General features: G+C 44.7%; 2 protein-coding genes across 2 annotated transcripts; one reads left to right on the top strand and one right to left on the bottom strand.

Annotated features, from left to right (window-relative positions):
- Nucleotides 1-5,827: 5,827 nt before the first annotated feature.
- Nucleotides 5,828-43,898, bottom strand: LSG1 (large 60S subunit nuclear export GTPase 1). Its single transcript, XM_047099825.1, has 14 exons — nucleotides 43,783-43,898; nucleotides 41,858-41,984; nucleotides 35,274-35,394; nucleotides 35,011-35,097; nucleotides 34,378-34,464; nucleotides 26,235-26,295; nucleotides 25,005-25,181; nucleotides 19,943-20,359; nucleotides 17,370-17,471; nucleotides 17,089-17,232; nucleotides 15,222-15,345; nucleotides 12,618-12,697; nucleotides 10,915-11,088; nucleotides 5,828-8,089 (listed from the first exon to the last, which is right to left on the bottom strand). Exons 1-14 carry the CDS (start codon nucleotides 43,879-43,881, stop codon nucleotides 7,910-7,912), a joined length of 1,980 nt encoding a protein of 659 aa, XP_046955781.1. The 5' UTR covers nucleotides 43,882-43,898; the 3' UTR covers nucleotides 5,828-7,909.
- Nucleotides 43,899-56,899: 13,001 nt separating this feature from the next.
- On the top strand, nucleotides 56,900-60,381 carry FAM43A (family with sequence similarity 43 member A). Its single transcript, XM_047100029.1, has one exon. The coding sequence runs from the start codon at nucleotides 58,137-58,139 to the stop codon at nucleotides 59,409-59,411; it is 1,275 nt and encodes a 424-aa protein (XP_046955985.1). The 5' UTR covers nucleotides 56,900-58,136; the 3' UTR covers nucleotides 59,412-60,381.
- The last annotated feature ends 11,490 nt before the right edge of the window (nucleotides 60,382-71,871 follow it).

Genomic DNA, 71,871 nt, shown 5'->3' on the forward strand with positions numbered 1-71,871 from the left:
GTGGCTGCCCCACCCCAAAGCTAAAGCTAAAGTTTCTTTGGCCATGGTTCAGAGTTTGCCAAGAAGAAAAGCTAACAGGAGGGCCACGGCTCGTAGGCATTTCCTGTTGGCAGAGGCACTGAGCCCACAGGCATTGTCCTGAAGAAGGAAGGGCTGATCAGCCTGGCCTGTCCTTGTGGGAGCCTGCTGGCCAACCATGGCCCTAGGTCCCGGCCACCTGGGGGCACAGACCAGCAGCTCAACAGCTTTTGCTTCTGAGGACACGCTACCTCCTGCCAATGTTCTTATAAAATGTGTTATTTAGAGGAAGGGTTTGTGGCTACTACTCAACTGGTAACATTAAAAAAGGCTCTATGCCAGTTTGATTTACCTGCTGTAAGTATAGAGAAATCAATTCTTTGAGAATGCATTTTGAAATAATGGCATTTCCAAATCTGAGTCAATCCCATTGTGGAGATGTTGGATTATCATGAGAGAGGCAGGTGGTAGGACTGGCGGGGTCCTGGGTTTGTTCTATCTATCTTCTATCTACCTATCTATCTACCCACCTAGTTAATCATCTATCTATCCATCCATCCACCCACCCATCCATCATCTAAGTTTATTTAGAGAGAGAGAGAAAGCGAGAGCGAGCACACACACGAGGGGCAGAGAGAATCCCAAGCAGGCTCCCTGCTGTCAGCACAGAGGTCCTGGGTTCTATTTAAAACTCTATCATCAGCTACTGTTTGATCTTGTGAGAGTTTCTTTACCTTTTTCACCCTCGAATGCTTCATTAATAACATCCTATTGCTGAAAGCAACTTACTTCACGATGCTAGAAGTTGGGCGAGGGCTAATGGAATGCACAGATGTTGAAATGTTACATCAAGGAAAGCCCTATTTTTTTTTTTTTTTCCCACATGATCTTTACCCCCAACGTGGGGCTGGAACTTGGGACACATAGTTGCATGCTCTCCTGACTGAGCCAGCCAGGCGGACCAGGCTACTCACCTTTTAAAAAGCCAATTAAATAGAATTCAGTACTTGAATACTTGCATTGAAATAATTAGTTAAAAGAAATGTGTGTTCTCACCGCAGTTTACAATTCACAAGGAAATCGGCATCCTGCCAAGTTCCATGCGGGCCAGTAAGGGAGCTGGATTACCTGCTTCTCCAAAGCCAGCCAAGACAGAGTGAAGACAGGAGCTTGTGGTCCCTATTTGATTCTAATCTCCCAGTACAGTTCTGTCTGTTCTCCTGAATGGCTCCTGAGCCCTTCTGGAATTTAACTGTCTACTTCTATGACCTCTCCCCACTCCCCACTGTTTATTTTGAAAATTTTCAAAACTACAAAAAGGTGAAAACCACCTAGGACCTACCTACCTACCCACCTAACACCAGCTGCAGACATTTTGCCACATTTGTTTTGTCCCTTGCTCCGGTGGAACCATTGGAGGTGGCAGCTGTGACACCTCACCCCCAGTGCCTCAGCATGTATCTCCAGCAGTGTTCGCGACCTCGCCACACTTCTGTTACACTGATACAATGCTATCGCCTGTGTAATCCATGGTAAAATTTACTCAGCCGCTCCAAGAATGTCAAATATATAGAGTGTGTATGTGTGTTTCTGGTTCAGGATTCATTCATTTAGTTGTGTCTCTTTAGTCCCGGTCCCTTGTGTTCTGGAATGTTCCAAATCTGGAATTGTCTAATTGGTTTCTTATGATTAGATTGAGCCGAAATGTTTCTGCAAAAGCAGCACAGGGTTATCCTGTGGACTTCCTGTTGCACCACATCAGGAGGTGCAGAACATACTGGGATAGCACTGGTGACAGAGTTTGGTGACTTGTTTAAGGTAGTGTCTGTTGGATCGCTCCATTGTAAAAGGCACTTTCCCTTGGCATTGAATAAAGCGGCGGGTGATACTTTAAAAGGGGGCCACTATCCCACCCCCCAGGGACCTTTCCGTCAGTGGTCTCAGCACTTTGCTGGAATCCATGATTTTGTTGATGGTTCCAAAATGGTGATTCTGTCATCCCTTCTACGTTGTTTCATTGAGGTGTTTTTGTTTAAAAGTTGCCCTGCCTCTCCTTATTTAGAGTACTACTATGGATTCAAGAATCCTTAAAAAAAAAACAACAAAACTCATTGCCTTACAATTCACATGAAAGATGGTGTTTTAATACTTTTAGTAACCTGCTTTAGAAGTAGCCAAGATGTAGAAGTTATAAATATGAAATCTACCCTTCTTCCCCCACTCTCCTGAAAAACTCCCACCATTCTGACCTTTGATTGTTGGGTCAGGCAGGAGTTAAAAGTCATGACTGTTAGCAGTGAACTTCTGAAGTTGTCACTAGCCACATTTTAAGTGCTTGGCTGTAGTTAACTACAGGATAGCACAGATTATAGATTTATTTGCATTGTAGTAGTAAGTTCTATTTGACCACACTATTATGGTATCCATGGCAGCGCTATTTTTAAAAATCAAAACCCTTTGGAGAGTAATGTTGTCAGTGTAGGTTCATTGTTTTGTTTTTACATTTTTTTTGAAGTTTATTCATTTTGGGGAGCGGGGGGAAGGGCAGAGAGAGAGAGGGAGACACAGAATCCAAAGCAGGCTCCAGGCTCTGAGCTGTCAGCACTGAGCCCAGTGCGGGGCTTGAACTCACAAACTGTGAGATCGTGACCTGAGCCGAAGTCGGACGCTTGACCCACTGAGCCACCCAGACGCCCCGGTGTAGGTTCATGTTAACAAATGCACTGCTGTGTGGGGGATGCTGAGGGTGAAGGAGGCTGTGCATACGTGGGGACTGGGGAATATGGGAACTCTCTATGCTTTCTGCTCAATTTTGCTGCGAACTTAAAACTGTTCTACAAAATACAGTTTGTTAAAAATTTAAGAAACCACAAACCTGCAAAACGTCTACATGTCCATCAATAATAGAACAGATAAATGGTGACATATTCACACCACAGAACACCCTACAGCGGTGACAATGATTTATTTATCAAATGCAAGACTGTGGACGGACCTCACCACGTTGGATTAAAGAAGCCAGATACATGAGTACACGCTGTAGATTTTTTTAAACAATTTTTTTTAAGATTTTTATTTTTAGTAATCGCGGCACTCAACGTGGGGCTTGAACTCAAACCCCGAGATCAAGAGTTGTACCCCCCCACCGACCGAGCCAGCCAGGTACCCCGGTAGATTCTGCTTACGTATCATACAAAACGTGGTGAAAAGGTGAGAACAGCGGTAGCCCTTGGGGTGGTCAGTCTTTGCTGAAAGGAGGTACGAAGTGCTAACCGTGTTCTCAGTCAAGGTGCCGGTTGCATCAGTATGTTGGTGAAAGTCAGCTATCTATACTCTCACAGTTGTGTTCTTTCTGTATACGTATCACACTTCAACAGAACACTTATGTATTCAGTGTTCTGTGCACTGGGCACTCTTCACTTACATAATGCCCTTCACTTTTGGCTTGCTCAGAATTGTTGTTTTCCCTTCGTATTGGAGCCTTTGATAGCAAGTACTTTACTGTGTGGCCCTCTCTTCACCCTCAGTTGGTCTATGGTGTGTTGAACAAAATAGACAACAAACTATTAGGCGTGGACATTCTGAATGATTTTCCTCACTGCTCCACAAGGACTTTAGAGGGGTGGCATTAGGTCGATTTCTGGCTTGTGGCCACATTTCCCAGTTTGCCTGCCAAGAAAACCTATATTGCTATTGATGTCTTGACAGAAACCTCCACTTCCTCCTAACTTCCTGAAAGGGAAACGGAGGACAGATGTATAGCAGGTTCTACTTTAAAAGGGCAGTATATTTCTTGTAATAAAATGCTGGGGAAAATTTTTCAAAACAATAAAGTGATCATGCTAATGGCTGGAACTTGTAAGTCTACCGTACTCCTCGCTACAAGGGTGAGGATACTTAAAAACAGACACCTTCCGATGTGTCCTAGTTTGGGTTCTTCAGACTCTAAGCAGAGGACTTAGATTTAGTTAATCTGGGAGGCAACCCCCTGAAGCAGAAGTGAGGGAGTGGACAGTGAGGGAAGGGAGGAGGGCGGCGGGCGAGTTAGTGAGATGATGTCCATGGAGGATCTAGTGTGGAAAATGTACAGTGTATGCACCAAGTGACAGGGAAGCTGGGGCACTTAGCACCCAGCCCCCATTCTTGACCAGTTGGGGGTTGCTCCGGGGGTTGTTAAATCCCCAGCCCGTCTAGATCGCCCTGTGTGCGTGGCGAGCAGGCTCCTGTGGTGCAGGAGAAAGGAACGCAGGAAATACAGGGTTTGCAGAGGAAGGGCTCGCACAGGAACCGTCCCCTGGGGCTGCAGGTGAACTCAAAGTGGCTAAGGGATGGAGGGGTGTGGAGCATCTACACAGAGAGACGTCTCTTACCAGGAATACTTGCTAGAAGATGGAGTCGGATGCTCTTCACAACTGTTGCACATTCATGAAGGTTAAATACCAAAGGCATACATCCAGAAATAAGCCCTCACATTTATGTTCAATTCTCGACAAAGGTGCTGAAACAATTCAGTGGGTAAACACTAGTCTTTTCAACAAACTGCTCTGGGGCTACTGGATGCCACATGCAAAAGAATGAAGTTGGTCCATCTTCTACCTCACACCAGATATGAAAACTTAAAATAGACCAGAGACCTAAACGTAAGAGCTAAAACTCTGAAACCCTTGGAAGGAAACACGGGGGTAAATCTTAATAACCTTGGATCTGCCAATAGTTTCTTAAATTTAACACCAAAAGCACAAGCAACCAAAGAAAAAAATGGATCCATTTGGACTTCACCAAAATTAAAACTGTGCTTCAAAGACACTATCAGAAAATGAAAAGACAACCCACTGAATGGCAGAAAACATTTGCAAATTACACATCTGCTAAGGGACCTGTACCTAGAATGTACAAACAACTTTTATAACTCAGTAACAAGATAAATAACTCCATTAAAGAATGGACAGAGGGGACGCCTGGGTGGGTCAGTCGGTTAAGCGTCCAACTTCGGCTCAGGTCATGATCTCATGGTCCATGAGTTCGAGCCTGCGTTGGGCTCTGCACGGACAGCTCAGAGCCTGGACCCTGCTTTGGATTCTGTGTCTCCCTCTCTCTCTGCCTCTCCCCTGCTTGTGCTCTGTCTCTCTCGCTCTCAAAAATAAATAAACATTAAAAAAAATTAAAAAATAAAAGAAATCCTCATTTAAAAAAGAATGGACAAAGGATCTGAATAGACATTTTCCATCTACAAGTGGGCAATAAGCACATGAGAAGATGCTCAACGTCATCTGGCATCAAGGGAATGCACATCAAAACCATGACATATCACTTTATACCCACTAGGATGGCCAAAACATAAAAAGACAGTAAGACAGTAACGTGTGTTGACAGAACTACGGAGAAAACTAGAACCTTTATACACCGTTGATGGAAAATGTAAAATGGTACACCCATTCTGAAAATCAGTATGGTAGCTACTCAAAGGTTAAATATATTGCAATTCCACTCCTAGATATATACTTAAGAATTAAAAACCACTCGGGGCGCCTGGGTGGCTCAGTCAGTTGAGCGTCCGACTTCGGCTCAGGTCATGATCTCACAGTCTGTGAGTTCGAACCCCATATCGAGCTCTGTGCTGATGGCTCAGAGCCTGGAGCCTGCTTCCGATTCTGTGTCTCTCTCTCTCTCTGCCCCTTCCCTGCTCATGCTCTGTCTCTCTCTGTCTCAAAAATAAATAAAAACATGAAGAAAAAAAATTAAAAAAAAAATTAAAAACCACACAAAAACCTGTACACAAACGTTCACAGCAGCACTGTATTCATGATAGACAGCAAGTGGAAACCAAATGCCTTTTAACTGATGAATGAATGAACAAAATGTGGTATGCCCACTCAGTGGAATGTATTATTTGGCAACAAAAAGCAATGAAATACTGAGAGATGTTAGAGCATGGATGAACCTTGAAGACATCAGGCTAAGTGAAAGCCAGTCACGAAAGGTCACATGGCTTATGATTCCTTTATTATGAACATATAGAATAGGCAAAACCATATATAAAGTAGATGAGGGTTTGCTTACGGCTGGGGGGGGGGGGATTGGGAGGATTGGGGGCCACTGGCTAAAGGGTCCTGGGTTTTTTGTGGCAGTAATGTAGAACTGGTTGTGGTGATGGTTATATAACTCTGAATATGCTAAGAATCGCTGAATTGTATCCTTTAAAACTGGTGAACTTGCATGGTATGTGAATATCTCAATAAAACTGTTACAAAAGTAATCAGGAACGTGAAGCGTATGTAATTACTTTTTCTAAGAAGTCTCATGTTTTAGCTATTACACTATCATTAAAGCAAAACTTATTCAAAATCAGTACATGCTCTGTCCATTCAGCATGGAAGTTTCTCCCAGACAACCGTGCCTGTTCTTCAGTGAATGGAACAAAGTAGGCTTTAACATGCTGATGCATGTTCCTCTTCTTCCATGGGCTTTTCAGACTGTCCCTTTCCTCAGATCAAAGGGAAGAACTAGAAGTATATTGTTGCAGATGGATGAACACAACTGCGGAACCTCTCTAGCTCTGCCTCAGGCTTGATCTGGAATAACCTTTCACCCGATATTCAAATGAAGAACTAGAACACTAATTCCTTACCTGTTTATAAACTATTCGTTGGCTTACCCACCGCTTTTGAGCAAACCTCCAGAATCCCCTCACGGGCTCTAAGGCCATGTGATGGCTCTTGCTAACTTCCTGCATCAGGGCCCTACTCCTGCTGTCCCCGGTTTCCAGTGCCTTTCCTGCCACACAGAAGGTGCTATCTGTTAAATAAACAAGTATATATTTTTTTATTCCCCAGGTGGAACACATTTTCAAATATATCTTAAATATACTCTGGCCACATCGGGCAAGGCTTAACTGCAAAGCTGTGGACGAACCGCGGGTCTGTCATCTTCTGATACATTTCACAAGACTGTTCATGGGCATGTGCATTTTTCTGGAGAAGGCATCCATAATGTCCGTTAGATTTCCAAAAACATCTATCACATAACACAAGGAAAGGATCTGAGTTAAGGGAATAATGAGGCTCATAGAAAAAGGGAGACAAAAGTAAAGTGAGAGGCTAAAACAGGAATGGTACTATAAAAGGTAAACTGTCCTTGTCTCACTCTTGATGGTCCTAAGTACTAAGGAGATCAGGCATCTATACCTAAAACAAAAACTAGCTGATCATCTGCCCATTTCCTCATGCCTGTGGTGAGCTTTAGAGAAACACACACTACCTTCTATAGTAGTGGCTCATGTTGACAGGGATCTTCAATAGAAGACTGGGCTCTCTGAGGCTTTTAAAGCTACAGAAGGTTGGGCTCTCTGAGGCTTTTAAAAACTACATCTGCTAGCCCCCTCATTCCAAGACCTGATGTGCCTTCTGCAATACCAGGGGACTGCTGGGTATGCATGTGAGGTTGAGAATCAGTAACCTATATAATGTTCTCAAAAGAATCCATCTAAAATCCCAGTCATGCTTTGGCAAATTACAACTGTTTAAAGAATGCAAAATGTCCAAATGGCAGTGTATCTACATAAACCAATAAAACGTCTGTTAGTGACCATTTAATTTTAGTATTTTTTTTTTAAACCCAATTTACAAATTAGTATGCATGTGTATTTGTTTACACATTCAGTCATTCATTCCCTCATCTCAAATTCAGCCTTCTACAGGACAAAGTTTCTGGGGCTCCAAGATGACTGTGTTAGACTCGGTGCTCCACGGAGCCCCTGCGTCTTGATACTGGCTGTCTGGTGTGGCTGCGTGCCACAAGAAGCAGGGTCCATTTCACAGCATCACGGCCAAGAGCAGCTTCTGTTTCTTCTCCAGGTGCACAACGCAGACGCCATTTCCACTGCAGCCCAAGTTCACGTATCCAGGTGCTTATAGAGTCTACGAGTTTTCTCTTTTTTATTTCTGTTGCCATGTTTTTTCCAGGCCTTCCCAGCCCTGCCCTCAGAGCTCACAGCAGCTGTAGTTACCAGGCCACTCCCTGGCTTGTAGCCCATCACAGCCTGGACTCCTTTGGTCAAAGCTCTCACATTTTCCTAGGAAGTGAAGACAGCAGTATGGGAGATGTAAGCACAGTATTATTTATGGAGAACTCCAAGACAGAGGACTTCCACCCCCTTCACTGCTCCTCTCTCTCTCCCCATTCGTAAGTAAGTTTCTCCGCATTCTGTCTTGAGTGCATTCTCTTTGTCCTTCACTTTGCTTCAAATACCATCTGTAACTAGCCACTGAGCAAGCACTCCCTTTGCCTTCCTCATCTACCTCATACAGCCAGCCAGTAAGTTCTGTGGGCTCCAGACCCTAGCATTTGGTGTACCTATCCACTGTTCTCCACCACCCTGTTCTAGCCCCGGTATTCATTAGCTTTCACTGGAACACTGCAACACTCCCCACTTCTACTAGAGTTTAACAATCACGTATCTCTCTTTCCTCACAAACCTCTGATGGCTCCCTGTAGCCTGGGGAACCAAGTTCGTATTCCCTCAGCGGGTACACAAGACCACTTACAACATGAGCTCCTTATTGATAGAATCCACACTCCCATCTTTTTATGCCTTTGTTCACGCTACTCCCTCTCTGCCTGGAGAATCGCCCTCACCACTCCTTCCAACCAGTACATTTATATTTGCCCTTACACCTCCTCTCTGTGGCGTTCACTCACCTACTCTCCTCCAGGCCCCAAGGGGGAACTGCTCCCCAATCTGGGTTCACAAATTACCTGACTTATACTTCTGCCCTAGACCTAACGTGTCACGTTACTTGTTAACTTGCCCATCTCCCCTTAGCTAGAATGTGATCTCCTGAAAACAGTAATTATGTTTTCTTCCTTTTGATATCCTAGGTCCTAGTGTAGTATCCACATGTAATAGTGCTCAAAAAAGTTTCTGTAAACTTGTGATTTTATTTAAGTAGAGCAAAATGAAACAAAAAACTGAACAATTAAGTTTACTTAGTAAAAATAAAATTAATCCCATATGATTCTGCAAGTGCAAAGCAGTATTTCATGATTGTCTTAATAGAAGTAGGTCCAAGGAAGAACCTATGATCTTTCTGCCTATCAGTAAATTTCCTCCTAAATATTGGCAGACTTGGAAATAATTCAAACCAGGAGCCACAATAATCAAGTTCTAGCCCAGCCTTGCCATTTAAGACAAGTATCCTTGAATAAGTCACTTTGCCTCCTTAAGCCTCAATGGCCCCAGTGGTGGATAGCACTATCTGCTTGGCCTGTGTGAGGCACACAAATAAAGCATCATATAAATACAGAAAGAAATCACTCTGGATACAGATGACACCCCCTCCCCCTACCACCACCCTTTTATGGCTGTAGTAGTCACAAAAGGATTTAAAAAATATATTAAGTACAGTTATAGGATTTAACTGTTCTGCATATAAGTTTTCTTTATTTTCTTATGTTAAAAAATCTTTTTTAAATGTTTATTTTTGGGAGGGAGAGATAGAGAGTGCATGTGAGTGGGGGAGGGGCAGACAGTGAGGGAGACAGAGGATCTGAAGCAGGCTGCTCGCAGACAGCAGAGAGCTCGATGTAGGGCTTGAACTCATGAACCGTGAGATCATGACCTGAGCCGAAGGTGGACAATTAAATGACCAAGCCACCCAGGTGCTCCTAAATTTGTTGTTTAAAGTGCAGCATATAAACTGTAGCTGTGATGTAAACAATGAAAGTTACTAAAATGTACTGGCTCAGAAAGACCACTAAACAGTAGAAAATATTTGCAAATTATAAATATGATAAAGGTTTTTATCAGAATTTATAAAGAACTCTTACAACTCAACAATAGGTAATTCTCCAAAGAAGATCTACATGTGCCAATGAGCACACAAGATTACCAACATCCTTAGGGAAATCAAAATCAAAATCATGAGATACCACTTCATATAGTAGGATGACTAAAGTAAAAAAAGACGGAAAATAAATACCAGTAAGGATATAAGGAAATTAGAGCCCTCATACCCTGACGGTGGGAATGTAAAATGGCACAGACACTTTGGAAAGTCTGGCAGTACCTCAAATGTTAAACATGTGGTTAACACATGACCCGGCAATCCCACCCCTAATTATATGCCCAAGAGAACTGAAAATCTATGTTCACACAAAAGCTTGTGCATGAATGTTCATAGCATTATTTATAATAGAAAAGGGGGGATGCTCGGGTGGCTCAGTCGGTCAAGCATCTGACTTCAGGTCACGATCTCATGGTTCATGAGTTAGAGCCCTACGTCGGGCTCTGTGCCGAGAGCTCAGAGCCTGGGACCTGCTTCAGATTCTAGGTCTCCCCCTCTCTCACACTGTCTCTGTCTCTCTCTCAAAAATGAATACACATTAAAAAAAAAACTAAAAAAAAAAAAAATCATTTATCTTATAATAGAAAGGGGAAACAACCCAAATTCCATCTATGAGAAATAAACAAAATGTGACATATCCACTCAATGAAATATTATTTGGCAATAAAAAGGAATAAAGTACTGATAAATGGATGAACCTTGAAGTCATTATGCCAAGTTAAAGAAGCCAGTCAGAAAAGACTACATAGTGGGTGATTTCATCTATATGAAATGTTCAGAATAGGCAAATCTATATAGGAGAAAGCTGATCAGTAGTTGGAAAAGGCTGGGGAGAGTGGGGAACGGTGAGTGACTGATAATGGGTACAACGTTTCTTTCTGGAGCGATGAAAACGTTCTGAAATTATGGTGATGGCTACACAACTCTGAATATACTATAAACTACTGAACTATACTTACAAAGGGTGGCTTTTACACTATGTGAATGGTTATTTCAATAGAACTACTATATAATATATGCTGATCAGAAGTTAAAGAAAAACTTTAAAACTTACTTGATGGAAAAAACTTTTGTCAACTACATTTTCAATCTGTTTTGCTTTTTTATTTCCTCCTGGATGTATTTTTAGTTCACCACCATTCGTTTTGTTCTCTAGGAGTCGCTGGTGTTGATGCTGAAAGGTCACAGGGTCTCTTCCAGGAGGAGGATGACAGTACAGAAGTTTACCCTACGAAGACAAGAAGCGTTAACAGCACATCACGTGTTGTCTGTGTTCTCCCAGAAGAAAAATCCTCAAAGAAGACATCTCCGCCAAGCACCCTCTGACCAGCTTCCTTTTCTGAATTAAAAAAAAAAAAAAAATTTTATTTAGAGAGAGTAAGAGTGTGAACAGAGGAGGGACACACAGAGAGACACAGAATCCAAAGCAGGCTCTGAGCTGTCAGCAGAGCCTGACGCGGGGCTCAAACCACAAACCGTGAGATCACGACCTGAGCCGAAGTTGGACGCTTAACCAACAGAGCCACCCAGGCGCCCCTTCCTGCTTTTTGATTAACCAAGCTGACTTCTGGTCACCTGCAAATGGAGAGTCCTAATGAATACACTGACTTACCTTTAAAGTGTTCTGAAGGCCTAGCCTGCCCACAGCCCGCAGACCAGGAGGAAATCTTTCTCCTCTGTGCTCCTTTTTACCTTGTTTGCATTTCTACTCGTGTTCTTCGGTGTACTTATGTGACTATACTTAGGCTAAGTGTTTTCCAAAATGAAAATCAGGATACAACTGCACAGCAGGATTATACTAATGCAGATGTTGGGCGGTCGCTCACTGGATGCAAATTTCCTGCTTCCCACCATAAACACTCTATAAACTGTGGTTTGTAACTCATCTTCTATAGTTTTATAAATGGCAAATGAATAAATAATTTCTCCATACAAATACTCTACTGATTAACTACTTTCTTCCTGAACTGAAGGCAAGAGAGTATGGATGTTCAATTTTACTCCTATGCTTCCAAGAGCTCTGCTGATGTGGCATTCAGAAGAGGGAATCCTCACAACCAGTTATTACGGGAGACCCAAGATGCTTGTTTGCAGAAAGAATTAAGCTTAATACATAACAAGTACTGGGGGCTAATTATGCGCCAGGCACTGAGCTTAGTGGTGTGTGTGTCTCCACACACACGTTATTCTCATTTACTTCCCGTAATAATCTCGTGAGACAGCTACTCTTCGTTCCTATTTTACTGATGAGGAAAACCCAAAACTTAGCACGTCCTCATCTGTGATGTGGACAGACTCGTTATGTATCTTTAATGCACCGAAAACAGCACTATTCTCGGCAGGGCTGTGAGTACCGTTACCGGGCAAGCGCAGGGAGAACGGCATACGGACGCTCCGCTCCCAGGAGGACTGTGACACAGCTGCAAGAGGAGCTGCAGGCGATGGCAAAGCCAGAGGCACGCATTTATCACTTTTGCTGACAACGCACAGAGAGCTTTCTCTCTCGTAATTGTGCTGTTGGTTCCATCTCTGGCTCACATGACGCCAACTCCCCCGGATCAAGAAAGCCACGCCGAGGCTGCGGATCTCCTCCCGCAGAAGACCCGCGCCAACCTTGCCAACACTGGATCTTGCCAATTACAATACGCCCTCAACGAGAAAATCCCTCCTTTGTGACGCACCAGGTTGCTGGCGTCTAGGCGCCGTGAGAGAGGAGGCCTGCTCACTCAAGAGCATCGAGGAGCTGGGCTCACTTACACTGACGTAGTCCTTCAGGATATAGCGAGCAGACCGAGGCTGGTCTGGCTGCCCGTGCGCAGTCATGAATCCTCGCATATCTGTGAGGAGAGATGGGTTGTGCAAAACTGAAGTTAGAAGACGGCAAATCACAACGAAGACAACTGAGGTGAAGGAAGTTTAGTCCATTACCACACCAACTACGCATCCTTACTCTCTAGCTTTAAAAAGCAACTGTCATGGTAGAAGACATTCTGGTAGCATTATAAAGACCTCCGACAATCTGGGTGAACAGACCACACTGTTCTGATAGCCTAGCACCAAGGGCTGACACACACATTCAATCTCTCTCCACTCCAGTTATTTCTTTCATCTCTTGATTTGAAACATTTACATACGGAGGCCACCTGTAGAATGCTATGCCGTCACTACAATTAGCAAAACCAAAAGCAATATAGTAAGTCTTCTTGTTTAATAATGTATCTATGCTTTTTCCCAATTTCCCAAACATACAACAAAGATCCCTCTAATGCTAACTCAACTAGAGGGGGTAGCAGAGCCTAGTGGTTAAGAATATGGCCTTTGGCAGACGGGTTGGGTTAAAAATAGCTCCTTCACTTAGTAGCTGTGTATTGGCTCTTTCAGTTCAGAAGAAAATAGTTAGAAACCTAGATCGCACAATACATAAAAAAACACGTAGGCAGATTAAAAATCTAAAGATACATAAAAAAAAGACATTACAGGAAAATAGTTTTATCCTTTTAAGATAGGGAAGGCCCTCCCAAGTAAAACACCAAACACCATCAAGCCAAAAAGGAAAAAGTCTGTTAAAACTGTTAACATATATAGGGTTAAAGACACCACAAAGAAGTCCTACAAATCCTTAAAAGAACAAAAGATGCATAGAAAAAGGTGATTCCCAGAAGAAACAGAAATGGCCAGCATATGCACAGATGTTCCATTTCATTAGTAAAGATACACAAATTAAAGTTATTTAGCAATGTCTTATGAACCATCAGAGACTATTCTTTTTTTTTTTTTTTTAATTTTTTTTTTCAACGTTTATTTATTTTTGGGACAGAGAGAGACAGAGCATGAACGGGCGAGGGGCAGAGAGAGAGGGAGACACAGAATCGGAAACAGGCTCCAGGCTCCGAGCCATCAGCCCAGAGCCCGACGCGGGGCTCGAACTCACGGACCGCAAGATCGTGACCTGGCTGAAGTCGGACGCTTAACCGACTGCGCCACCCAGGCGCCCCCATCAGAGACTATTCTTAAAAAAAAAAAATTTTTTTTTAATGTTTATTTACTTTTGAGAGAGACAGAGACAGAAAGTGAGTGGGTTAGGAGCAGAGGGAGGGGGAGACACAGAATTGGAAGCAGGCTCCAGGCTCCGAGCTGTCAGCATAGAGCCTAACGTGGGGCTCAAACTCACGAGCTGTGAGATCATGACCTGAGCCGAAGTTGGACGCTCAACCGACTGAGCCACCCAGGTGCCCCTGTCAGAGACTATTCTTTACAGACCTGCAAAATGATCTTAGAAACTATACGTATGTGGTCATCCATCTTTACAAACTGGCTTTTTCCTTACTCTGATTTTATCAGCATTAGATGAAAAATCTTAAAAAACGATTACTTTTAGTTTTATCTGGAAGTCCAATCAAATGGAAAGTCTGGTGGAAGCCCACTACTGGAGAGAGGTCTGGAATATGAAACTCAGGCTATGCGCCACTGATTAGACACCACTGTAGGCAAGTCATTTCATGCTCTGATTTCAGATTACTCGTCTTAAAAAAAAAAAAGAGGTGAGAGGTGGAGTGATCTTTAAAGTCTCTTACGTGGTTTTGTGACTACACCGGTCTCATCACAAATGCTTAATATTTATCCTCTTTAAAGTCTCTCAACTAAGCTAAGTTCAAGTTAATGTCAAACAAGGTTTCCGAGGGACTGATGGAAGGCTGTTTTGTGTCCCTACCCTGACCACATTCAGCAACGTCCCAATCTGAGGGCTTTCCCTTCCAATGCTGCCCTCACAACTCTCCTACCTGCTCTGACAGCATATTCATTTCCTTCCCAACATCCCTTTTCTTCCCTGTTTGGAAGAAGACTCCAGAAAGAGCCAGCACAGCCTCAATCTGAATCGTGTCTACACCTGGTTATCTTCTGAACAGTTTATGCCCTCAGGGCCTTTTCTTAGAGGCATGTGACAACTGCTGGTTCTTGCTGGTACTCTCTGTGGGAGCTTTCAACAGTCTGCATCTAGGCATTCAACAGGGAGGGGCCTGACTGCTATAGTGAAAGCAAAGGGCAGACCTGAGGAGAGGCAAGGGATTCAAAGCATCTCCTCCTCTAACTCCAGAAAGCACTTACCACACTGAAGTAAAATGCTACTCATGGAGCAGTCAGCTCCCCTCCCTTACTGCTGCACTCTGAACCCACCACCAAAGCAGCTAGCTGGAGGCAAGGCCAACAGAGACAACGAAAGCACAAACCTTGGAAGATGACATGACAAATGCTAAGGAAAAATGTAAATTTCTATCTCTGCAGGAGTAGTTGCTCTCATTAACTGTGTTGTTACTTTTTGTTCATTTAATTGTTCATGTTTTAAAATAAATCACAACTCACATCCGTAAGCTGTCAACAGTTCTTCTGATGTCGGAGGTCGATGGGGATCTTCATCCTCTCTAGGCTTTATGATATTAATGCCATAGGTAGCTTCTAAAACATATCTCGGAATATTCTGGCAAACATAAGCTTGTCAAGGAATCCATTACCTTGAACTGACCCCTCCCCACCACGGCTTCTGACACATGCCTCTAATTCTGAGACCATGGTACCTTAGCACTCCTATGACCGAAGCCTTTTTATGTCTCCAAAAAAGAAGTACACTTATTCATTAATTTTCAAATGCTTTCTCTTTAAATACCATTATACCTTATACCGGCTATTCATGCACATGCCCCATATGCCCCCGAGACCGAATCCAGAAAGGGCAGGATCCATGGCTGATTCATGCTCATAGCTTCCACAGAACCCAACCTTATCTGGCTTGTAATTAATGCTCAATACACATCAGATTATTAATTCAAACAGAAAACGGAAAATATACAGAAAAGCATAAATAATGTAACAACTGTGTTCCCAACTATCAAGAAGTGGTAACAATTTCGTCTATTAAAAATTGTATTACAGGGGCCCCTGGGTGGCTCAGTCAGTTAAGCGTCCGACTTTGGCTCAGGTCATGATCTCAGTCTGTGAGTTCGAGCTCCACGTTGGGCTCTGTGCTAACAGCTCAGAACCTGGAGCCTGTTTCAGATTCTGTGTCTCCCTCTCTCTCTGACCCTCCCCCGTTCATGCTCTGTCTCTGTCTCAAAAATAAATAAATGTTAAAAAAAACATTTTTTTAAAAAATTGTATTACAAATGCAAACCTCCGCCGGTCTGCTTCTCCCACTTTCACACTCACATGTATCTATTAATGCAAAGTACTGTTCTGTGAGGTGACAATTTTTGCAGAAATGGGTGTCACACCGTATATGTGATCTTTCGAGATCTACAGAGGTTACCACAGGCAGACTTAGTGCAGTATTTTTAACAACTATATACTATTCTATTTTAGCGATATACTGTATTTTATCAATCCTGGCAGATGAATTCTTTCTCATTATTTCTTACAGGAAGAGAAATCAAATTGGGGTAAATAAAATGCGGTGGCCTTCAGGGCAGTCATGAAGAATCTTGTCAAGAACTGTACAGGGCCAGAAATTTCACGCTACTTATAAATTAACAAATTGGCATGTCAGTTTCACGGAGTCTCCTTCCTATCTTCCTCCAGCATCCACGGAACAGTAACAGACTAACCTGTTGGCTTGTAAGTAGGGTAAGATCTTAAGACACTGTGGTTCTTAACAATATTTTTTTCATGTCACACACTATCCTAGGTGCTTCACATAAGTTAACTCATTATGCTGGGAAGCAGCAGAGTTCCTTTTTTTTTTTGGTAGGCCTATTTGCATACTTTAAAAGCATGCTGGGATTTTGATTGGGATTGCATTGCATTGCACTGATGTATCAATTTGAAGAGAATTGACATTTTAAGAGTATGAAGTCTTTCAAACCATAAACACGTATATCTCTCCATTCAGGTCTTATCAACCGTGAAGGAGCTATTATTACTGGCACTTTTCAGAAAAGAGAGTTTCTGGAAGGTTAAGCAAGCTTATCACACAAATAGTCAAATGGCAGTGTCAGGATTCAGGTTTGCAACTCGGGGCTGAGATCCAAGACTGGGCTCTTCCACTGATTCCAGGCGACACTGCTGCACTCAGGACATGAGGTTCTGCAATCCTGATGCTACCTCACATATAAACTTGGGCAGGTTACTGTTAAGTGTTTCAGGTTTTTCAATACATCCAATGCAAAGCCAAGTCCAAAACAAACTTGAAGCCCTAGTGTACACATAACAACCAGTCTTTGTAAAGCAGAAAGGATATTAGTGACACAGGGGGAACATGGTCTCTCATTTGGTCAATAGGGAGGATTCCATTGCAAGTCATTTCTGCCTTGGTAGAGACGAAGGATGGCATCACCAGGCCCGGGCAGTCACATAAGCAGAGGCCAGGTTCCACATAGAGAGTCTGAAAGACAAGTGAGAGGTTTACGCTGGGCACACAGCAGAGGAAGGGAAAAGACCACCACGCGAGTGGTGAAGAACTCAGAAAACCCAGCCGGAGGAACTGGCTAAGGAGGAAACAGGCTGATGCTGCAGAAATACCTGAAAATGCTTGGTGTGACCAGGTGTGGCAGACACAGACACTTTCTTGTTGCCCATGATGGTGTTGATTGTGGAACTCTTACCAACATTCGGGTAGCCCACCTGCAAGAGACACCTAAGTTACTAGCGTCTGACAGTACGTGTATCAAACCCAAAGATAATACATAAATAGTGCAACTCCAGCGTGTCTGGTTGCTTCAAAAGATTATTTGAGATAGGTGCTGTTTGTGGACAATTTGTTCCCCTGCAGTGTGGATGTATTTATTCAGACAGGTCTCCAGTGATGCACAGTCAAGCTAAGTACATTTTATTTGTAGAGGTCTTGCTGTAACAGCAGGTATTACAGTAAACCTCAGCCCCTTGTTCTCAGCTCTACCCACGATGTCCCATCTTACAGGCATTTCCGTTTCTGTTGTATTTTCCACACTGTGGGTGAAGTCAAGCATCAGATAGGTATTTTAATCATCACAACATACAATCACTTTTAATTTTTAGTAACTTACCAGCAAGCTTCTATCTTATTGGTTAACAATGGTAAATGGCACATGGACTTGCTGTGGGTTAACAAGCTATTAAAGCTCTTCAGTGAGTCTTAGCAGGATCATATAAAGATTCTCAAATAAATGCTCAAATCATGCCAGTCTTGCTCCAGGCTTTTTCTTAGGTTTTTTCCCCTGTACCTCTAAATCCAATTCCTTCTTACCTGGTTCAAACAATCCTCCGTCAGCATGACTGGAAGATTACAAATACTGATCCCATGGAACATAAAACCCCAAACCTTCCACCCCCAGTACAGGCCTTGTAACACATCACTTCCACTGCTCAGCTTCGCTCTTGCCCCTCTCCATGCTTAGCCATACTGCCACCTGCTGGTCCATGGACACACTTCCATTCCTGGGGCTTGGTTTAAACCTTTACCTTGTTTGTCTGAAGGCCCTTCCTTCCATTGTCACATTGTACTTTAAGGTGCAACCTCTTACATAAATATGTCAGACAACTGCTCATTAATTTCAATATTCTCATGTTTTGTGTTTATTTATATCTTGATTACATAACATGTTACCATTTGTTTACATGTCCTTTGTTGGGGACAGGGGACTTCTGTTGCTGTCATCTCCCCCACCTCCTGCAGACCAGGCTCCTCATTATACAACTCCTATAGGGCGCTGGATGTCCTCTCTACCACTCCCTACACTTGGAATTAGAAGTTCTGGGAGGGTGGAGATACACTGACTGTCATGGCCCAGCAGGACGCCTGGCATGTGGCCGGTGATCAATAAATGTTCACAGAATGAGTAAATTAACCTATTTTCAAGATTTCTAGAGTAAGACATTCAGAAAGTGGCAAGGCTGCTTAGCATGTCCGTAAATGTGAGAAATAAACTAGCTTTAGGGAAGCTGGGCTTTCTGGTGGCATATGGAAAATGAATTTTTAGCAATAATATATAGAAGTGGAGTTGTAAAGCTAAGAGAAATTAGCTACATTTCCCAAAGTTTATAGCAAGTAAATCCGTTCCACTGTAGACATGGGAATTACACTAGGTCTGCCTGGCTCCAGGGACAATTCCTTTAACTAGTGTTCTAAAATAAAATGTCAATCTGCTATAATCATTTTAAGTACGCTTTGGGAGGGGGACAGTGCTTCAAAACAATTAGGATTGCTCTACTCGGCACGTAACTTAAAAGCTAGAAGATTTTAAGGCTGCCATGATCTACTTTCTTTCACTGTTTTGTTTTCTTGCCTGGATGGAAGATCTATAAAATACCTTCTCTAACATCTTACACTTCCTTAGCTAAAGATGGGGCCGTCTGGAGCTCTACTGTACACCCCTGAGGTTTGGGTACTTCTCACAGCCACCTCTAGAATTAGTGTATATGTAGCTAGGGACGTGATCTCCTTTCCCGTTTTTTGTTTATTTTTGAGAGAGTGCGCACACATGTGCACGAGCGGGAAAGGGGCAGAGAGAGGGGGACAGAGGATCCGAAGCAGGCTCCACACTGTAAGCCATGAGCCAGATATGGGGCTGGAACTCACGAACTGTGAGATCATGACCTGAGCCGAAGTCGGAGGATCAACCAACTGAGCCACCCAGTCGCCCCTCCTTTCCCCTATTCTTATGCAACCAAAGCACCAATCTTGTTGTACCTGGCCCAAAGATGTTGGGATTCTCCCTAGAATGCATCTGGAACATTTACAGTACAAATTCGCAAGGATCACATGACACCATAAGCCTCCAGAAGGTAAGAATATTGACCTGGAAGACTGAAAATGGTCTTAAAAGTGCTCTTTTCCAAGTACTTCTTGGGAAGTCACATGACTGGTAGCGCTGAACTGGGAGAAGATAATTACTATGAAAAGAGGTATAGCCAATGTAAGCCTTGAAAGAGTACACTTTTGACTTTTCCTGTCACACGGCCTACTTCCACAATGCCAGTGGGCAATAAGAGGGCAATAACGTTCCCAATGATGCCAGAAGCCTGGTTAGTAGTCCCTTGGGTTCCAGTGTAGCTACCAATGGATTGGATATAAAGATACCCATGTGGTAACAATCTCAGGACCTATTTCACCTTACCAGTCCAATGGTAAGCTGTCCGTCTTTCACTTTCTTCCCGGTGTGTAGCTGCTTAAAGATCTCCAATAATTCCTGCCTTGATACCAGGTGGCTGAAATTGCGTGTGTGCCTCTTCTCCAGGGTGTTCCTGCCCTGAGCCTCAGAATCCACAGTACAGCTTTCCTTCCTGTCCCAACCACAGGGCTCTTCGTCAGGGTTGCTGTCCTCTTCCGAACACGTCTGCCAAACTTCCTCCTCCTCCTCCTGACAGTCCTCGTACTCACTGTTGTCTTCATCGCTACTGGCAACTTCACCAAGTGGCGGGGATCCTCCGTCCAGGAGCTGTTCGGTCTCACTGTGAGGATTTTCAGCCTCATCACAACTGGAGTTTTCAGACTCGGTTGTATTGGCTTCTCCAGCACCCTCGTTCACATGTTCCTGATAAAATAACAGAAACCACAAAAGTTCAGAAGGGTAGAACAATGGCATCTTTCATTCTAATGAAAGTATTCAGAGTTGGTTATTGAAGAACAGAGGACAAGAAAAGCCATGAAGGAGACCAGAAAAGGTGAAAACAGGGAGACAATGTAAGTCTTTCAGTGCAAGGACACAACCAAACTATCAACAGTGGTGCCCTCTGGGGACGGGAGGAACAGTGGACCGTCACTTTATGCGTTCCTGTATTATCTGAACTCTGTACAAACAACATGCGTTACTTCTGTAATACATACATCTTTAAAGAAAGCAAGAGCTTAGAAAAGCCCATGTCAAGCTGAATTCTTTGTCAGTATGCCATTTTACAACGGCCTATAGAACAAAGCATTTCTCGTTAACAATAAAACATTTAACATTCTCTTCTCTGCACAAAGCAAGAAGAGCAGAATTTATAATCTGAGTTTTTTACATTTGCATTTTTAAAGACTGGTTTGCATATTTAAGGAAACTGCTATTCCTTTATAATTGCCTTTAATAAATCAAAGTGCTGTGCAGCACAGCTCCCTCAGGATGAAATAAACAAAACTCAACTCCACATGCGAAAATTATTCACATATGCAAAAAAGAAAAAAAAGATAAAAATCATTTACTCTTTAGGGATGTGTAAATTCTTCTGAATTACTACTGATATTAAAGCAAAACTAAGACAATTTATGGTATTACTATATTGATTTGTATCAACAGGAGTGAATTGGTCTGGATTTAGAAGTGATGCAAACCTGGTATCATTTCTAAATTACCTAATGTTAGAATGAGTAATCATCACAGAAGAGGACACAGGGAGTTAAACAGGTATCCTAAATTTTAGGAAAGTAGTGACATAAACCATCACAGAAAATAGGCATGATTTCACAGTCAAGCCTGGTGAGTCAAAAAGAAACAGCATGAGGGTGCCTATGTGGCTCAGTTGGTTAAGCATTGAACTCTATGATCTCACGATTCGTGGGTTTGAGCCCCACGTTGGGCTCTGTGCTGACAGTGCAGGGCCTGCTTGGGATTCTCGCTCTCTCTCTCTCTCTCTCGCATGCGCTCTTTGGCCCTCCCCGCTCATGTTCTCTCTCTCTCAAAAAAAAAACAAAAAAACAAAAAAACCCACAAAACTTAAAAAAAAACAACCCACAACAAAACAGTATGGCTTCTAACAGAACTACAGAACTGGGAGCAATTTCTATGAGAAATGAACAATGAGTGTAAAGAAGACGGTGTGTCTTCACCGTGAACTCTTCTGGATCATTTCAAAATATGAAAGAAACAGGTAACAATAATGTGAACCAGGGGCATCTCGATGGCTCAGTTGGTTTGTGGGTTTGTATATGGGGCTCTGCGATGACAGTGCAGAGCGTGCTTGGGAATTTCTCTCTCTGCCCCGCCCAATGCACGTGCACTCTCTCTCTCTCAAAATAAATAAATAAAGACTTTTAAAAAAGACCCCACCTAAAACTAGAAGCAGTTTAGGTTCAGGAAAAATGAGAAGGACAACAGAAGGACTTCGTGGCAGTTATAGTAAAATAAAAATAAGGGGAAAGCCAATTTCTTAGGAAAACAGTGCAATTTAACAGATGGCCAAGAAAAAACTAAGGTACTCGGCTTGAAAACTGTCATGCTCTTTCAAATAAGAAGGGGTTAAACAACTGTAAAGGAAGAACCAAGCATCAGATAGGCGAGTACAGTGATTATCAAACTATTTCTAGTAAGTTCATGTTTGATACTCAAATGACAGATGTGATTACTGATACATCACAACAGTAGTTAGTTATTGGTCTTGAGAAATCATGAAAAACATCAGAGACTTCAGAAGACTTGGGAGGAGTAAATGATGGCTAACTTAAGAAGGAAGAAAGAATATCTTCCATAACCACACACTGTTAACTCAGAGATGGATATGGGAGTAAGTCCTCAAGGCAGCTGGTGAGCCCTAAAAAGATAGTCATCAACAGGAGGCAACAAGGGTTTCCTGAGAACAGATTATGTAAAAAAGTGGAACGTACTACTTGGTAACAGTTCAGGGAAGACTACAGATGTAGAAACTAATCCTATTTTCATTTTTGATAATTTAAAAATACAACAACAAAAACCTTCAGTAAGATGCTGACTCCCAGGAAAGAGGTGAAACAGAAATAGTGGTTAAGAGGACAAACTAGGAAGCCAGACTACCTGAGGATAATAAGCACTTACATTTACTGTTGAGAAGATTAAATGAATAAAATATACAAAGTGCCTAGGATAGTGGTGCCTGGCACAGAATAAACTTTTTATGGGTTAGTTTTTATTAACAATAGTAACAACAGAATGATCCTTACTGTTCTATCCTTGCAAACACATCTGTATTCATCACATCAGAATGCTTATTAGTACCAAGTGCTTAGAAAGTTCACAAAAGGTTACAGAGCTCTCCCCTTGGTTCTGACCTGTTTAACATCAATGACTGGAAAGAATATACAGAAGCACAAACACACAACATCTGCAGATTCAAAGCTAGAAGGAGAGAAAAGCAAATTGCACAACCAAAATGAATTCTCTACCTTAGCCCCAAACACTAACAATATTTCAGAGGAACAATACTGTCCTAAGTTGAGCCTGAGTGGCTCACTTGGTTGAACATCTGAATTAAGCTCAGGTCATGATCTCATGGTTTGTGAGTTCGAGCCCCGCACTGGGCTTGCTGCTGTCAGTGTAGGGCCCAACTTGGATCCTCTGTCCGCCCCTCTCTCTGCCCCTCCCTCACTTGCGCTCTCTCATGCGTGCGCTTGTGCGCGCTCTCTCTCTCAAAAACAAACAAAAACCAACCACAAACACAAAAAATTTTTCCATATGTAAATATGGGGCGAGATTTGCATTAAGTCTTTTCATTTTTAAAAGATATTTGAGGGATTTGGTTGTTCACAGGTTAAATTAGCCAAGACCATAATATAGCTCCTTTGAAACGGGGTGAATTAACAAAAACTCTGAATTACTAGGAGTATCCTGATTACAAGAAGTTAATAGTCTCTCTGTATACATCCTGGGCAAACCATATCTAGAATAACATATTCAATTAGGTGCCACCAATTTTAATGTTATCCTGACACAGGCAAACAGACACTTGAGATGAAGAGTGTCCCAGATATTGTGTCCATAATGAATAGAAAGGCAGAAAATACATACAGTTTGCAGAAGAGAGAACTAAGGGGACAAAGGAAGAGTCCTTAGATCAAGGGTTAGGGAGGCCAACTTAGCTTCACTAAACTGAAAAACTTTTTCTTTAACATTTTTTTTATTTTTTATTTTTTATTGAGAGAGATTGTGTGTGTGCATGTGCGAGCAAGCGGGGTGTGGGGGTGGATGGGGGAGCGGGGGAGGGGAGAGAGGCAGGAGAGACAGAATCTTAAGCAGGCTCCACTCTCAGCACGGAGCTCAACAGGGGGCTAGACCCATGACCCTGGGATCATGACCTGAGCTGAAATCAAGAGCTGGACCAACTGAGTCACGCTGACACCCCTGAAGAACTTTCTAAATGAAGACAGGAACAGTGAGCTACCAGGTCTCTGTCATTTAATGTAGTCACAGAGAGATTATCTGACTGTTTGCCATGGAGGTGAGCTAACCTATAAACTCATCAGGAGAGGGTATTATATTCACTGATACCCAGCTCAACACACAAGTCAATACATGGTTGACAGAGATAAAAGGAGAAGGCTAGGAAAAAAAGTGTTACTTTAGGTCTCTTCCAGATCTAAGATTCTACTACTAATTTCATTTCATAGTTATTATTAGTTATTAGTTACATTTTTTATTAAAAAACAAACCCCAGGGGCACCTGGCTGGCTCAGTTGGTGGAGCATGTGACTCGATCTGTGAGTTCAAGCCCTACGATGGGTGGAGATTGGGTGTAGAGATTACTTAAAACAAGCACACAGGGCGCCTGAAGCTCAGTGAGTTAAGCATCTGCCTTCAGCTCAGGTTATAACCTCGCAGTTTGTGGGTTCGAGTCTCACATCGGGCTCTGTGCTTGGGATCCTCTCTCTCTGCCTCTACCCTGCTTGTGCACGCTCGCTCTCTCTCTCAAAATAAATAAACTTAAAACACACACACATTCACGCCACCACCCCACCCCACCCCCAAATTGTTTCTGTAAAATTTGGGTTAAAAGAGAACATGGTACAGCTTTAGGATTACTTCATTTCGTTTTGAAAACAATGTCAAAAGAGATTCTAATCAAGTCCTGAGAAGTAGAGGTACAGGCTTTGGTTGTCGCCGCCTCCTGTTAAGAATTATTATTAAAGTCATTATGAAACTTCCTATTCAACTTCCTGCCGAAAATCTAAAAGAATTAAAAATTTTAGCTAGTGTCAGTGTGTAACACAGAGCCCCAGAGATGTCAGACTATTTGACAACCAGAGAAAGCAACCTTGTGATTCATTTTTCTATAGTATAGATCATCCTACTATCAGAGCATTTAGGGAACAAAAAAAATCCCTGAATTCCCATAAAACTTCAAACCAACCAACCAACCAACCAACCAACCAACCAACCAACCAACCCAAAGCTTACTAACCAGAAACTGCAATCTTCCTCCCAGAAACCCAACCTGAAAAAGCCCTCAGGTTACCTCAGAGTCACCAATCAGTTGAATGGCTTCAGCCAAAGCCGACCAGAAGATAATCTTCACATTTTCTTTTTCAAAGTATGTGGCCCAGGCACTCCGCTGCTCAGCAGTCAGCAAGTCTGCCTTATTTATCAGAATGACATTTTCCTTACTGTCATCTATTTCTTTCACGTAACATTCCTGGGCAAGACAAAGGTATTTAGAAAGGCCTCTTCAAACAAGTAAATATTGGGCAAATTATACTGAAGACCCCCAAGTATGACTAAAAATTTTTACTGCCCCTAGTTTTAAGTCAACCCTAATTTAAAGAGTTTTCATCCTGCTACATTCTAATGATCCTTCCAGTAAGCTCTGAGAAAGGTAGGTCACATACACTTAGAAGTACCCTCAACATAAAAAATTGGAAAGGGTAAAATGAAATGCTCTCCTGTCCTGCTGAAGGGTAATAGATCTTTCCACTTTAAATACTGTTGTTCCTCTCTCTGATACTGCTGAAGTATTTCTTTTACACAGTTAAAGAACTGCAGAGCTAGATTTGTCAGCCAGCAGGGACTAAAAGAAAAACAAGACTCGATTAATTGATATTAATTCCCAAACACAGCTCTTCATTAGGGAACACACCAGAGTGTGACTTCACAAGAGTTTCACAAATGAGATTTTTGTCTCTCACCAATGGATTTAAAAATATCCTGTACTATTACTATCATGGTCCTCAAACACAAATAAGAATACTTCACATGTGTACAGTGTTGTACTAATCCAAAGCCTGTATTACATTCTTTCATGTAATCTTCACTCCTTAATTATTACTACCTGTGGTGTTTTACAAACAGTTCGCTGTAAAATATCACAGCAGGTAGTAAGTAAGGTGTGAGGAGAGAGAACATGACAGGATGGGTAAGACGGGACTAAAAAGTACAATGTTATTTAAACCGATGTCTCTTAAAAAATGAGAAACACTGGCAAATATCTATTAACAAATTGGCTTCTAAACTAGAAGCTAGAGAGTTCATGTGTTTGTCCCTTCCTGCAGATGAAAATGATTGTTTTAGAAGGAAAACACCTGTCTAAACAGCAGCAGTGTGTAAGCGCCCGACCCTGGGAGGAGAGGGGGCCTACTTGAAGCTAGAGGAGGGAACAGAACGCTTGCCTACAGTTACTGCTGTCAGTGAGGCCGTCCTCCCACCGCGGCTCTGAGGACTGCACATTTGAATTTTGTCACACTTTACTTACCAAGTCCTCACATCTAAACAGGAGTGGGTTTCGAGCATCTACTATTTGGACCACGATATCACTGAAAAAGAAATTATGAGATACTCCAATCATTGTGAAGTGAAACATGACCACATAATAATAATAGCAAACACTGTCCATATATTAGCACTTAGCACATCAATCGTTTTAAGGTATAATTATCCCCAGTTTATGTATGAGGAAACTGAAGCTTAGGACAGTTAAGTAACTTGTCTAAGGTCACCAGCTACTCCTGATGGAGCTCGAAGGGAGCTCTGTCTGGACCAGAGGACATGCCTGTAATCATAACATTCTCTTGCTGTTTTATGTCCGAGAGGACCCTGATGATGTTTCATTGCTAAAACTTCAACTGGATCTTCTAGTAAACTCTCCTGGTGAGGCAAAAGAGTATTCCAAATACTTTAATCCAAGATGAGGTCTACTGCATACTCAGTACCTAATCCACACTGGGGTTAAGACCTCAAAAGAAAACTAATAAATCACTTGACAGCAGCCACTATCAAAGCCTGTATGTTTTTTAAACCCAGGGCTGACAAGAGAAAGCATACATCCAGCAAATCATCATCCATCAGTTCCAACAATGTGTTTAAATGGCACAATTACAAAACAGGAAAATATCAACTTAAGATGCCACACTGAAGCAGGAATGATGAGTCCAACTTCTGTCACATAGAAGATGCAGGAGTAAAAGAACCTTCTGTAGCTGATACAAGCTCCTTAAAGCCCTCACAAATGTAGTGGGGACTACAGCACCCTAGCACTGCAAGAATAAGTATCTCACTTCCCTGGGAGGATCACCCTTCCCATCCTGCCTCTGTGCCTAGGAAAGATGCTCTAAGGGGCAGCCACAACTGCCACTGGAAGGAAGGAAGTCTGGAATTGTGATCCTTCCAGCTTTGGTTTTCTTTTTCAACATTACTTTGGGTATTCGGGATCTCTTCTGGTTCCATACAAATTTAAATTTTTTTTTTTAAACTTTATTTATTTTTGAGAGAGAGAGAGAGAGACAGAGTGCAGGCAGGGGACGAACAGAGAGAGAGGGAGACACAGAATCTGAAGTAGGCTCCAGGCTCCAAGCTGTCAGCACAGAGCCTGACACAGGGCTTGAACCCACAAACCGTGAGATCATGACCTGATCCGAAGTTAGACGCTCAACTGACTCAGCCACCCAGGCGCCCCATTTATTTTTAATCTTCATTTATTTTTGAGAGAGAGACAGAGTGCAAGCAGGGGAGGAAGAGATAGATGGTTCCATACAAATTTTACAATTGTTTGTTCTAGCTCTGTGAAGAATGCTGGTGGTATTTTGATAGGGATTGCACTGAATGTGTCGATTGCTTTGGTTAGTATAGACATTTTAACAATATTTGTTCCTCTAATCCATGAGCATATGAAATACTTTTCCATTTCTTTGTGTCCTCTTCAATTTCTTTCATAAGCTTTCTTTGTTTTCAGTATACAGATCTTTTACTCTTTGGTTAGGTTTATTCCTACGTATTTCATTCCTAGGTCTTTTTGGTGCAACTGTAAATGGGACTGATTCCTTGATTTCACTTTCTGCTGCTTCATTATTAGAGTATAGAAGACATGCAACCAATTTGTGTACATTGAGCTTACATCCTGTGACCTTGCTGAACATATCAATCAGTTCTAGCAGTTTTTTTGTGGAGTCTTTTGGGTTTTCCAAAAGTGGAGTATCATGTTGTTTGCAAAGAGTTAAAGTTTAACTTCTTTTTTGTCAATACGAATGCCTTTTCTTTTTGTTGTCTGATTGCTGAGACCAGAATTTTCAGTCCTGTGTTGAACAGCAGTGGTGAGATTGGATATCCCGGTCATGTTCCTGACCTTGGGGGGAAAGCTCTCAGTTTTTTCCCATTAAGGATGATATCAGCTGTGGTCTTTCATATACGGCCTTTATGATGTTGACGTATGTTCCTTCTATACCTACTTTTCTTGAAATTTTTTATCAAGAAAGGATGCTGTATTTCGTCAAATTCTTTTTCTGCATCTCCTGAGAGGATCATGTGGTTCTTATCCTTTCTTTTATTAATGTGATGTATCACACTGATTGATTTGGGAATACTGAACCACCCCTATAATAAATCCCACTTGATCATGGTAATTTTTTTTTTTTTTTAATGTAGTGTTGGATTTGATTTGCTAGTATCTTGTTGAGAATTTTTGCATCCATGTTCATCAGGGAAATAGGGTCCGTAGTTCTCCTTTTTAGTGGGGTCTTTGTCTGGTTTTGGAATCAAGATAATGCTGGTCTCACAGAATGAATTTGGAAGTTTTCCTTCCACTTCTATTTTTTGGAACAGCTTCAAAAGAATAGGTAGTAACTATCCTTTAAATGTTTGGTAGAATTCCCCTGGAAAGCCATCTGGCCCTGGACTCTTGTTTGTGGGAGATTTTTTATTACTGATTCAATTTCTTTACTGGTTATGGGTCTGTTCCAATTTTCTATTTCTTCCTGTTCCAGTTCTGGTAGTTTATATGTTTCTAGGAATTTATCCATTTCTTCCAGATTGCCCAACTTGTTGGCATATAATTGCTCATAACATTCTCTTATTATTGTTTGTATTTCTGCGGTGTTGGTTGTGATCTCTCCTCTTTCAATCGTGATTTTATTTATTTGGCTCCTTTCCTTTTTCTTTTTGATCAATCTGGCTAGAGGTTTATCAATTTTGTTAATTCTTTCAAAGACCCAGCTCCTAGTTTCGTTGATCTGTTTATTTTTTTTTAATTTCATTATCATTGATTTCTGCTTTAATCTTTATTATTTCCCTTCTTGTGCTGTTTTTGGGCATTATCTGCTGTTCTTTTTCCACCTCTTTTAGGTGTAAGGTTAGGTTGTGTACCAAAACTGCAATCATCAAAGACACTATGGTGCTGTCACAAAACAGACACAAATCAATGGAACAGAATAGAGAACCCAGAAATGGACCCACAAATGTATGGCCAACTAATCTTCTACCAAGCAGGAAAGAATATCCAACAGAATAAAGACAGTCTCTTTAGCAAATGGGGCTGGGAAAACTGGACAGCGACATGCAGAAAAATGAACCTGGACCAATTTCTTACACCATACACAAAAACAAACTCAAAATGGATGAAAGACCAAAACGTATGACAGGAAGCCATCAAAATCGTAGAGGAGAAAGCAGGCAAAAGCCTCTTTAATCTCGACCACAGCAACTTCTTACTAGACAGGTCTCCAGAGGCAAGGGAAACAAAAGCAAAAATGAAAATGAACTATTGGGACCTCATTAAGATAAAAAGCTTCTGCACAGCAAAGGAAACAATCAACAAAACTAAAAGGCAACTGACAGAAAGGGAGAAGATAGGTGCAAATGACTTATCAGATAAAGGGTTAGTATCCAAAATCTATAAAGAACTTATCAAACTCAACACCCAAAGAGCAAATAACCTAGGGAAGAAATGGACCAAAGACACAAACAATTTTCCAAAGAAGACATCTGGATGGCTAACAGACACATGAAACAAATGCTCAACATCACTCATTATCAGGGAAATACAAATCAAAACCACACTGAGATACCACCTCACACCTGTCAGAATGGCTAAAATGAACAACTCAGGAAACAACAGATGTTGGTGAGGCTGCAGAGAAGGGAAACACTTTTGCACTGATGGTGGGAATGCAAACTGGTGCAACCACTCTGGAGAACCGTAGGGAGAGGTTCCTCAAAAAATTAAAAACAGAGCTCCCCTATTGCACTACTAGGTACTTATCCAAAGGATACAAAAATGCATATTCGAAGGGACACATGCACCCCCCCTCCAATGTTTATAACACTGCTATCAACCATAGCCAAATTATGGAAAGAGCCCAAATGTCCATGACTGATGAATGAAAAAAGATGCGGTATACCTATGTGTGTGACACACACTGGAATATTACTCAGTGATCAAAAAGAATGAAATCTTGCTATTTGCAACAATGTGGACAGAACTAGAATGTATTATGCTAAGCGAACTAAGTCACAGAAAAGATAGCTATCATATGATTTTACTCAGATGTGGAATTTATAAAACAAAACAGATGAACATAGGGGAAGGGAAGGAAAAATAACAGGGAGGCAAACCATATGGGACTCTTAAAATACAGAAAACAAACGGAAGGTTGCTGGAGGGGTGTTGGGCAGGGGGATGGCCTAAATGGGCAGGGGGATAGCCTAAATGGGTGATGGGCACTGAGGGGGGCACTGTTTGGGATGAACACTGGGTGTTATAAGTAAGTGATGAATCACTAAATTCTACTCCTGAAACCATTATTACACTATATGTTAACTAACTTGGATTTAAAGGAAGGAAGGAAGGAAGGAAGGAAGGAAGGAAGGAAGGAAGGAAGGAAGGAAGGAAGGAAATAAGCTGCAGACATACTTACGGCAGTCTCCTAAAAATCCATGTCTGGTTGGCCTGTTCTGAGGTAATGCTTATGCAACTAGGCTGGAGATTGAGGAAATGTATTAAGTCAAGCTTATCATATAAGGCAGGGCTTTGACAACCAAAGTGCGTTTCTTTCCTTCCTTCCTTCCTTCCTTCCTTCCTTCCTTCCTTCCTTCCTTCCTTCCTCCCTTCCTCTCTCTCTCTCTCTCTCTTTTTCTCTCTCTCTTTCTTTCTCTCTCTCTCTTTCTCTCTCTCTCTCTTTCTTTCTCTCTCTCTCTTTCTTTCTCTCTCTCTCTCTTTCTCTCTCTCTGTTTCTTTCTCTCTCTCTCTCTCTTTCTTTCTCTCTCTCTCTTTCTTTCTAAGTTTATTTGAGAGAGAAAGAGTGTGCACATGCGTGCATGAGGGGGATGAGCGCAGAGAGAGAGAGAGAGAGAGAGAGAGAGAGAATATCCCAAACAGGTTCTGCACTCATAGCCCAATGCAGGGCTCGAACTCATGAACAGTGAGAAATCATGACCTGAGTCGAAATCAGGGATCAGATGCTTAAAGGACTGAGCCACTCAGGTGCCCCTCACAGTTCATTTTCTTTCAGACTAGTTCAATTTCCAGCTTCATAATGTGATTCAAAGGAACTCACAGACTTGCTAATTTAAGACAAATTGTTAAGTTCTGTAATTAAGTGGGTCCCAGTATTTCTTCTTTAAGGTAATAGCTACCACTTTCAAACTGGGAGGATTTAACAGTAAATGCAACAATGACTGCAAAACATGGACAAAACCTAATAAACTAAAATTGCAAGGTCCACAAACATTAGGTCTACCCAGCAAACATGGAGAAACAATAATGAGCTCAGAAACGCTAGGAAGAAAAGACAAACTTAAGACCACTTGCTTTGGGGATCTTGGGTGACTCAGTTGGTTAAGTGTCCAACTTTGGCTCCGGTGGATCTCATGGTTCATGGGCTTAAGCCCCGCGTCGGGCTCTGTGCTGACACCTCAGAGCCTGGAGCGTGTTTCAGATTCTGTGTCTCCCTCTCTCTCTGCCCCTCCCCCACTCACACTTGCTCTCAAAAATAAACTAAACATCAAAAAAAAAAAAAAAAAGGCAGTTGCTTCATGTGCTGAATTAGCACATGAAAAGTGCTGTATACCAGAAAAGGCTCATGCAGCACAATAATGCCTTATCTTACTGGAATACGGTGTTCTGCCCTCAGTGCCCCAGCAGCTTCCTGCATTTCAATTACAGGGTATACATCGAATCTTTTCCAATAACGACTCTAGAAATTAAAGAGCCAGATGGCTTAGCTAGCCTATTACCAAACAGGAGACATCTGCTATGCAAAACACATCAACAAATATTTCCTGTTAAAAAATGTGGCAGCAGTCCCTTTATTAATAATATTTCTATGTGGGGAGCCTGGGTGGCTCAGTCGGTTAGGCGGCCGACTTCGGCTCAGGTCATGATCTTGCAGTCCGTTGAGTTCTAGCCCCACGTCGGGCTCTGTGCTGACAGCTCAGAGCCTGGAGCCTGCTTCATATTCTGTGTCTCCCTCTCTCTGGCCCTCCCCTGTTCATGCTCTGTCTCTCCCTGTCTCAAAAATAAATAAACGTTAAAAAAAAAAAAATTAAAAAAAAAATATTTCTATGTAATTCAGATCCACTTCCATGTGATCTAAACTATACTGAGCTAGAAATACGCTCTCTTATAAACAGAAAAATACAACATAATAAAACAGAACAAGTAATATTGTAAATCTATTGAAGCTACAGGCTCACTCTGGGGAAACCAGTAGCTTATTTAGGGACATAAAAAGTCTGTCAAATGTGGAAGAAGGAACACATATGGTTACCTCTGTTCCCTCTTAAAACCTACAAATATGAAAGCAAACTCTGATGCTCGTTAGGATAAAGAGAAAGAAAGACAGCAGCAACTGAGACATGGTAGCGCAATCAAGAAGCCTGTTCACGCCTCAGAGCCCTGAGGGAGCCCGGGACTAGAGGCATCAGATGAAGGCCTTGAGGCAAGGGTGAAGAATGGGACTGACATCAATCTGGTGAGGAGCTCTTAGGTCCTCTCTTCTGTTCTGTTCAGTCTGGCAGTTACACCGCCTGATTCTCCTATTCCAATAGCAGATGGCTAGGGTTTCTTATAGAGAAAATGAACCCAAGAGTCTCCAGAATTGGAACCTCAAGCAACAGGAGAAGATGGGAAAGAGATGCTATACTGAAAAAGGGTGGATTAAACAAGCCTACATACCCAATGGTGAACATGCCCACACACCTTGCATTATACTCCCACCTTTAGCGACGTTCTCAGTAGGAGAGAATTTTTATCTTTAAGAAACTGACTGGATCTAGGGAAAACACCCATAGAGCCTAACATCTTGGGGTATTCCAACAAAATAAAACTGATCCCTGTTCAGTCCTATACAGTGAAGTCACCAGTTGGCAAATTCCATCCAAACAGGTGGTCTTGTCAATCCCCTTTGTAATGCTTCATTCTTAGATACAAACAGACAATAAACATCGCTTGACATGTGAGAAAGGCCTCTTACATAAAAGTCAGAAACCAGAATAAGTGGGAAAAAAAAGGAACAGAGAGGAAAGACAGACAATATAATAAATAGAAAATCTAAAATAAAAAAAAACAAACAGAAAAAACAATACTGTAAATGTGCAGATGGGAGTATTCCAAGGTGAGGTTTCATTACTTTAAAGCTTATTATTTCTCTTTGGAAATAAGAAAACAGGCATTTCAGCAGTCCACATCTTCAACTGCTAATGAGGCACTGAAGGAGAGATCCACTCTGCTCCAAAGAAGTTCCCAGAAGAATCATAGTGGGTCTTCCCAAACCTCACTGAAGCCTAACTGAATCAAAGGGGCCTGCACAGACCCTGGGAACCAGCAGCAAGCTTCTACTTTTTTTCAGACTTAGAGATTTGCCTTGTTACTGTGACTTCCCCGTATTCCAGCCCAATAGCCCTGTCTCTGCCCCTGAGGGAACAGGATGGGGAAGGCATGTAAATGACTTAAAAAAAAAAATTGAGGTATAATCCACCTCTTACCTATAATTGAGGTAAAATTAACCCTTTCAAAGTATGCAATTCAGTGGTTTTTAGTATGTACACAAAGTTGTGCAACCATCACCACTATCTAATTCCAATTAAAATAAACCACTCCTTGATTCCGCCCAATCCTTATCGGCTGCTCCTTCCTCTGTAAGAACACAGCCCACTGCCTTTCTATCTGTAACACAGCAAGAATCATAAGCACTTTGGATTTACTGGGTATTGAATCATCTGACAAGACTGCATTTCATTCCTTTGTGTGCCCCTGATGCCCACTGCCCAACATATTTTCTCTTTGTGGTCAGACACCTACTCCTGTTCACACCCATATTTTCCATATTTCCAATAGGATTCAACAGACATTTGCTGAAATAACTGTAGGTACTTTAGAACTCATCTTACAGAAAACATTTACCATTCCTACATGCTATCAAAGTATTCACTAAAAAAAAAAAAATCAGTATTTTAAAAGAAATACAGCATCTTATTTTCAGTTTTTATAATAATTATCAATAGCTTTTTGCATACTTTAAGCCCTGAGCACCCCGCCCCGTGAGCCTATGAGCATTCATCAACATCCAGATACGATTAATGTAATACTACTAATGTCTTAGTTACACAAAAAGAAAATGGTAACTTACCTTCTCTCAATCACCCTCCACAGCTGGCGCCAAAAGTCCAAATTTCTTTCAAATGGAGTCAATAGTAACTTTTGTTCCTCTTCTAGCCTGGCTTTAGAATGAAAAGTTTATATCTTTGCCAGATTATAACTGATGGTTTCCAGTAGTATAAACACTCAAATTAATTGCATTAAAAAATAAGCTCACACACACACCCCCACACATGCACACAAATACTATCAAATTGTTTTTATATACTTTCTACTGAGTCAATATGAAAATCAAATTTGAAATTGTATACTTAATCTATTTAAGCCCTGGAAGTTTAGCACACAAAATGACATTTCTCCCACGCACCTCTTTCTGGAGGAATGCTCAAGAGAGCGGTGATCAACTCCAGGATGACTAATGGCTACAGAAGGGTATGAAAAAGAGAGAAGGCCAGGAATGGAGCAGAGTAATCAATTTACCATCTCTGGGCAAAGATGCATGAGTACCCAGCAATGCTGGTTGCACAAAGAAACCGCACTTATAAGAAGAAATCTACCATTTCCCTTCTAAAAGAATCAAGCCTTCAAAATGCAAATAGTGCAAACACACCAAAATGTCAGACTCAGAATTTCAAGACAAATCTTCCTATCTTCTAATACTCACCGGACAAGCTGACGTCTCCAGTCTAGAAAGTTATCTTTCTCTGCCTGTTTGAGTTCTTCAGGACTAGTGTTTTTGTCCCACTTTGGTCTGAAACAATTACAGAGGGAAAAAACAATCCACGAGTTACCAAAATAAAATGGGATTTGGATTTAATAATGACAGCTGAGAAAAGGAAACAGGCAAAAAGAGAACACCAAATTAAAAATTTTATACTCAGGGGTCTTGTTATGCCTTATAACGTCCCACATTCTTGTTCAACTCACCTCCGTGGTACACTCAGGAATTGTTTGTTTTTTTCATGGAGTTTCTTAATTCTCTGGCTCTCCTCAAAAGATAGCAGTCCAGTTCTAGCCTCTGGACGCACAAACTTAATATTCAGCTTCTCTGTTTAGAGAAAAGAAAGTACTGTTACTGAAGTGACAACATAGATAGTGAATACTGATCACTACCTGCAAAACTAAAAATACAGTACCTAAAACAGAATTTAAGCTTGATTTAAAAAAAAAAAAACAAAAAACGTTTATTTTTGAGAGAGAGAGAGACAGAGAGAGAGAGAGAGCATACGCAGGGGAGGGGTGGAGACACAGAATCTGAGGCAGGCTCCAGGCTCTGAGCTGCCAGCACAGAGCCGGACTCAGGGCTCGAACCTACAAACCGTGAGATCATGACCTAAGCTGAAGTCGGACACTTAACTGACTGAACCACCCAGGTGCCCCTTTAAGCTTTCTTGATTTAGATACCTCCAGCCTTGGATAAATAATTTCCAAAAAAGGAATGAAAGAAAAAATCTTGGGGCACCTGGGTGGCTCAATCAGTTAAGCATCCGACTCAGGTCAATCTCACAGTCTTGAGATTGAGCCCCATGTTGGGCATGGTACTAGGCGTGGAGCCTGCTTAAGATCCTTCCCCTCTCCCTCTGCCCGCCTCCTTCGTGTGTGTGCTTGCTTGCTTGATCTCTCTCTCTCTCAAAAAAAAAAAAAAACAAAAAACAAAAAACAAAAAAACAAAAAAACCTTTACTAAAGCTTTCAAAAGGTCAACCATCTTTTCAAGTACTAATTTTATAAAACTCCATATACTGAATGCGTTTCAAGGAAGCAAACCGTAAGAGTGGGAAGGGACTACAAAGATTCAGCACAACCAATCTCATTTTACACATAGAGAATAATTAAAGACAATAAGAGTGGGTGGGGAAGCAAAGATTCAGCAAAAAGACTCACTCCAGTTAAAACCGGTCAACTACTACACAGCTACAATTTATGTAAGATATTTATGATGAATGCCCACAATTAATGCTGTATAAAAACTGAAAGAAATAAAATAAATGTCAAGTTCATGTATAAACTACGGAGAGCCCTGCTCTAGGGCCCTATCCCCCCAAGTTGCTCTCGGCCTCTCTTTCACCACACATAGCCACCTAGTCTCCATGGGCAGAGGATTCCATTGAGAGAAGCCAGTTAAACTTCTTACCTAATTGCTAAGGGAAGGTCCTATTCAAACACAACAGAACACCTTCAGGAGTGTTCCTCTTGACCTTCAAGCAGAGTGCTACCTGCTACCCGTCAGACTAACAACACCATCTATGACCTTGGTCTGCACACTCTAGTAACATAGAGTACGGTCCACCCAACCATTACTGTCATTCATGCCATCTTCAACCAAGTCAAAACACACACCCCTTTAGCCCCATATTTGGTAATTCTTTCTCCTTCCAATGGTGATCCCCCACCTGACGTTCCCACTTTGCTGTGTCTAATCTCTGTCCATGCCTCTACCCTCTTGATTCTTTCCTCTTTTCCCAGTCCCACATCCAGCTCAAAGCTTCATTTCCTTCCTTATTTGGCTAAAACCATATGGTACAACCACCCTCCAACTCAACATTAAAATTCCTTACTCTACTGCACCCGCTACCAAACCTCCTAACCTTAAAAAAGCCAAGTATCCCTTCTGATTTCAGTAGCAATGCTCTCAGGGTTGCTGCAAGTAACACAATACAGCCACTTGTCTCTGAACTGTTTTTACTTACAACACTTCTGACACCAAATGGGTGCATTTTTCCACACCAGCAACCAGCTCTCCAACTCTCTGACAACAACTCGATGTCCTACAATTCCATCATATTCTGACACTATCAAGAGTTAGTGTCAGACTCTACAGGTTTAAAGGCTCAGCCCCACAAGACTGTTCCACTTCAGATGCCAAGTCTCTGAATGGGCTTTTATGGAGGTTTTATTGCACAGGTACAATTGATTAAATCACTGGTTACTGGTGTTTAGCCCAATCTCTAGCACCTCTTCTGAGGTCCTGAAAATTGCAACCCATAATCACAGGGTTGGTTCCTACTGCAACCAGCCCTGCGCAGAAGCTACCTAGGGACCCACAAGTTCCTCATTAGCATAAACTCAGGAAGTTAATAAATTGTAAGGGGATTATTATGAGTAACAAAAGACACTCCTCTCACCCCTGACTCAGGAAGTTACCAACAAGGGTTTTAGAAGCTCTTGTATCAGGAATCAGGGGGTGAAGACAAAATATATGCTACCACAACATCACGTTTTCTCCTTATTTGCTGAAAATAAGGAGTGAGCACTACCTGTGCCATCTTTTTTTTTGTTTGTTTTTTTTTTATTTTTTTTAATTTTTTTTTTTTCAACGTTTATTTATTTTTGGGACAGAGAGAGACAGAGCACGAATGGGGGAGGGGCAGAGAGAGAGGGAGACACAGAACCGGAAACAGGCTCCAGGCTCTGAGCCATCAGCCCAGAGCCCGATGCGGGGCTCGAACTCACGGACCGCGAGATCGTGACCTGGCTGAAGTCGGATGCTTAACCGACTGCGCCACCCAGGCGCCCCATGTGCCATCTTTTAAAAGTAAAGAGTTCCCAAAGAACATTTAGCATTTGTCATTATTCTGCAATCCTCTGTTAGGTCAGCAACTCACATGAAAATGTACTTAAAAACCACTGATCATCAACTAATCCAAAAACATATGCGTGCGTGTGTGCACACACACACGTAAATTTAGCATGCAATCTGCAGGGTCCACACACAGGTGAAATATGTAGTTTCCTGGTTAAGAATCCCTATCCCTGTGTGTCCAGCAGTGTCTGCAGGCTACAGAGAATTGAAACAAAATTCTATCACCTCCACATTCATTATTAAGGGAAAGGAAGAAAAGGTATAAAATAAATTTTTTTTTTATTGTAGAGAGAGAGTGTAAGCAGGGGAGAGGGCCAGAGGGAGAGAGAGAAAAAATGTATGAAATAAATTTTAATGAGAAATTTTAATGGAATTTGAAAGGTTTATGGAGGCTCACTATGTAGGCACACTAGATTAAATCACTGGCCTTTAAGATTGGCTTCATCTCCAGTCCCTCTCCCCTCCCCCAAAGGTGAGCCCCATGTTGGGCTCTGTGCTGACAGCTCAGAGCCTGCAGCCTGCTTCAGATTCTGTGTCTGTCTCTCCGCCCTTCCCCTGCTTGCTCTCAAAAATAAAACAGTAAAAAAAAAAAAAAAAAAAAAATTAAAAATTTTAATTACACAATACATAAACTTTCTTTGTAAAAACATTCAACAATAAAGTAAGGCAAACATTCTCTATAACCAACTCCCAACCTTCTGCCCACCCCTACAAACTTGGTTCCCTCCCTTGAGATTATCCATTAAATGTGTGGGCGTCCAAGTTTTTTCCTAATACACACATACATATATAAATTGGTCTATTATTTTCTTAATGTAAATGGTACCACACTATATGGGCTCATGAACTACGAGATCATGACCTGAGTCAAAATCAAGAGTCAGGACACTTAACTGACTGAGCCACCCAGGTGCCCCATCTTGGGTCTTTTAGTGTAACAGGTCATGGAGATCCTTCACTTTAGTATCCAGAAACTTACCTCATTCTTTTTAACTGCCACAGAGTATTTCAGTGTGTTTATACCACAGTTTAGCCATTTTCCCACCTATTGAACATTTAGGTTGTTTCCAAGTGTTCATTGCTAAAATACAGCATTATCTGGGAACTTTTGAGAAATGCAAAGTCTCAGGCTCAACTCACACCTACTGAATCTCCAGAGAAGGGGCCCAGGAATCTGTTTCCTAGGTAACTGTGATGCTCACTAAAATTTGAGAACCACTGCTCTAGGACAAGTATTGAAAAGTGGAAACACCAGGTCATGAAATATGTACTTTAAATTTTTATCCTGTCGAACCAAATGTATATTCAACCTCTCTCTGCTCACTCTCACCCTATAACCTATGCATAGGTTTATTAACCTTGATAACTTTTACACACACACACACACACACACACACACACACACACACACACAACCTCTCTGCCATAGTCAAGTATCTCAAAAGAATACAACACGCTCATTAACTCGATTTCTTTACCTTCCTTTTTTTTTTAGTTTTTAAAATGTTTTTATTTTATTTTTGAGAGTGAGGGAGACAGAGCATGAGTGGGGGAGGGGAAGAGAGAGAGGGAGACAGACACAGAAACCAAAGCAGGCTCTACGTTGTCAGCACAGAGTCTGATGCGGGACTCGAACTCACAGGCCATGAGATCATGACCTGAGCCAAAACTGGATGCTCAACTGACTGAGCCACCCAGGTGCCCCACCCACCTCCCTCTTTTTCTACTCCTTTTTCTCTCTCCTCCAATGATGGCTCTACCTCTCCTCACTCTTCTTCACTCACTCCACTCCCTTCCACAAAGTCTGGTTTATTACATCTCCCTAGTAATCTTGTTCCAATTTTTTGTGCCATTCTTCTACTACTATTTCTGTCTGGCCTGCTTTTCTTGCTGGACAGTCATTCCTCTTCAAAATCCATCAGTGACCTTTCAAAACAATGAAATCTAAAATCATGTTTCATACCTGCTTAAGCCTCTAGAAAGACTCCTTTAAAAGCCCTACTTTTCAGTATTTTTAATATTTAAAGCCTTTGCTGGGGCACCTGGGTCAGTTAAGTGTCTGACTCCTGATTTCAGCTCAGGTAATGATCTCCCGATTCATTGAGTTTGAACCCTGCATCGGGCTCTCTGTTGACAGTGCAGAGCCCGCTTGTGATTTTCTCTCCTTTTCCCCCACTTGCTCTCTCTCAAGATAAATACACATTAAAAAATAAAATAAGATAAAACCCTTGCCCACCTCCCTTGTGTTTGCTCATCACATCCTGTGTCTGTGTACTTCAAGCACCTGCAAGGCCAACTTCTAGCCATTTTCTGAACAAAGTAAGCTGCTGCTCACATCTTAGCTGGAGTCCTCTGCCTGCTCACGTATACTGTCCTGTGTCATCTCACCTGTGTCACCCTTTGAGACTCAGCCCAAGCATAGAGCTTTTCTTGAGTGCCCCCAGTCCTCTTTCAGACAGAATGAATACTAACTACATCTTTTGTGATCCCATTGTTTGCTACAGACTTCTTTCATAGCACCTAAAACAAAAGTTGGCATAAATAAAATCATCGTATTCAACACTGTACTCTCAGTAGCCAAGACAATCTCTGATAGTAGCTGAAGCCCAATAAAAGCATCTAAACAAATCAATGAATTTGCTAAACAACACAATAACACTTATCATAATGAAAGAGCAATAGAAATAGTTTATAATGCTACCTCTGTGCTTAGAAGACACGTACAAAAAAAAAAAAAAAGAGGACAGCAGTGACTAAAACAGATTACGTGCATGGATAATTCACAACCCTGTGTCAACAAGTACTTTAAAACACAATTCAAACTGCCTAAGTAACAGCACCAGGCCCAGGATTTTGCTTCTAACTATGGTATCAGAAAACATTTTCTGGGGGCGCCCGGGTAGCTATCGGTTAAGCATCTGACTTGGGCTCAGGTCATTATCTCGTGGTTTGTGGGTTCGAGTCAGGCTTTGTACTGACAGCTCAGAGCCTGGAGCCTGCCTGGGATCTGCCCCTCCCACACTCACACTCGGTCTCTCAAAAACGAATAAACATTAAAAAAAACCCTCGTTCTTTGACTTTCCCCCGCTTGCACTCTGCATCTCTCTCTCTCTCTCTCTCTCAAAAATAACCAAACTTTAAAAAAAAAAAATTTTTCTGGAAAGTGCTGGTATTGTCCACCATAATGTTGACTGGTCTTTATCCCACAAGAGATTGAGTTTTTTGATATAATGAGGTACATAATCTGAAAGTGTTTTTAGACTTAATTTTATTTTATTTATTATTATTTATTTATTTATTTTTTAACGTTTATTTATTTTGGAGACAGAGAGAGACAGAGCATGAACGGGGGAGGGTCAGAGAGAGGGAGACACAGAAACTGAAACAGGCTCCAGGCTCTGAGCTGTCAGCACAGAGCCCGACGTGGGGCTTGAACTCATGGACTGCGAGATCATGACCTGAGCCGAAGTCGGTCGTTCAACCGACTGAGCCACCCAGGCACCCCTAGACTTAATTTTAAAACTGTGGCACATCCTGAACCTCACAGCTTGATTCTACTTGAGTAGAAATTCCCACGTTCTTCTGGGATATGTGCCTCTGCTTAAAGACAGCTCATTTATGAGTTTATTTTATTTTTAAAGGTTTATTTATTCGAGAGGTGGGGGGCAGGGAGAGAGAACCAGTAGGGGAGGGGCAGAGAGATGGAGACAGAAGAGCTATGAGCACAGAGCCCGATGCAGGGCTTGAACTCACAAACCATGAGATCATGGTCTGAGCCAAAGTCGGACACACCGACTGAGCCACCCAGGCGTCCCTGTTTATGAGTTTACTAGGGTCCACAGAACACTTCCAAGCAGACATATTTGTACCTAGTCAGCAAAGATGGAAAGGTGACCAGTGTCCCATGTACTCAGAAATAAGCCACTTACCAGCTACGAACTCTGTCCCTGCAAGTTCTGCAGTTGCAAGGAAGTCATCGAGGGAACTCTGTTCAGTTACTGACTGAAGATTAAGACGACCCCAATCGTAGCCATCATTGAGCTCACTTGTGTGCAACTATGAATAAAACACAGGGTAAATAAGACAGCTGCTCTCTTCTGCCTCTGACGTTTGAAGAAACTTTACACTCCCAAGGAACTATTCTGTGGTCTTGAGAGTGGTGTCAGGCCCTTTAGAGTCAATATTAATACTGGTTAACACTTAAAAGAGCACTTGTTTACCTCTTAACAGGCACTTTCCATTCACTATTTCATTTAATTTTCAAAACCTTTTGAACTAAATTTTATTAACTCTATTTTACTGATGAGGAAACAGTCTTGAATAAATAAAAATAACTTGCCGAGAGTTGCTGCTATTAAGTGGTAGAGGTAGGATTTGAATCCAGACTGTCTGATCCTTGATCCTGGCAGATGTCGTAGAAAATTTTTGATGGAGACCCACAGTAAAAAATACATGTTTAGGGGCGCCTGGGTGGCTCAGCTGGTTAAGCGTCCGACTTTGGCTCAGGTCATGATCTAGCAGTTTGTGAGTTCGAGCTCCATGTTGGGCTCTGTCTGTGCTGACAGCTCAGAGCCTGGAGCCTGCTTCTGATTCTGTGTCTCCCTCTCTCTCTGCCCCTCCCCTGCTCATGCTCTGTCTCTCTCTTTCTCTCTCTCAAAAATACACAAACATTAAAAAAAAATCCAAATGCTGTGATCCACAGAGTGATACAATTCTGTGCCATTCAGTAGGGCAAAATAGAAACGACAGAATCCTGAAGCAGAGTTACCTCATCACATGTAATACACTGATATTTTGAATTCTATCCTGTTGGGTTAAAAAACCAGTAGATGGGACTTACATAACTAATTTCCAGGAGCAATACAGGGTTTGATAAACACTATTCTAGCCACATGCTCAGCACAGGTACAAATAAATTGCAAAGTTGAAGGTTAAAAGATTAGGTGGTCTAAGGCCACAGGCCAGCAAAAAAAAAAAAAAAAAAAAAAAAAATCAGAGTAAGGATTAGAATCCAGTTTAGAATTCATATTCAATCTTCTTACCACTTCCTAAAGGATATACAACAAATTCCTTCAAAATCAATGAAAAGTTATCAGTAATCTACGGAGTAACTTGGACCTGCTGACTGTTGCAGAGCCCCGTATGCGTTTACTCTGCCCAGGGAATGGATGGGAATCAGACGGTGTGAGAGTGGCTCGCAGGGAGTTAGCACTAGGGATATTTTTTATTTTAGCGTAGGTTCTTACTGAAAACCAAGTGAATCTCAAATACCTGGGAGTATGAGTAGACCAAACAAGTCAAATTACCTCATCCATTTTTCAAGGATCTTAAAATTATGTTCATCCCCAGGCCCTGGGAAATGTTGGGCCAGCTCGCCACATTTTGGAGATTCATCTTCCAAAGCGAAACCCTTAGGGAATAATAAGGATGCAGCAAGCATCTGCGTTATTTTGTTATTTCTGGTGGCAAGCAGCCGCTCCTGGGGTTGTTGCATTCTTTGAACAACACCAAAATTAGTAGCTTTTCTGTCTTTCCCACTCAGAAACTCTCAACGTCCCTGGCATTCGAGATCCTTCAAGTTCTCACAATAGCTTCACCATCACACTAGCCCTCCCTTCAAGCCTCTACCTCTGCGCCTCGCTAGAAGGACTGCTTATCGGTCTGACAGTAACTTCCACCAACTCATCTTTCACACCTGATCTTAGCCAAAAGGCCGAGAAGCGATGCACCAACTCATCTTTCAAAACCCTACTTCGGCGTCACTTTCCCTAGAAAATGTTCCTGTAACCTTTGACCCCAGGCGGATCTCCTGACTAGAAAGAAAGGCTTAGAGAGAGGAAAAGCTCTGTGTTACCCAGGAATCGGCGTGACGGTGGTTACGGCTCCGCTGAGTCTTCTGGCGGATAAGGGCCCGGCCGAGACTCCCGGCATCGGGCGCTCTTCTGCGGCCCATGGCTGCACAGCACTCGCGCCAGGCCTCTCCGCCCGGCACGCGCGTTTTCCGGTATTCAAGAGCTCGACCCCCGGAAGTGACGTATAAGCGAGCCCAAGTGGTGGAGGCCCGAGTTGAAGAGAAAACGGAATAACTTGCTCCAAACTGCCCTTTGTACATCTCGAGTTGCCACTATTATAAAATATAAATGTGAAAATGGCCTCATAATTGAATTTCTATGACTATATCTGCGAATATCTCAAATTTGGATAAAATGTTTGAATTAAAAGAATGGTACTTTCCAGATTCGTGCGTTGATCTTTAGCGTCCGGCGAGGAACTAGGAGACCTGAAAAAATGGCCGCTCGTATTCTGGGTCCTAACTCCGCCTCCCAGCTGTTTTTTGTCATTGAAGAGGCGGAGACTTACAGCCGCGCGAAGAGGCGCTGTTTCCTGGCGCTGGTTTTCGGCCTGCGTCTGGAGGTATGGTCTGACACCTTCAAGTCCGGAATCTAAGTAGTTTTTGTTTACTTAGTCTTTCCTAGCTGCGAACTGGGGAGAAAAGTCCTTGCCTCGATGGGAGTTCGGAATGGAAGGATGACTGTTTCCAGAATTTGGCAAGGTTGCATGGAGAGCCCACAGGATCTGACTTTAATGAGTTTAAAAAAAAAAAGGTTCCACTTAGAATTGCATTAAAATTTCCTAAAATTAAAGTGAAAACAGTGCCGGCTCCACTCTTTGCGGCCTGGGCTTTTGATCCTCACTTCATCGTTAATTTCCCAAAGCTGGGAATGTAGAATGCTGGGTTAGAGTTGTGTGGGCGCTGGGCGTTTTACCTGCATTTAATTAATTGTGAGAACCACCTCAGTGTTACCATGCTCAGAGAGGAAGCAGCTTGCTCAAGTCATAGGTGGAATTTATATGGTGTCAGGAGTCAAACCCACATGTCATCAACTACCTTATATGTTCTTGGGGAGAGGGAAGAATGAGGGTTGTGAGAGGGCATTTCAGAACCAGTGCTTCTCAAACGTGAACATACCTGTGGATCCTCCCAGGAATCTTGTTAGCAAGCAGTTCTAATTAATAAGGTCTGGGACTGGGCCCAGTACTCTGTACTTCTAACAAGCTTAGGGGTGGCACTGATGCTAACGTTCTGGTCCATTGGCCACACTTTGAGTACCAAGAGAAGTCCACTCCCTTCCTGTTCACATGAAGGCGCTGAACCGTCTAAAAAGTCAATCACAGCAAGTTAGGGGCATGCAAAGCTGGGACTGTACCGCCCACCCATCTTTGGATTCCCAGCCCACGTGTGCTACACCTCACTGCTGACCCATACTGAATTGAAGTGAACTTTGGGAAACAACCAAAGGATCGCTGAAAAGCCATGTAGTAGTTGACTTCAGGAAGTCAGTGCCCACAGATCAGTGAATGAATGCATCAGAACATGGTTTCTCCCATTTCCTAGCGTAGAAATGGTCTATCTTTAAAGAACTTGAACATAATCTCTAGAAGTAAGTTATGGGAAAGATCCATGGAGGAGAATTAGCAGACAGTTCCTGGAATTCTCTTGAAGCTGAGTGGTGAAAGATAAAACTAACTCATAAAGCAGGATTACATGGATTTTACATTCTTTTTTTTTTAATTTTTTAATGTTTATTTATTTTTAAGAGAGAGACAGAGGGTGAGTGGAGGAGGGGCAGAGAGAGAGGGAGACACAGAATCTGAAGCAGGCTCCAGGGTCCAAGCTGTCAGCATGGAGCCCGACGCGGGGCTCAAATCCATGGACCACGAGATCATGACCTGAGCTGAAGTCAGACACTTAACCACCTGAGCCACCCAGGCGCCCTGGATTTTACATTCTAATAACAACAGTAGATGATATGAAGAAACCTGCCATCTCATTACTAGAACTCAATCAGGAACTTGGGATTTCTCCCTCGTCTCCTTTTCCAGATTTTGTCATCTCCAGAGATTCAGTGAAAGCAAACACTTTGGGTTCCTGTTGTCATTCTTCTCACGTTCTTCTCCAAAATACCTTAACCAAGTAAAGTGATCGTTTAATCAAGACTAGTAGAGAGTCAGACACTGGCATTGTAAGATTATCATAGCAGCAGCTATTCTTGGCTGACAAATAAGTAAGGCATAAATAATTCTAATATTTCCCTCAAGACATTTCTCAAATCTACCACTGAAAAAGAATGACCCGAGCCTCAGTTTTCTTATGTGTTTAATGGGGATAATAATAATTCCAGTCCTGCAGAGGCAGCAAATGAGATACTGCTGAAAGATCATTGCCTGGTAGTTTGTGGGGTACCACTTTTCACAGCTGAGCAGGTAATAGGTAATAAAGCTGAGCAGGTAATAACCACCCCCCCCCAACAACTGGTTGATGCAGGTAATAGTCCACATGAATAATTGACCCATGTTGTGGGATGATGAGGCCAGTTCATTGAGAAGAAGGAGGAGGAAGGGAATTGAGGGTGCTGATGAGATAAGAGTATGGGGTCCAGACTTGGAGGAACAAAGCGAGATCAAGTGGGGAGTGATGATAGTGGTGGTGGAGGGTGGGGCAAGGCGCTGGCTGCAAACCAAGGGAGGGGTGTTGCAAAGATGAATCAGCCCAGGTCTCTGCCGGCCAACTGTAGAAGCCATTCCTCCCACGCACACCAGGGAACCACACGACCCAGCCAAACTCCTCTCATCACTCTGTCACGACAGTGGAAATGCTTATCCACCAGGCCTGTGCCTGAAAACTGGTCAGATTCTCCTGATTCCCCGCATAGCTGAGCTCTTCTGTTGAAGCCAAGATTCTCTGAACAGCTGACCTCTGGAGGAGGTTGCATTGATTTTGATTCATAGCCAGCTTCCAAATAGCAACAGAGAGCGTTCCTCGTTGACGGTGTTGCATAACACTTGATTTACTGTGGCTAAACAATGTAGTCGCGAGCCCTGAAACCCACACCCAAGGAACAAATTTTGGAGTGGCTCTCCACTCTCCGTCTCTGCACTGCTGTGCCTCTGGGTGTCACATCTGTCCGGGGAGGGAGAAGGGAGAGTGGGTGGGTTTCTGGTTTTAATTTTCACCCCTTGGCCAAAAACGTGTCAGTGGCAGAAACCCTGTTCCAAGGCAGGCTTGCTGCCCTGCTTCTCCCTCTCACCCATTCTCTACAGCACCTCATTCCAGAAGGGCATGAAGGCAGTTTGCATGAGGCTGAGAGTTGTGAAAATAGAAGTCTGGCGGTCTCCACAGTCACTGACTCAGTAAGGAAACTCCCTCCGGTTGTCTGCCATTCTCGATTTATCTCCATTGAAAATGGGCGGATTCTTACACATGAGTGAGTTTCAATAATCTAGCAGCCTTTGATTTGTGGTCATTATCAGTGATTAACTTAAGTCACTTCAGTCAAACATTGATTGCCTGCTTGTGCAAGTCATTCCACGCGGAGTGAAAAGTATAAAAGACCTTTTGCTTTGGTGATAAATACTGCAAGATTCTACATATACTATATTTGAACCTGTGAATTTTCTACCAAACTGTTTTATGCAGGATATCCAGGGCCTTTTACTCACAGATGACTTTGTAATTATTTTGTTTCCTCACAACAGTCAAGTGAGAAAGGGAACTTTTATTTTTCTGAACTTTTAGTTGTAGAAATTGAGACCCAATAAATTGAAGCAAAGAGCAAAATGATTCACTCCTCAACTTAGGAGAGTAGAAATAGAATTAATAATAGCCAACTCTAAAATCTGCAGATAGAAAGTGCCATGTTTTCCCCATTCATTCATTCATTCATTCATTCATCATGAGGCTCTGGGGAGTCAGCACTGGACAAACACCCTGCCCCCATGAGCTTACATTTTGGTGGTTATCAGACTGCAGAGGGATTCATCCAAAGTTAAGTTGCTCAGGTCAATGGTAGAGCCATGAACCACACCACCAGTTGGACCCTACTCTACCAGGATGGCCTTCTGACCACTGGGATTTTACTTTTGTTTCTAAATGTGACCGTTCCCCTTAAATCACTTGATAAGTACACTAAGAAGTGCTGGCATGTCGACTCGGATGGTGAGGGAATGAGAAAAAGGTGAAGGAAGTGTTACCAGCCTCAGGAAAGAGGCCTCCAAGACTGTGTGGGGGCCATTTCTGTTTATGGGAAGGACTGTCATCGGGAAGGAAGAGAAGATGGCTCTGAGTAGACACAAGGCAAGCAGAACTAGAACAAATGGGTAGAAAATACAAAGTTGCAATTTTAGTTTCAATTTGTTTGAACTTTCTGACAATCGGGGTGATTCAAAGATGGAGTGGACAGTTTTATAACGCAGTGAGCTCTCTGCTACCAGGGGTATTCGAGCACAAGATGGATAACCAAGTGTCAGGATGTTCTAAAGCAGGTTCATGCTTCAAAACGGGGGTTGGAATAGATGACCACTAAGGTGCTTAACAGAGTTCTTACCCTGAGAGTTTCCCTTCCCCTTCACACTACTCTATGTCACCCCGGTATTTGAAATAACAGAGCAATAGCGATGGTCTCAGAAATTGACTGGGTGGCTCAGTCAATTAAGCATCTGAGTCTTGATTTCGGCTCAGGTCATGGTTTGTGAGTTTGAGCCCTGTGTCAGGCTCTGTGCTAAAGGCATGGAACCTGCTTGGGATTCTCTCTCTCCCTCTCTCTCTGCTCCATCCCCATTCTCTCTCTCTCTCACACACACACACAAATGAATACATAAACTTAAAAAAAAAAAAAAGAAAGGGTGCCTAGACTGTCAGTAGCAGGGTAGTGCCTTCACCACGTAGCTCTGACAAAAGACTCTGTCCTGCCCTCCTTGTCACGTGAGTATGAGGGTACTGTGAACCATCAACTAGCAAATTCAGCCATCGTCAGTTACAAATGCTATTATCACAATGGAAAGTGTTAGGGTCCTAGGTTTCTGTTTTTAAGCTAACCATGCAGGGGTTACTGATTTCTCCTCCCTCCACCTTCAGAGGGGACAAACCCATCTGGTTCCTGTCTCTGGTGGTACCGGTGAGAAAGGCTCAAGGTTTCCCTTCTTTTGACTTCTTTCTCTTGCCTTTGCTTTTCTGCCTGGGTTTTGTCTGGGTGGCGAACATCGTAAGCACGCAGTCCATGAAAGGAGGGGCTTCATGGCAAGCGTGTGCCACAGGGACCTCCAGAGTTCAGAGAAATCTACTTGTCTGCTGTTTCTCTCTCACTCCTGAAATGCCCTGTCATGGCCTCTGTTTTCAGTTGAATGGTGTGTCTCAAAAAGATAGATTACAGTGGCGCCTGGGTGGCTCGGTTGGTTAAGCATCCGACTTCGGCTCAGGTCATGATCTCACGGTCCGTGAGTTCGAGCCCCGCGTCGGGCTCTGTGCTGACTGCTCAGAGCCTGGAGCCTGTTTCGGATTCTGTGTCTCCCTCTCTCTCTGCCCCTCCCCTGTTCACGCTCTGTCTCTCTCTGTCTCAAAAATAAACGTTAAAAAAAAAAAAAAAGAAAAGATAGATTACAGTCCTAACCCTAGATACCTGTGGATGTGGCCTTATTTGGAAATAGGGTCTTTACGGATGTAATTAAGTGGAGATGAGGTCATACTGAATTAGGGTGCATCCTAATACAGTAACATGTGTTTTTATAAGAAGATACAAATTTGGGCACATAGAGAGAAAACACAGAGGGAGGGCGCCATATGAGACGGAGGCAGAGATTCTGTAAGTGAAGGAACGCACGGATCGCGGCTGCCTGAAGCTAAGAAGAGGCAAGGAACGATGCTCCTTTCTTCTGGCCTCCAAAACTGTGAGAGGAAAAGTTTCTGTTGTTTTCACCCCCCTGTATACGGCGATTTGTTATGGCGGCTCTAGGAAACCAATATAGCCTCCTGCAATCTCAGGACTGGAAGGGAATTTGCTTAGGTTACCTACTGGGAGGCCAGGGCCCAGACAGGGGCAGCACCTGGGACCCTCCGTGACTCAGGGCTGGGATGTGGGTGTCTAAGCTCTGGTTCTCATCACAGCAAGTCCCTGCTCAGTTGCCCAGTGACTCACCACAGCTTGGGAGACAGTGCCATTCAAGGCCCTCCAGAGTCCGGCCCTGAGCCAACTTGAACACCAAGAGCACAGGCTTCGGTGATCTTGGGCCAGTTTCTTAACTCCTCCCAGCCTCAGTCCTTTTTCTCTGTATAGTGAAGAGTGTATCATGGACCTCACAACACTCTTATGAGGATGAAACATCTGGATGGATCCAAAGCATTTAGCACAGTGTCTGACATATAGTAGGTGCTCAGTATGCTTGAGTTCCCTGCTTTGGGCCCAGTCGTTCAGAGCTCAGCAGTAACCACCCTCTGCATGGGCCATTTTCTCCCTCTGGACTGTCTCCTGTCTTTGCCCAAAGCAACCTGCCTGTCTGTCTTTCAGTGTAGCATGGAGCCCATTCCGCCCCTCCCCCTTCACTAGAAGTTACCTTTTCCTCTGAGCCCCCAGTACTTTGTGTTAACAAAGCTCAGATCACACTTATTTGCACCTATGTTTCACCTCCTACAGCATACCAAAAGTACCTTTCTGAATCAGTGGACTCAGAAGCTCCTTAAAGGTGAGACCGTGTGCATTTCCACAGCACCTAGTGGGGAGAGGCCGGTGCATTAACATTTGTGACTGAATAGCTGTCACTTTGCCCGCTGATTTGCATAGCCTAGCTAAAGATGTGCCAGGCCCACATGCCCAGAGAGAAGTTCAAAAACAAGAGACAAAGGAAAACACAGGTTGCATAATAACCTTTCTCAATGTGAAAACCTCCAAGCATTTACATACACGTTTAATTTCATCGGTACTTCTTTATGCTGTTCTCTGTAAAATAAGAACTGCCACAATTCTCATTGTTTTCCAAGTGAAAATCCCAGAGAGATTAAGGGCCACTGGGCAGAGCGGAGGAGCCCAATGGGCCACGAGACTCTCCTAGACCTGGGCGTGATCTTGACCGCTAGAGAGACCAAAGTCTCACTGTGTAGATCCCATGACAGTCTTGCTTGACTTTAACCTCTTTGGTGGCAGTGACAGCCAGTAACAAGGGGACTTTCCATTAAGGGGTCCAGTGAGCAGCAGCTTAGTCAAGTCACAGGGAGAAGTATTTGGCTGGTGAGAGCTGCACCTGCCCAGTCTACCAAATGAAGCCATGAGCCCCCAAAACGTAGCCCTTCAGAGAAGGGGAGAGTAGCAGGACATGTGTTCTATACACTTGTGTATTTAAAGTCTCCAGCTTTATGTTTAGCTGAAGGAAAGTGCCCTGAATTGAGATTCAGGCCACGTGGGTCCTAATCTTGGCTTCACCGCTAAATAACAGCATAGCCATGTATATGCACTCTCAGGACCTCAGTTTCCTCATCTGTAAACCCAGGGAGGGGGTTGACTAGATTGTCCTGAAGGGCCCTTCCAGCTCTGACAGCCTGTGCATATGATAGTCCGATTGCTGTGAAAATAAACACGCGGTTAATGTTTGTTCATTCTACATACTGACTTGGAGGCAGGCATTGTGCTAGGAACTGAGGACAGGAGGATGAATCAAATATAGTTGCTGCCTTCCCAGAGCTCACGGTCCAGTACAGGAGGCAGAGTTAAAGACAATAAATTATGATAAGGCAAGTGCAAAGGTAGAGATACACATAAGGAGCCTGAAGAAGGAGTTAGGGAGGCCGGGCCCTTCTCCTGGGTGAGATGGTAGGTGAGCTGGCTCTTTAGAAATGAGTAGGCATCAGCCAGGGGAGGGGACAGGAGGAGGTCGTTCCTGTTAGAATCACTTAAGCAATGACACAAAGACAAGAAACAGTTTTGTCTTCATGAGCATGGTGAGAAGCACAGGCCCTCCTCCATGGCTGGAGCAGAAATAAGGAGGCCAGGAGAAGTGGCGAATGAGGTGGGCAGGTGCCAGACCTGAAAATACCCATCTTATGCTGTGAAGCTGAGGCCGCAACGTGTGGTTGGTGGGAAGCCACTGAATGGTTATAATGAGAAGGGTCACCAGGTCAGATGTGTGGTTCGGTGTCAGTGGTGAAGGGTGGGTTTGAGGGGGACAGGTCTCAAGACAGACTTTCGAGCCTGGGGGAGAGGGGCGGGAGAAGGTGTGGATGCGCTCAGTGAGCGGGTTAGTAGGGACTGGCGCGTGGTTAACATCGCCCTGACTACCGTGGTTTTCTTGAGGAAGCTGTGCATGCTGTGCTTGGCTCTGGTGGGGAGTGGGCAGCTTTGGAAGAGTGGTGAGGCCAGAGGGTGCCCACTGAGGAGACCGGGGGAGGAAACGGTATCAGGATAAGAGAGGAGATGGCTGGCTGGGAGGTGTATCGCTGCTGTAACAGATTAACCATAAACTTGGTGTTAATCAACATGGACTTCTAATTCTACAGGCTAGAACTCCAGTGCAGGTCTCACCAGGCTGGAACCGAGGTGTCATAGGCTCTCCTTTGTGGAAGCTCTAGGGCAGGATTTGTCCTGGCCTTTTCTAGTTTCTAGAGGCTGCCTGCACTCTTTGGCTTGTGGCCCCTCCCTCCATCTTCAAAGCCAGCAAGGGAGGGGTGGGTCCTTCTCACATCACAACACATCACTCTGATCCTCTCTCTGCTGTAAAAAAAAAAAAAAAAAAAAAAAAAAAAAGAAAAATGGAGATGAGATGCATATACCATAAAATTAACCATTTTAAGGTCAACAATTAAGTGATACTTAGGGCGTTCACAACGTTGTGCAACCACTACCTCTATGTAGTTCCAAAACATTTTCATCACCCCAGAAGGAAGCCCCATATCCATTAAACAGTCATTCCCTATTCTTCTCTCTCCCCAGCCTCTGGCAAACACCAATCTGTGTTCTGTCACTATGGATTCACCTAATTCCCTATAGTTCATATAAGTGAACTCCTTCAATATATCACCTCTTCTGTCTGGCTTCTTTCACTTAGCATAAAGGTTTTGAGGCCCCTGCTTTCACTTTGAAGGACTCTTAGAAGGGGACGAAGGGAGGATAAGAAGCCACGAAGGAGCTGATAGTGGGAGAAATGAAGTGGGCCAGGGCAGGGTTCTCCAAACTTTAGTATGTATTCAATCACAGAGGAGTTTAAGCAGAGATTCTGATTTAAGGGAGCCAGAAATTGGCCCAGGGGATTCTGGTGCAGCTAATGGGTGAGTCCACTATGTGAGGAATGTTCTTGTAGATCCTGGAGGTCTCAAGGAGGTTAAAGAATTGATATCGTAAGAGTCAGAAATGAGGAGGGCTTAAGAGTCAGAGGCTGTAATCACACAGTAGGATTTTTGAATCTGGAGAATCCTTCAACCTGCTGAGTTCATCCCCGCCTTCAGGCCTGCACATCAGCTCAGCACAATGCCATCCAGATATATAGTTGTAAGTGTTCTAGTACCCACATTAAAGAGGTAAAAGGAAACAGGCAAAATTAATTTAATTTTATTAAAAAATTTTTTGATGTTTTATTTATTTTTGAGAGAGAGAGAGAGAGAGAGAGAGAGAGAGAGAGAGAGAGGAAGTACGAGCGGGAGAGGGGCAGAGAGAGAGAGAGGGAGACACAAATCTGAAGTAGGCTCCAGGCTCTGAGCTGTCAGCACAGAGCCCGGCGCAGGGCCCAAACTCACAAACCACGAGATCGTGACCTGAGCTGAAGTCAGACGCTTAACCGACTGAGCCACGCAGGTGCCCCCAAAATTAATTTTAATTATATATTGTATTTAACTCAACCAAGCCAAAATATTAACATTCAACATATAATTACTATACAATTATTGAGATATTTTATATTATTTTTTTCCTAAGTCTTCAAAACCCAGTGTGTATTTCATACCTGCATCACATTTCAATTTGGACCAACTACATTTCAAGTGCTCAGTAGCCACATGTGGCTTGGGACTGCCTTATTGGTCAACACAGGCTAGAATATTCCTGCATAGCTGACTCCATCTTGTTGAGATCTCTGCCCAGAGACACCTTCCCTGGCCATGCTGTCTGAAACCAATCACTGTCTGCTCCTAACACTGCTGGTTTTTTGTTTGTTTTTTTTGTTGTTTTTTTTTTTGCACTGAGACTTATCACTGTTTGATATTTTATTATTTGTTTGCTTATTATCTGCCTCCCTGTGGGATATAAATCCCATAAGGGCAAAGACTTGTTTGTCTTCTTTAATGCAATATCCCTAGCAAATACATCACATCTACCATAGACTGTCAACAAATGTTTGTTGAATGACTTGGAGGCTCCCAGATGAGTCATTTGCTGTCTCTGAAGCCAGCATTCATTTAGGGGGATGTTAGGGGAGGAGAACCGAGAGGGCGGATCATTACGTAAGAATTAAGGTGGGAGAAAACCAGCCTGAAAGCTTTCTATGAGCTCAAAGTCTGACTGTCAGATGTCAAATTAGAGGCCAGGTTTCTTTCCAGCTCTGACTTGGCCGTGTGTTGATTCAACCACTGCCTTATCCGGTTCTATGAGAAACCATCCCACCGAATGGCACTTCTGCCTGGCACCAGTAGATGGGGCAGCATCACACAAAAACAGTACAGTCTGTGGTCTGATGTAGTTTCTGACCTGTTTCCCAACCGACTCTGCTAATGTTTGCTTCTGGAACTGCCCTGTGTCTCAGAACTGTGGTGTGGGCTCATAAATGGTGCCACCAGCTTTCCCCGGCTGAAGAAACCCAGCCCACAGCCTCCGTTGTGACCTGTGCTTTCTGAGGGGGTAGCCAGCTTCTTCACAAGGTGAGGCGGGCCCCAGAGGCTGGCCCACGCCCAGACTGGCAAGAGACAGCCTGGTCCTTCTCCTCCTGGGTCTGTGAGCACCAGCACCGAGTGTGACTCACACCTCAGAGTGTTCACGTTTGCCTAGAACCTTTCTGTCCTCTCGAGGCTGAAAACAAACTTATTAAGAAGGAGGCCCAGGTGTGGCAGAGACCAGTCTGCAGGAGCAGCTCTGCCCAGAACCGATGCTCTAGCTGCCTCTGAAAAGCCTGGCCTGCCAGTGGGATCCTTCCCCTCATTGGGCCCCACTGGTCTCCCTGCTAACATGTGACTCCCAGTGGGCCCCTTGTAGGAGCTGAGACAAGCCTTAGACCCCACCGCTGGTCCTTCCTTGTCCTCCCTAAACCCATCTGACCCTTGGACCTCCGAGCAACCTGGAAGCATTATCTGCTTGAACATGACATCTACTATTTCAGAGTTTAGGCTTCGAGATTATGGACCAGCTAAAGGTCACTTAACCCAGGTTAATTTGGTGTGTTTTTACCGGAATTTTTGGTTTGGAGCACATACAGTGTACTTCATTGCCACTGCAAGATATTCGAGAACTTTGAGCAGAAGAGGAATTAACCTTGGCTTAAATGGCTTATTATAGTCCTAACTAGTTCATTCTAGCACCAGGCCTGGTATCCCTCCCTTAGCCCATTAGTGTAGCTGACGAGTAAGGCATCATAGCTCTGGTCTAATGACACCCTGGGGCGAGTCAGCCATGAAAAAGCCATTCTGTCCTTCAGAGACTAGGAGGGCCCCAAAAGCAGGATCAGGAAACTTTCTTTACTCACTGTTAATAATCATTAAACTCCATCCCAATCTGCACATGTGCATGCATTTTCATGTTCTGTAATTTCACTGTCCTCTATATGCAGAAAGCCCTTCAACTTTTCCCTGCTTGGAGCAATCCTGTTCATTCTTCAAACACCACCTTCTGTGGAGCCTTTTCTGATTTTTCTACTCATAACAAACCTTCTCTTCTTCCGGCTTCTCTTAGTACTTTGAGTCTTTCTCAGGGCATTTAGCCCGCTCTGCCTTCTGGCTCACATGTATGTCTCATTCATTAGGTCAACGATCAAGTAGTGCCTATTTGTACTAGGCACTGGGGGATACAGGGTGCTCTCACAGTTTCAGTGGAAGCCCAGAGCTGGGTGGAATTTTTACATCCTTTATTGGACTGGGAGCTTCTTGGAGACAGGACCTGGGTCTGCTCCCAGCTAAGGGCTTGGCAGCAAAAAGTACTCGGAAAAGTTACGTTGAAACTCAGCACCAATGACTCTGAGAAAATTGGGTTAGAATTCAAAGAAAAGTTAAAAGTTAACAAAGGTAGCTCCAGACTATTTCCAGGAGGGGCTACAGTGGCTCTGAAATCAGCAGTGTTGACATGGAAGCCAGAGACATCCGAGATCCCCAGTGGATTGGCCCTGTGGGGTAAGAGGGTCCACTGTCCTCTTCCAGGACCAACTTGGGAGTTAGATGCAGGACCAGTCTGGACATTTATCACACATTCCAGCCTAAAGGTTTTTTTTGGCTTTGACTGAGCAGACCATGGAGGCAAGCAGGTTTTCTTGAGGGCCCAGAAATGAGTTACAAGCCAAGGGTCAAGCTGGTCAGATGATTAACACTACACTGTTTGGGTGGCACAAGAGAAAAGCATAATAATGTGAATGTCATTCTTTGTGGAGGGTGCCTGGTTATCAGATGCTGAAATAGAAAATGTCATTTGAATTTTTACTAGGAATTCTCATCCAAATTGTGTCAATGATGTAATAAAACTGAATGACCGGCCTACCAAAGTAAAGTGAGTTCTAACCACACACATAAGCATACTTAGAAATTGTATAGAGCTCAGAAAGCTGCTCTCCTCTGAGGCCTGAGAGCAAGAGCGGCCACTGCAAGGGATTGGGGTCAGGAAGCACTTTATTTATGCACTATATACCATATTGTTCACTCCAGCCACTCCATTATGTTCAATCTTATTTTTCACTATCTGCTTGCCTGTGCAGAAAGAGCTCCAAATAGTAAAAGTCTCAGTGTTTTCTTTGCCTCTATTTCCTTTAACGAAATAAAATTGTGAAAAAAATGTAATATTAAACAGCACCCAGTCATTCTCAGAGAGCTACCACACAAGGAAAGAACCACTATTTCCCCAACTTTTTTGCATAGTAAATTACTCTAAATTCCACCTTCCACCACTTCCCCCAGAAGTTTCGATGTAGACATAGGTTTATTTAGTGAGTTGCAATTCAGCCTGGGGGTGGAGTGCCAGAATACAAGTTGCTTTTCCCGAGGGGTAACCCCAGGTCTTGGCGATATCTGCAGATAAATGAGATGTTGGAAAATTTGAGATGTAGTTGCGGGATTGGACCGGTTTCCCCTTTCCCTCGGCAAACGGCTGCAGCCAGGTCCCTTTAAGAGACCAGGAACCCGCCGGGCGTCCGAGCCCGAAACGCATCCTGTTCTCTGCTCCTCCCCTGTCCCCGCGCGCCGAATGGTTCGCGCCGGCCTATATTTACCCGAGATCTTCCTCCCGGACCGCAAGGATGTGAGGCTGGCCAGCCGGACACCGCTCGCAGCACGGGACGGGCACGCCGCACGGGCGGACAGCAGTCCGAGGGGACCTCGGGAGCGGAGTCGGACACCCCCGGAGGGAAGAAATGAGGTAGCGACCATCCCCAGAGCCGACCATGCGCGCGCGCCGCCCTCGGCGCCCCGTGCTGCCCCGGTCGAGCCAGCCGGGACAGTGAGCCGGCCGAGCCCGAGTACCCCGCGTCCGGCCGGAGCGAAGATGCAGTGAGCCACAGCCGGAGTGCTGCGCCGGGCCCACCGCGGCCAGCGGGAGCAGCGTCTGACTGCACTTGGGGCAAGCAGCTGATTCTGGGACCAGCCCAGTCGAGGGACTCTCGGTCTTCCGCACCCCTTGGGGTGGGGGAGCACTGGCCCCTGGGCACACTCGCCATCCAGTTTCCGCAGCTTCTAGTCTCAGCCCAGGGGATTGTGTGTGTGTGTGTGTGTGTGTGTGTGTGAGAGAGAGAGAGAGAGAGAGAGAGAGAGAGAGAGAGAGAGCGCGCGGGGGAGTTCCACGTTCGCCCAGGAGTTCCTGCATATTCTCGCCCCGTCCCGGCTGCTTTGGCCGGGGTCCCCTCTCTTTGCACGCGCGCATCTTTTTCCCGTTCTACTCTCACTCCGTCTTTCCTTTTGCTTGCCTAAGACTCTTAGTCCTGGTCCTTGCCCGGGCTGGGGTAAATCTGTGCGCGCTCCCCCCCACCCCCACCCCGCCGCCCCTCGCAGCTGAATATTTTCTTTCCATTAAAAATTTTTACCCATACCTTCTTCGGTGGGGTCCCCGAGCATTCTACTCTCTACCCACTTCTCTACCACTGGGCCACTCTCAGCAGAGTTTTATTTTTCTGTCTTGCCCGGGCCGAGCCCGGCCGGGGCGGGTGGCTCAGCTGGGCTCGCACCCGGCGCTCCGCCGCCGCCGCCCAGCTGCGCGGGGGCGCCCTCCGGAGATGCTGCCGTGGAAGAAGCACAAGTTCGAGCTGCTGGCCGAGGCGCCGCCACGGCAGGCGTCCAAGCCCAAGGGCTACGCGGTGAGCCTGCACTACTCCGCGCTCAGCTCGCTGGCGCGGGCGTGCCCCGAAGGCGCGCTCAGCCGGGTGGGCAGCATGTTCCGCTCCAAGCGCAAGAAGCTGCACATCACCAGCGAGGACCCCACTTACACCGTGCTCTACCTGGGCAATGCCACCACCATCCAGGCGCGCGGCGACGGCTGCACTGACCTAGCGGTGGGCAAGATCTGGAGCAAGAGCGAGGCGGGCCGTCAGGGCACCAAGATGAAGCTGACTGTGAGTGCGCAGGGCATCCGCATGGTGCACGCCGAGGAACGCGCACTGCGCCGCCCAGGCCACCTCTACCTGCTGCACCGCGTTACCTATTGCGTGGCGGACGCTCGGCTGCCCAAGGTCTTCGCCTGGGTATACCGGCACGAGCTCAAGCACAAGGCGGTAATGCTGCGCTGCCACGCGGTGCTGGTGTCCAAGCCCGAGAAAGCGCAGGCCATGGCCCTGCTGCTCTACCAGACGTCGGCCAACGCACTCGCGGAATTTAAAAGGCTTAAGCGGCGGGACGATGCGCGTCACCAGCAGCAGGAGCTGGTGGGCGCGCACACCATCCCGCTAGTGCCGCTGCGCAAGCTGCTCCTGCACGGACCCTGCTGCTACAAGCCGCCGGTGGAACGCAGCCGCAGCGCGCCCAAGCTGGGCTCCATCACCGAGGACTTGCTCGGCGAACAGCAGGAGCAGGAGCTGCAGGAAGAAGAGGAAGAGGAGCACACCGAGGGCTGCCTGGAGGAGGAGGAGGAGGAGGAGGACCGTGTTGGGGAGGAGGACCCGGCAGCGGAAGAGGCTGAGGCGCAGCGGGCGCTGGTGGTGGCCATGCACTTGGAATGCGGGGACTTGCTGGACACGCTGGAGAGTGGCCGCGAGGAGGCGCTAGGGGGTGGCGGGGACTCGGTGGGCCCCGGGGCTGGGCCGCCGCCTCTGCTGCTGGGCAGCGCCTCTGACGTGAAGGCCGAGCTGTCGCAGCTTATTAACGACCTTGGCGAGCTCAGCTTCGGCAACGACGTGCGCAGCCTGCAGGCCGACTTGCGGGTGACGCGCCTGCTGTCCGGCGAGAGCACCGGCAGCGAGAGCTCCATCGAAGGTGGGGGCCTGGACGCCTCCTCGGCCACCGCCGGGGACCGGTCGGGCCCTGACGACAGCGCGGGCGCAGAGGAGCCCCACTAGGGCTGAGATCCCAGCAGCCTCCTGCGCGTGCCCCTAGCGCCCCACCGTGACTCCCCACGGGTCTTTTCGACAACCTCCTTACCCGCAGTTCTCCTCCCCCCTCCCCCATCCCACCGCCCCCCTCCCCAGAAGCGGGGAAATGGGACACTTGAGGCCCAGAGTTACCCTGCCCCTCTCCTTCGGCACATTTGGCTCTGTTTGAAGAGGTGAAGAGGGCTGAGGTTGCGGGTGGAGACATGCGAGGGGGCAAACCCTGCACGGAAGGAGAGAGAGGCAGGGGTGAGGGAAGGGCCCGCGGGTTAGCGGTCCCACAGGCAAGAGGTGCCTGCCGGCCAGTTTCCTGTTTGTGGGGCAGCTGGGGCCTGAGGAGGAGGGGTTAATTTCCTCTCCACCCCCACCGACCCGCCGGAATAACAGTAACTGGGAGCCGCCTAGCGCTGTCCTTGACATGTCATTAAAAAAAAAAAAAAAATCTGCTCTCAACAATGTTTGAGGCTCTAATGCCACCTCCTTGCCCCAGTCTTTTTGGTGCGAGAGCTTGGGTTGTTTACCTCAGACTCAGACCCTTGAAATTCTGCCAAATTCCTCAAATAACTGTTTAGGGGTGGGGGGGGGTGGGGATGAAAGAAAGTTGCATTTTGTTTACAGTTAAAGACATCTAATATCTGAAAAAGGAGTTTTCCTTTCAAAACACACACTTTACTCCTGCTCAAAAGATCTCCCTCCATGATACTGTGTAAAATATTTTGCACTGTTGTGAAGTATTTTTGACATTTTTTTTTGTACATAACTGTGTTCTCAGAGCTAAATGTTTATATCTTTTGCTGTGCAAAAGGGACATGTAAAATGTTGTTCAGTTGTACATACAGAAATGTGTATAAAACATTTTGTTATTTTTTAAGAGTAGCCCTGCTCTGGTTCTGTTTGCACGTCCAGCGGGGAGAGAATAAAGAGGACAATGTTAACAGAACAGGTGCGCGTCTGCTGAAAATGCCTGGGCCCTTGGGCTGATAGAGGGTCTGTCCATCGCTGGGATGGTGTGGTAGGACAAGGTTTGGCCTTTGCAGTGCTTGGAGGTGACTGGAGAAGGGGAACCCACTGTTTGATAGTCTGGGGTCTTTGTGGCCCTCCACTATGGGGGGTGCCATGGCTGGTGACAGCCCTGGCCTTCTCCTTGAGTGTATCCTCCCGTATTCTTCACTCAGTGAGTTGTGGGGGCGTGGGCCTTTTCTGGTCTCTCTGAGTTAATTCTTGGAGATGCAGGGTGAGTTCTGGGCCTCGCTCCCAGACTTGTGAAGTTATTTAGGGGAGGAGTGACTTTCAGGGTCTTCTGAGGTTTTACCACCTTCTTCTGTGGGTCACCTATTCCTTTACAAACAGCTCAAGGGACTTTAAAGGTCGACTGGAGACCTGAAGAAAGTGTCCATGGGGCTCTGTGAGGAGTGGGACCGTCACTGTTTTTCCTGGGAGGAAAATCAAGGACGGAGGGAGGTTGGTAAGTTCCGATCATGGCGTGAATGAGTCATGGCACAGGTGGGGCTGGTGGGGAGGCCGGCGGAAGAACCTATTTCCTTCCCTTCTACAACCCAGCGTGACCCAGAGAGGGAATGGTGTGGAGGTCAAGGCAGACAAGAACTGTCAGAGCTGTGTGTGTGTTTGTCTCCGGCTTTTCAGGCTTTCTGTGTGCTTGTTTCTGTTGTAAACTCCAAACAGATGTCTCTGGCTTGGCTACACCCGATCAGCTGGAAGTTGTAATAAGAAGCTGCCTAAACTGTGCCTTCCTCAAATTATGTTTTCCCTTCGCCCCTTTAGGCTCTGTTTCCTGTGTTGCAGAAATGGATCCCACTCTTGGCCTTCCCTGCTGTCCTGAGGCCGCTGCTTTGTTTTCATCATAATTATGTCTCTTTTTTTTAATGTTTTATTCATTTTTGAGACAGAGTACGAGTGGGGGAGGGGCAGAGAGAGAGGGAGACACAGAATCCGAAGCAGGCTCCAGGCTCCATGCTGTCAGCGCAGAGCCCGAAATGGGGCTTGAACTCATGAACCACGAGATCATGACCTGAACCGAAGTCGGACGCTTAACCGACTGAGCCACCCAGGTGCCCCAAATCATAATTCTGTCTTGAGCAGCTAGACCCAGAGATCCTGAGGAGGGTGGAATTTGTTGAAACCATAGAGGAAGGGAGGGTGAAAGACTTTCTTATTAATTAACAGGAGTGGTTCAGGCATAAGATTAGCTTTAGAAATGAAAAGAAAGGGGTGGGTGGGTGGGTGGGAAATAACTAAAAGACACTCAGAATCACTTCATAAGGGCATCAGGATAAGGCCCAGGCCTTTGAATCTGTTACATTTTGGTTCGCTTGAGTCCCTACCCCTCTCCCCACAAACCTCAGATGCACATCACTGCATGACATTTAAAACCCCCAGGTGGAGAGAGGTCAGGAAAGTCAGATCCCACCCTCCCCAGATGCTCAGTGTGCCTTCCATACAGCTCTCACCTGACTGGCAGGCAGCTTGTGTGGCCCATCACTATCCTGCATGACTAGATTTCACATTTCAAATTATTTTCACACATTGCCAAGTCCCTCTGCTCTTTGAACCAGATGCAACATTAAACAGGGTGAAGACCATATGGCTGATACTTGGTGGTGGGGCAGGGTCTGTGTGTCTTCATTCTTAACCAATTTATGTGTCTAGTGACAATGCCAGGGCTGGCTTTTGCCTGCGATTGATGGGGCTATGGCGACTGGTAGGAAAGTTCAGAGAAATGACCTTTAAACCAACACCATCAATACATATAAGGCAACTGTCTCCTTAAAGTCTAATTTTTCCACTTGTCTGATTTATAAATAGGGAAGGGGGGGTTAGGGGCTGAGGAAGGAGGATGGAGAAAATAAGAAAACTGAAAAAGACCTGGCTCCCTCCCTCCCTCCCTCTGGGTGCCCTCCCCTTCCCTCCTTCCTCCCCTCTACTTTTTGGCTTTTATCCCCACTGCACCCCACAGCACTCTGGCTGATGTAATTCTAGAAGAGATGCGAAGGTGATACATGATTCACCTCTTCTTACATCTCGGTCTTCCAGGGATGATATCACTAGTGTAAGAAGAGAAGTTTGAATGCGGAAAACAAAAACTGAACACTAATTTGCTCCTGACACTCGGAGAGAAAAGAGGGTTGTGACCAAAGCAAAACCAAGTACTTAGATGAAACGCATGTCCCAGAGAGCACCTGAGGTGTGGTTGACTCGCCACATTTAGCCTCTTTCCTCCTGGCAAGGCGAGGCTCGCCTTTCTCCTTTGCGTCACCTGACGGCACTTTAAATGCAGTGAGACACTTGGCACATTCTTCCCCAGCCTAAGTAATCCTCGGTGTCCAACAATGCACCATTGACCTGGAGAAAAACGAAGTGACTTCCGGGTGGCAAGAGCCTCCGTTGCAGGATGGCATCGTCCGCAGAGGAGACATTCAACTGCAAAAACATCATCCCCTGTTCATCTGTACGGTTTCTTTTGTGTGTTGATGGGGAGCGAGGGAGAGGTAGGACCCAGCAAAATAAACAATAGTATTACCTACCCTCTCAACGATTAGAGTTTCAGAGAACACCCACTCTGCACACATGCGTCCTCCCCCCGCCCCCTGAAAGCAGACCTCCCCCCCACTGCCCCCACAGTCAGCAGGACAGATTTTAAACAAATTAGAAGGGCCTGTTATACTAAGAAAGCACGGTTCCCTCCCAGGGACAGAGTTGCTTTCAAGGGCCCTGCTCCTGAAAGGAGAGAGGACTGGCTGGTAGAATCCACCCCTGGCACCACTCCGGAGACGGAAAAACCTCACGGGAGTCACCAAGGATCGCGAGAAACGTAAAAAATTCTATTAGGAGCAAGTTGCCCTCATTTCTAGGAGGATTTAGTAATCTAATAAGCAGAACTCTTTCCTCCATGTGGTATGCATCAGTGGTCCTCGCATCTGCTGGCGAGCGATGCATGACAGAGCTGGGAGTGTGCGTGGACCGGGCACCTGGGAGCCACATCTGACACGCGGGAGACTACTCAGGGCTCCAGGAGGGCCAGGAGGCCACGTGGGCCAGGGCACTCTGTACTCTGGACACCAGGTTTTTCCACGTGTGGCCACATCTGGATCTGGCTTTATTGTCTGCTGGGGCCTTTGCTGCTCCTGCTGGCTCATCAGTGTTCACAGGCCACAGTGTGCCTGAGGCCAGCCAGGCCACCCTCCCCACCCCCTCCCCACCCCCCCATCTGCTCTGAGGTGACCCAATTTGAGCAGCCCTGACTAACCACTGTTTTGGTGGCTTGAATGACTGGGTGGCCCCGGAGCTTGGCACCCATTCCTTCCCTTCTCTAGGTCTGTGCAGTGGCACCAGCAATGGTCCGTGTTTTTGACCTGCATGGAGGGTGGCCCTTCTGACGCGTCCTCTGATGCTTCCCCTCTTCATCTCTCCTGTAATGCGTCATTTCCTCCTGTAATGCATCACTTCTCTCTGACTTCTTCTGCCCAGCTCCCCACCTGATCCTGTCTTCATTTCTCCCCCTGCCGCAAGCCAAGCTCAGACCTTAAATCAAAGCTAAAAGGGAAGAAAGCCCAAACTTTAAGGGACAGACAAATCAAACACACAGTCATCGGTCAGCACCAATCCTGCAGTCCCTGGGCGTGCTCCGGCCCTGTCCCCCACTTACAGATGAACAGACTGAGCCATAGAGGGGTGAGGTCATGCCCAAGGTTACACAGGAGGGATGAAGAACCAGGGGTCCAGACTCTGAAACCCGTGCTCTTTTCATGCTCCTCCAGTGTTTATGGCTTATAACCAGATTTTTGGCTTTGGGATGGCAGAAACTGGCTGTTGAATTTTTCTTTGATTCCCCCTTTCTTTTGTACCTCTACATTCCATCCATGGTAGAGGCTTGAGGATAAGTATTTGCCATGCCACCCATCAACATGCCTCCTTCTGCCACCAAGTGTGAATGAATATCTACTAGCTGCATGATGCTGGAGGTAGAGAGGGCGGGTGATGTCTTCCTGGCAACAATGCTCCTGGTGGGTAGGGTGGTGGCCCCCAGAGGAACCTGGTCTCCTCTTGCTTCTACTCTGAGATCGGGTCTGGCAAGATCTCACCCTAGAAGAGCAGGTCTAGTTTGGTGGGGGCGGGGGGGGGAGCTCTTCCCATTGCATCACGATTTATGAATCATCTGTATCCTTCCTGGTTGGCTGAATACTCCAAGGACAGGCATGTGTTTTTAGGCATCTCTGATTCACCAAACTCAGCACAGAGCCTTGTGCCTAGTTAGTACTCAGGAAATGCTAAGGAGGAAAGGAGTGATTCTACTTCAGGCTAGGAGAATAGGTCTGATAAAGCTCAAGGCTATTACCTGGATAGAGGAGTCAAGCTTTTAAGGACATATGTTTATAAAAAGGGAAGTTTGGGGTTCAATTGACCCAAGATTTTCCTTAGAACTTCCCTGATCTTCCTAGGGAGGGGTGGTTCTGGTTTGGAGAAGGATGGTTTATTTGGAATTGGCTCTGGATGGAATTGGAGTCCCATTCCTGCTCATCTCAGCCCCAAGGTCATGGCCCCAATCCCTCTAATCTGAGTCAAATGAAGCCCCAAATAATGTGGTACAGCAGAAAGCCTGCAGGAAGAGCCTCAGATCCAGGCCTTGAAGTGACTTGGAATCCCTTCTCATTGACCTACTCAAGTCACTTCCCCCCACTAGCCTCAGGATCCTCATGAGTAAAGTGGATAGGTTCGATTATATGATAGCAAGACTTTCAGCATTAATGTCCTGAATTGAAGAAGGAGCAAAGGTTAAGGTCAAGTGTGTTTCTGCCTTCCTCCATTCCCTAGTGAGACAGAATAGAAGAAACCCCTGATCTGGAGCTCTGGGAAACAGGGCTCATCTTTAGGACACACTGTGGCTTGGACCCTCCACCAGAGTTTAACTTGGAGGTCTTCTTGGCTAAAGCAGAGCAGGGATTGCTTGTGAGGCAGCCCTTTCACTACCCCAAAACTTAGAGGCAACAGTGGGTCCTAAAATGGGGACTGACATTGAATCTAAAGGCCAGTAGGGCCAGGTGACGGATCATAAAAGGACTTGCCTGAAATCGATCACTCGGCAAGATGGGGCCAGAATTCAGGTCTCCTGAATCCAAGTCCTCTACTCTTTTCCTTGTGTCTTTCGGGTTGAGGTAAGGTCATTTGGAAGCAACCTGGCCACTGTCAAGAGAAACCTGGCAGAGCCCAGGCATCTGATCAAAGGCTATAAGGGCACCTGGCATCAGTGTTTGCTCTCCTAACAATGGAGAACAGGACCCACTTGCAGCAAGTCTGGGAATAAGAGGGAGTTGATAACCTGGGCGTGCTTCCCCACCTCCCCCTTGTGGTAGGCTACTTCCTGCTCCAGGACCCACCCCAATTCCAGATCCTTCTCCTAGGACAATTTCTTCTTAGCTGCCTTTTGGGGATTCTCCCTCCCCTCTGTTCCAGGACTGGCCAACAATCAACTCAAGGGGTCACCGGCCCACTCCAAGATCTCCTCCCCTCCTTAGCCCTGAGAGTCTGAGAGCCAGACAGAACACTACTCCTCCTCCAGCTCAGTCCCTTCCTTTTGCAGATGAGGAGACTGGGGCCCAGGAAAGGGAAGGGACTTGTCCACGTGTCACAGGGAGCTGATAGTAGAGCCGGGATTAGAACTCAGGCTCCTACTTTCCCCCAGTCTCCTTCCAAGACACCACACTGCCCTCTTTCAGAAACTCTCAACAGTCATACGGGGAGTCCCCTTCCTTGGTACCATGGGCCAGTTGTGTGTCTGTGAAGTGCAGCGTTCCCTTCTCTTCTGCAAGTGGTAAGGTTTGCAATTTCGTCCTCAAGCTATTGTTCCTCAGCCTACAGTGGATGTCTCTTACCTAAATGGTCTTCTGAGGGAATTGACATTTTGATATGGGACTCTTGAACACTTAAAGACTTTGAGCAGTAAAATGTCAAATAATAAGGGTATTTGGGGCACCATGATGGGAGGAGGCAGGAAGAAATATTGTGGTGCTGGGAGTACCTCTCCTCACGTTGCAGGTGTCCTCCTGACATAAGCCATATTCCTGAAGTTTCCACTCTTGCAGCTGAACTCTTACACAGAGAAAGAGAAAGTGGTATTTCCAAGGTCATGTGAGTTCAAGGAGGGAGGGTGCGTAGGGCCACAGGGTCCCGCATCAGCACACTCTCAGTTCTGTGTTCCAGTTCAAGGCTTGCAAATGATTCCCAGGTACCATTTACAGATCTACAAGACCATCATTGGTTCCTTATTTATGACTGTTGTCTGTCCTCCCCTCAGCCTCCTCTGTAGAGAAACTTGTCTTTTTAAAAAAATGTTTATTTATTTTTGAGAGAGAGAGAGAGAGAGAGTACAAGCAGGGGGGTGGGGGGAGGAGCGGAGAGAGAGGGACAGAGAGAGAATCCTAAGCAGACTTGTCAGCGCGGAACTTGATGCAGGGCTCCAACTCATGAACTGTAAGATTGTGACCTGAGCCGAGATCAAGAGTCGGCCACTTAACATCCTGAGCCACCCAGGCACCCCTGCAGAGAAACTTATCTTAGCCTTTGCCTGCCCATCTGCCCCCAGTGCCCCCGAATCCCAGGGAAAACTGTTCACCACCTGGTTTCCAGTAGAGGAGCACATCTCTTTAAAAGGGCACCACAACATTAGGTGCTCCTGTTTGTGCTTAGACCAAACGACATTGCTTGTCCAAAAGAGATGCGTAGACACGCCAAGGTGTAGAGGCCCTTCCCCTCATATCTACAGCAGTCGTTGCCAATGAGGAAAGCTCCCAGAGTCCGTGGCTGGTCAGACGTGTTTGGACATGTTCACACTGCCGAAGTCAAAAGAGGTTTTAGTCTTACACTGTTATTTTCACCATTCCATTCCTTCGACCCAGGTCTTAGCAAATGTCCAGTATTAACTGACGGATGTGGGATTGGGTGCCTAGGGTGGATGGCAGGCAGTATTCCTGTGGGTGAGGCTGTAAGGTATGGCTCAGAGAGAACTGGGCTTGAGATCCAGTTCCAGCGCTGGTTTTCCTGCACGGTAGCTCTATGACCTTGTGCAAATCTCCTTTGGGGCCAGTTCTTTCTGTGAAATGGAGATAGTAATATTTAAACTTTCTCTCCGATTCTTTTGAGGCTGAAAATCTAAAAATTGGATGAGCGAGTGCTTTGTCAAGGGTAGTGCAGGAAAGGAGTGGTTGCTGTTGGAATATTCAGATTGAAATAACACAGTTGGGATGAATGAGGCTCAGTGGGGCTCCCCCATAGTGTGAATGTGTCATGGGCAGGAACATTTTCCATGAGGCATATTCCAGGACCCAAGGAGGGAAAACAGGCAAAAATGAGAAGTAATCTATTAAGAATAGGAAACAGTAGGTGGGTATCTAAATGGCATGCTTTATGTGGAAAGATTATGGGCTAACTTTCCGTCTGAAGCTCTAGATATCCCCATGTACTATGTGGCTCTGTCTCCAACCCAATCTCTTCCATCAGGTGTGGCAGGAGAGCATGGCAGCCTCTTGTGTTCTCTGGCTGGATTTGTATTTGTTCTTTGTAATGGGGTTCATTTTGTCAGCACGTGATTATCAGCCCAGATCACTATTTCTACTGTGATTAGTGTTTTATATTCAGGCGCATGCATGTACTCACACACACACACCCTTTCCCAAAACCTTCCCACAAATATTTGCAATTGTAATTTAATTCACCTCTCAGACAGATGTTTCTGAAATGGACACAGTCCTCTTAAAGTAATTCTTTAGACTGTTTCGTAGAAATGTAGAGATTCTAGGTTTTTACTGAACGCACTCTATATAGCTAGAGTACACACGGGAATACTTAGGATCCTCTTGTCCTAATAGAACTGTGGTGTGTGTGCATGCGTGTGTGTGTGTGTGTGTGTGTGTGTGTGTGTGTGTTCGTTCCTGTGGGTATGCCTGGGACTGTGCTCAAGGGTGAATATGAGCTGTACTGTAAACTCGAGTTGTTGTGGTTGGCATTAGTGTGAAATGATCAGTGAAAACTCATAGCGCGATGAGAGAGCTATGCTGATCCTCCCAGATTTCTGCCAAGAAAAACTTCAAATCACATCACCCTTTCCTTTCCATTGTACTCTGAGTTTTGCTTTTTGTTTGTTTTTAATCTTAAAAGGTCCTTAACCCGACAGAAATCACCAATTTCCTTTGAGAATACTCTATATTGCTGGAGACCGTGATCCAAAGAAGCCTACTGCCGGGATGGCCGTCGATTCTGGTTTGCTCGGGATGGTCCCAGTTATGGCTGAGGTCATCACATAATTATAGCAGAGCCACCTTTCACTTTCAAGGTGTCCTAGTTTGGATGATAAATGATATAGTTTCCCAACCTAATACCTAGGTAATTTTGACCTTAACCTTCACATGTCTTCATTAATTCATTCCTGTTCTCACCCTCACTGAAGAAACATTTATAATGTATCTACCGTGTGCATTTATAATGCACCTACTGTGTGCCAAGCACTGTGCTGGTTGTGGGGGTGTGGTGGGGGAGTATGAGGTGGGGGGTGGGGGAGGGAAACAAGAAGGAAGTAAGGACTGAAACTAGAGCAGTCCTTGCCCTCATGGAGCTTGGAATCCAGTGGAAAAGACCAAAACACGTGGTATCTATCCATCATAAAAATGTACACAGTTTATGTGTATAATAAACACAGAGAAGGGGTAGCCAACCCATCTCAATCCATTCAAGGGAGGGAGGTAGTCATAGAGGGCCTCACAAAAGAGATGATCGTCCTCTTCAACCATCAAAGTGGTCTCCTCAAAAGCTCTGACTGAATCATAAAACCTTGCCTGATCTAGGTTCCAGAAGAAGCATTGTTTATTAGAATATTTTTTTGGAGGGGGGAGGTGGTTGGAGGATATGTTTGAAAATCTCCTACTTGCAAACTCTCTCCAACCCTGTACTTATGTTTTTTTTTTTTAATTTTTATTTTAGAGAGAGAAAGGGAGAGCGAGACAGAGAGACAGAGAGACAGAGAGAGAGCATGCACGGGAAGAGGGGAAAGAGTCAGAGGGAGAGAGAGAATTTTAAGCAGGCACCGTGCTCAGCATAGAGCCTGACATGGGGCTCGATCCCATGACCCTGGGATCATAACTTGATTGAGCTGAAATCAAGAGACGGACACTCAACTGACTGAGCCACCCAGGCACCCCTAGCCCTGTACTTCAAAGGCCAATTCAGAAGAATATTTGGGTTTTCTTTCTCATTTGTCCATTTCCTGATCCATGAACTTGGCAACCAGAAGTAATATATGGTGGGTATAATTGAATAAGGTAAAGAATGCTAGCTGCTTTAACAAATCCCATACTCTTGCTGGCTTCACATCGTAAGAGTTTATCACATGCAATGTTCTGAATGAATAGCCTTGGTTGTTAAACAGTCTTTCAGGGGCCTGGACTCTGTCTGCATTGTGGCTCCACCATTTTCTAGAGCAGGAATTGTGGCCCAAATTGGGCCTGCTGACTGTTTTTGTGTATGAAGTTTCATTGGAACACAATCTCGCTCATTCATTTACCTATTGTTTATGGCGTGTTTGTATTACAACACAGTTGAATAGTTGCAACAAAGACCACATAGCCCACAAGCCTAAAATATTTGCTCTCTGGCCCATTACAGAAAACGTTTGCTGACCCTACCCCAGTAGCTCAGAATTCTCTCTGGGTCTTCTGCTTCTACTGGACAATATCCTCCAATGGATAGAGAAAGAGCGTGCGTGATCTTTTGGAGATTTTAACGGGCGGGCCCAGAAGTGACACACACAACTTCTGACCACATTCCATTGGCCACAGCTCAGCTCACGGCTCCATGTAACTGCAAAAGCAGCTGGACAATGCAGTCTAGCGGTGTGCTCAGAGGGAAATGGGCTTGGGCAAGACGTGTATACGGTCTCCGTGACAGATTCTTCGTCTTATGACCACAGGCCCAGGTTTATTTGAGCTAAGACCTTGGGGGGGATTAAGGGGGTATCGTTATTTATAAGGGTTAGTGAAGGCATGCATCATTCAGTTGGCACCTGGTCCTAAGGGCCACTTTGCGTAGCTCAGGACCCAGAATTCAAGTAACTTTTTATAAACAGATGCTGCAAACATTCGCGCAAGACTAAATGAAACGTCTGAGGTGGGCTGCCTCCTCCCTCGGGAGTCTGCAAATTCCTGCTGTCTTTGGGAGCAGACCTTTCTTTCTCCAGAGACAGCCCAGGTGGAGGGGCAGCTCTGGTTCTTGAAAGGTTCTATGATTTCTCTCCCGGCAACACCGCCCTGTGAGGCTGCACAGAGCTCAGTCTTCCCCAGTGTGAGGGGGGCAGATCAGAAGCCCTGCCAGAAGGGTCCTGCTCCGCTTGCTTTTGGCCACTTGCGGGGAGATGTCTGTGTTCTTCTCTCCCACTGAGGGCTCAGCTCCTCCCACAAGCGAGCCCAGACACCAGGGAGAGGGACAGCTCTGCTTGTGATCGCCGTGTGTCCTGGGAAGGGCCGAAGTGAATTCTGAGCCCCAGCCAGAGGTCTGATAGAGGTCCCACCGTCTCCTGTCAGAAACGTCTTTACCAGCCAGCCACGTCTGCATACTGGCCCGGAGGGTGGGCAGGATAGGGGAACTTTTACTTTATAGTTTATACTACACTGTACTGGTGGGATTGTTGATTTGGTTTATTAACATGTTACATTTACAATACCCTAATTTAATTTTAAAATAAAGAACTGTAGGGGCACCTGGGTGGCTCAGTCGGTTGGGCGTCTGACTTCTGCTCAGGTCATGATCTCACGGTCTGTGAGTTTGAGCCCCGCGTCAGGCTCTGTGCTGATGACTCAGAGCCTGGAGCCTGTTTCAGATTCTGTGTCACCCTCTCTCTCTGACCTTCCCCCATTCATGCTCTGTCTCTCTCTGTCTCAAAAAAAATGAATAAACGTTAAAAAAATTTTTTTAAATAAAATAAAGAACTGTATAATGCAGTTTAGAAATATTTTAATTCAAAATGGTATTTAAAACTGTTTTTTTTAATGCTTATTTATTTTTGAGAGAGAGAGGGAGAGAGAGTGGGAGCAGGGGATGGGCAGAGAGAGAGGGAGACACAGAATCTGAAGCAGGCTCCAGGTTCTGTGCTGACAGCTCATGGGGCTCGAACTCACGAACCATGAGATCACGACTTGAGCCAAAGTCGGAGGCTTAACTGACCGAGCCACCCAGCTGTACCTCAAAACGGTACTTTAAAAAAGGCTCCTGGTACCTAACAGGATTTTTACTGTTTTTTTTTTTTTTTTACTGGAAATTTACTGTTACAGGTGTTAACGGAATATGGCATAACTTTCTTTGTTTTTATTCTTTGACAAGTTTAGGGATAAACCTGCAAACAGTTAAAATAAATGTGCTATTAGCAAGGGAA

The sequence above is a fragment of the Lynx rufus genome, unplaced genomic scaffold (assembly GCF_022079265.1).
Source record: "Lynx rufus isolate CCGP_SWC_20201006 ecotype Redwood Valley unplaced genomic scaffold, mLynRuf1.p SCAF_5, whole genome shotgun sequence".
Classification (NCBI taxonomy): domain Eukaryota; kingdom Metazoa; phylum Chordata; class Mammalia; order Carnivora; family Felidae; genus Lynx; species Lynx rufus.

Bases quoted from the DNA above. Each gene is read 5' to 3' on its own strand.
- FAM43A (XM_047100029.1), top strand. From the start codon at position 58,137: ATGCTGCCGTGGAAGAAGCACAAGTTCGAGCTGCTGGCCGAGGCGCCG.
- LSG1 (XM_047099825.1), bottom strand. From the start codon at position 43,881: ATGGGCCGCAGAAGAGCGCCCGATGCCGGGAGTCTCGGCCGGGCCCTT. The intron at 35,395-41,857 runs GTAAGTGGCTTA...TTCTCTAAACAG, and splicing joins AGGGACAGAGTTCGTAGCTG to AGAAGCTGAATATTAAGTTT. The intron at 17,472-19,942 runs GTAAGGTGAAAT...TGTCTCTTGCAG, and splicing joins GACAGCTTACCATTGGACTG to GTGGGCTACCCGAATGTTGG.